Source organism: Chiroxiphia lanceolata, chromosome 2, assembly GCF_009829145.1.
Source record: "Chiroxiphia lanceolata isolate bChiLan1 chromosome 2, bChiLan1.pri, whole genome shotgun sequence".
Taxonomy (NCBI): domain Eukaryota; kingdom Metazoa; phylum Chordata; class Aves; order Passeriformes; family Pipridae; genus Chiroxiphia; species Chiroxiphia lanceolata.
The window spans coordinates 37175474-37247562 of record NC_045638.1 but is presented as its reverse complement, the minus strand read 5'-3'; the positions used below and the strand labels follow the sequence as shown (position 1 = coordinate 37247562).

The window sequence follows — 72089 nt, the reverse complement described above, 5'->3', positions numbered from 1 at the left end:
TCATCTGCTGACTAGTGTCCTGGCTATTTTATTTTTTTAAAAACCCTTTTTAAAACCACGGTTCTTAGATAACAGTTTCCCTAATACCACAACCAAGACATGGCAACACTGAGGTTGCAAATTCTATGCAAGTAATACGATAACTGAGGAATCAAACGCTAATTCTGATGCCTTTCTTTGTTACCAGCTCCATTTGTTACCCCCAAGAAATCATTTTATTCTGCAGTCCCTCAGTTTCCTCCTTTTTAATATGACAATTATCTTTTTCAATAAGAAGCCTGGACAGTTGATCCAGTAAAGACAAACAGTATTTGACTAGTATTATCGCAACAGGCCACCAGGTACCCAAGAAATCTGACTATTCTATGCTAAGAGTGGCCCTGGATTGCATCAGGACTAAGATAAACCAGGACTTAGTCTGACTGGTTTTTCTCATGGTCGAGCCCAAATCTACTCCTATGTTCTTTTTCACAAGTATGCAATTTTAAGAAAACATATATATTTATATTCTTATCAAAGACAATGAATGCATTAATTCTAATGTCACAAAAATAATAGGGATAAATAATATCATTAAAATATATGTATAAGAAATATCAATTAGGTCCTGTAAAGTGAATTTAAAAAATCCTCTTTGTCTACCTCTTTTTACCTATTGTGGTAAAAACTATGACAATGGATCTCTAGAATAAAAATTAAAATACATGTCTACAACTCTAATAAGTTCTGACCTGCAGTGCAATTCTGTAGAACTTGATTACTTTTATCAGCAGCTTTGTTTCTCCTTCAAAGTAAAGTTATCAAAACACAGAGAGTTTGAAAGTTGTCAGGTCCTGACTATTGGCCTTGGTCCCTTAGCTTGGTAGTTAATTTACATACATTTTGGCAAAAGAAATCTGATGAGAAATTAAATAAATTATTACGCTCTCATAATATATAAATCAATTCCATTCTTTATTAGAAATCTTTTACAAAGAGTATTAGATAATTAAGTTGTTATATAGTAACTCATGCATATCAAATATCTCAGCCAAGAAGGTTAATTGAAGCTCCCTCTTCATCACTGTAAATGTCTTCAAACTGCTTTGACTGGGTCAAGTTGAAACAAAATAGGTAGACTTTAATAAATGCTCTGAACAAATTAGTGGCAGGAAAGAAAAAGAATATTCTGATTTTTTAAAGAATATTACACAATTAAATCTTTTTTTCCCATTGACTTGACTTCTAGTTTTAAATGGTACATCCTTATAAAAGTATAGAAAAAAAATCAATCTGTCTCAATAAGTACCATTCACCAAAATCTCCCACTAGACACTAAACACTGAACTTTATATATACACCATTTTTTACTTTGTCAGTAATTAAGATATATACAGTTTGATCAGTATTATTTGTTTGTGTTTGTTTCACCTTATTAGTGCAACATATTAACTAAACACATGCAGAAGTTGAGTACAATGTAAAAAATTAACTCAGTGGAGGCAGAACTTCGTGTTCCAAAAAGTTACAATCTCAGGTTTTCCTACAAATTACAAACTTTGAGTAACTTAAAAAAAGCTGTGGTGAGAGAAATTGAAGGAAAGACGAGTACCATTACCATTACTACACAGTAACAGTTCATAAGCATTGGCTTTTACAACATCCACTGGATATACACCATCCAATTTACTTGAGTTTCCTTTTTGCTGATATTGTGGTGGGCAGACAGACAGCAAGGAAGGACTTTACAGTATTGCCTTGGAGGAGGTGGAGTGGTGGTGCTGCTTTTTCAGTTTTAATTAAATTTGGATTATTCTTTTAGAATACACTAATTTAAAATATACATATTCTACAGAAAACACTCCCATTAACTTCAGGTTTTCTCTAATTGAGCTGCTTCATTTCACAGGTTCCCAGCCCTATTCCTAGAGAAACCACTCTTTATTCATTTTTGTATAATGGTGTAAAAGAATCCCTAACTAGTGAACCATGATACAGTCTTTCACTACAACCAGTTTGTGAGGAAGAAAGCTCTAAATAATTATCAAAGTATAATGAACATTGCTACTAAATACTAAATGCCTCGTTGGAAAATTTGAAAGGCATTAATTCAGACAACAGTTTCTCTTTATCTCCTGTATTTCCTGGTTCTAATTCCTCCTTTTTTATTTATTAGTAAAGCAATTTGCATGAAAGAAGCGTCTTTGTTTCTTCAATATTCATTTCCTTTTTCTCATTGAGGGTATAATTCTGCTTCATTGAAAACAATGGCAATTTTACTGGTTGTCTTCAAGGAAGGCAGTTCTGGTAGTGAGACATGCTGGCTGTCTTCAGGTCCTGTTGAAGTCAGCCACCAGGTAACAGCTTTCAGAATCCTTTCAGACAAGAATCCCTGAATTGCGACTTCCTTTGTGCAACTTTAATGATTTCCTACTGCAGAAATGCTGATTACTTCATCAGGGATTATGACTTTATGCAAAGAGTAAACAGCAAGAGTAGGTGGATCTCTAAGTCCACCCCTTCTGCAATCCTCTCTTTTCATGCAAATAGCTGTATTTATGCCGAATAGCAAAAGAAAGCAGAAAATGTGTGTCACAGAAAAGCAGGATACAGAGAAACAGTTCCCATGCACTACAGGTAGTTCAAAATTTTAACCAGCAGACAATATCTATCCACCATTAACTGCTACGAAATAGCTGGGAAAATACAAACTACCACATCTTCATGGTATCAAAATATCTTTTTATTAGAATATTAGGGTTGAAAAAATCATAATTGTCAATGAAAGTCTTCTGATACTATGTTACAACGTGTCTTGTACTAACACATTTCCGTCACCTCGTTAGGCTGCTTACATTTACGAAACAGTCATTTCCAAGAGGATTTTTTTTTCAAGTTTCTTTATGAAGATGTAATTTGTTCATCAATAGGGTTTCAAACTTTGTGCATGTGTGCACGTCTGTAAATTAATCCACCGGGGCCAGAAAACGGAATTTTGATTGGAAATTCCTGTCAAAGTCTGTCTGACTGATGGTTGTGCTTTTCATCAGTGTAATCTGTAATCCCCATTTCCATCAGTTAGATATAATTAATTCTCACACACACAGCATCCTCTTTTTCCTGGGCACATCCAGCAGAGAAAGATTTTTCACAAACCGTTTACATTCTGCTACACTTGATATATAGGCTGATGCTCGCAAATTATCCAGTCAGAATCTTCCTTAGAAACACCTGTATTTTGTAGTATAGCTCAGAATTTACTGCTTGTCAAGGGAGCATATGACCTACTATACTGTGTCAATCATGGCCTAAAACCTTTTACTTAGAGCCTTTGAGCTGTTTTTTCACACTGTTAGAGGAAGTCTGACATCTCATAAAATTTAGACATGAATTTTCACTGCGGAAGAAGTAGAGAAGAGACTGAAAATGCCACAAATTAAGCAAAAGATAATATACTGTGTGTCAGGTCCAGACATGAACGAAGGTATTTACAGAATGTGTTAGTGAAAGCAATGTGCTAGCAACAGATAAGAGTTACTTGTTCTTTATTCTTTGTAATGCGAGTATTCTCCCTGCTTTACCCTCCCTTAAACTTCAAATCTTATATCTGAAGTACATGTGTTATTAGATATATTATCTTTTAAAACAAAACTCTTTCTTTTCTAATTAACACTGAAAAACTACTAAAAACAGCTAGAAGAACACCAAATCAATGCTCCTAGACTGCCCATGAGTGCCATATCTGTATGAGACTGGTGGGTAACTAATTAAATTTTATTCAAAATGGTTAAGTCTGGGATATAAAATGGCCACAAAACTGTTGGGGCAAATCTTATTTTGTTATATGTCACAGTCTGTTCTGAACTGGAAGGGACCCACAAGGATCAGTGAGTCCCTCTACAGGGATCAAACCCACAAGCCTGACATTATTAGCATCATGTTCTAACCAACTGGGTTAATTTCAGCAAATTAGCTGAAATTACTATGCTACCTTTAAAAATGAGCAGCAGCTTGAAGTCCCTCAGTTATCTAATTTAAAAAAAAAAAAAACCAAAAAAAACCAAAAAAAACCAAAGAAACATAAAGAATCAAGATGAGTCTTTCTTAGGAAAAGTTTTGCATTATTTGAACACTGCAATTTCATCCTTCATCATGCTGTCCCCTTCCTACACTTCCTGAAAAAATATGCTGGACTTCACTCCCTGAAGCAGGATTGAATATTCAGTAAAGTGATGACCACATCTGCTGGCCTGCCAGAAAGATCCCACCAGAATTTTGGGAGTCTTAAAATTATGAAACAATGAGCAAAGCAGCTATAAAAAATGCACAGATGCTTACGTCAATTATTTTAGGTTTAAGTAATGTGATCTCTAAAGGAGGAGAGGAGAATATAGAGCAAGTAAACACATCTTGATGTCATTATTGCTCCTTCTCTTCCATGTGGTATTTTTTATTTGTGATACATATACTGCAATGTTGTAGCTTCAGGTTTTGGCATGTACACCTTCCAGGTGAATACTGGCCATGTGACAGAGGAGTTTTTCTCACATAACAAGATGTATTTCTGCAGTTCAGTCCTTGGCTCACTACAGATTGCATAATTAAAGATGAAACTACAGAAATGACATTACTGTGATTCATTTATTCAGTCAGGACATTTGTTACTGCTACATGGATGGATGAATGCAGACGGAAATAAAGCCACCTCCAGTCTGTCATAGATTTCAATACAAGTGAGTTCTGCAGAGATCTGTTTTAAAATATTAACAAGTGTATATAGCTTGAATTCCCTTAGTCAATAACATGAGAATCATCCCATTTATGTATTCAGCAACACAATAAAAATAAGAGGAAATTGTAAATGAAAAATTAGTACCTTCAAAATTTAATTATATATTTTATAAAAGCTATCTAAAATTCTGATTTAAAACAACAACAAACAAAAAAATAGAAAACCGATTTTAAATAATATCTATAATTAAAAACTGTGCTAAGTCTAACCTACTTTGCCAATATAGACTTGAACTTTTTTGTTTCCATGTTTTTCTCCTTCTCAACAGTGATGTCAAATTGTGTCCTAGACAGAGGAGAAGTATACAAAGAAATTAACAGAAAATAACTTCAAATCATTCCTCTTAACCATCGCACATTCTGATATAGATTGCTTTAGTCAATTTTCATGCATTAAAAAGTTAATTAATTATTTTATTGGAAAAAATAACATCTGTGCTTGTAGTCATTATGAGTTGACACAAAGAAAATAACCGAGAAGACACTGAGATATATTTAATATGTTGGATTGTAAGATTTTGTTTCCTGTGTGTCATATTCAGCTGGATTCATTAAACAGAAAAAGAATCTAGGGTGATGGAATAGATGTCATACATGAGCAGAATATTCCTTTGGAAATTCATCAAATACAGACATGCAATTAAGCAAGACATTGAATTTTAGGAAGGAAAAATTAAGGGTGGTCTGGTCACCAACCTGTGTACTCAAGATCCACTGAAAGCTTTTCTTTAGCTTTATGATCAGTATTATCTGCATCTTTCAGGACTAATACAACCGTGTCCTACGTAACTTATATTTTTCTTCGCATATGATAGTTTTGGCACTTCTCTTTTAAATTTCCAACCATGTAAGAATGGAAGAAGGCTCCATTTAAGAACCAGGTGGTCAAAGGATTAATTTCTTTTTTCTTTCTGTGGTAACAGGGAAGATCAAGTCTGCCCAGAAGGACAGAGGGAGAAAGCTAAAAGGGAAGAGAAGGATTTTATTTCAGAGAAAAGAGACTTAGCTTCTTTATGGATCTCAGACTTAATACTATAAGCAGGTCAGAGACAAGGTTCTCAAATATTCAAAACAAGGTATCTTTTGTAAAGTCCATACTTGGAAATATAACTCTGACAGAAAGTGAAAATTAGTGGGAGATATTGGTAGGAGCTAGGTACCAACAGAGACTTTGAAAGCTAAACCATCAGTTGCCAATTATTTATCTCATTCTCAGTGAAGGTCTAAATAGCACATAGTGTTTGACATGATCAGATTTATAGCAAAAGAAAACACATTTTTCTCCGAAAGTGTACGCTTTCTTAGCTCAGGCATTTTCAGCCAGAGAAGGACAATCACTTTAATTTTTCAGTTTCAGTTGTAATTCTTGGGTCTCCTTTTACTTACAATTGCAAGACCGCTCAGGTTCAAATACTGATTTGTTGCAATAAAGCTGTTTTGTTTTCATACTCAGTTTAGGCTTAATAACCATAAAAATCAACAGCTTCTACGTGAATAATCTAAATTTCACCTCCATCTGATTGTGAGCTCAGAAATATTAAATGCAGAAAATGTGGAAAGAGGACATATTTGTCCTCTAAATCAAAGATCTTAATATACTTCTATGATTCTCTGTTGCAAGAGTCAGAACTTGCCATTTTTTAGTAAATGAAGTTCAAATGTTATAACTAGGAACCACGTGACCCAAAAATGCTAATCTACTTTTTCTGAATTTTATGGACTTAATCCTTTGCTTCTATAGCTTCATATTTTGAAGAATTATTTTTTTTGCTCCAGTCTTCCTGATCTATAAACTTAGGAAAGTACATACACATAGAACATTTAATCTACACTAAGTTTCTGCTTTAGCTTACCTCCCTGTGATTTAGATGTCTTCCATGCAGTTTGATATTTTTTTCTTCTTCACTTCACTTCACTTCATTTCCTTAATTACTGAAAATGAAATCTTTATTAAAACAAAAAGAAATATTTTCACCATATCTTTTGCATATAGAATTACTGGTATTTCTGCAAGCTCTGAAAAAGCTATGGGTGACAACTGTGTTTTCCTTTCAACCTGTCATTTGCTTATGCAAACGCAAATCCTTTTTTTTATTATTATTTCAGGATTTACAATCCCTGTTTATTAAACAAGCAAAACCAGAACAACTAAAAACATATGTATTTCTCATGAATATTGAGTATCGTGGACAAATAACTATTCAAACAATTGCTCTTCCACAGCACCATAAAAGACAGGATTATGGGACAAAAAGCATTTTGTAGTCACTCATCAAAATTAAGCTTTCAGTGCTGTAATAACTTACAGAGAGATTAGTTTTGCTTTTACTAATAAGCAACAGTGGTTTTCAGCCATTTTTCTGTGTCTTCCTGTTTTCCAGTTACATTGTTTTGGATACTTGATAGACTGCATTTTATAATGCCAAGTGTATTAAGATTTGGATATTGGCTTTAAGAATTATATATACATTTTTAGAGCCACAGGAGCAAATCCCGTCAAATTTTCATCACTTAAATAGTTGTACAAACCTATGATGCAAAAACTTTATTCAAAGCTGAGGGAAGCAAAGCATAAATATTATATAACTTATATATATGTTATATATTCTTATATGCATATATATATTAAAACAGATATTGACTTTTTGAGACCAGTGAGAGGGGGGAAAAAATTGTTATCTTTACCAGGAAACTCTCTGAATTTGTAATGAAAGTCTATTGGTCTTGACAAGGGTAGAAAGCATTTTTTTCACGCTGACTTTAGCTTTAAAACCTTCAGCTCTTTGGAAACCCTCTGTGGTCATGAAGAGAGATGGGCATCCCTAGCAAGAGGTTCCCAGACTGAGGAGCTCATTTGTTCCCTCAAGAACTCACTCTCCATGGAAGGAGCATGAGAAGATTAGCCTCATAAGTCTAAACCAAGGGCTTAACAATACTTCTCCAGTATGTCATTCTGCCATCATAAAACATATGTACTCCAAGTAAAGCTCACAAGCACTGAATTCAAATAGCTCTAACATTTAAGCTTATCAAGATTTTGGGAATCACTTTTGAAAAGAGTGGTTCTTTTACTAAAAAAATTACATTTCAACTTCAATATTTCTCCCATTCTGAAAGTGTAATAAAGATACCCAAACTTATTACCATAACCAAAGTGTATTGCAGCAAAGATTTCAAGCAAAAATTACAGCTTAGTATGAGTTAAACCTGTGGTTCAAAGACTGTGAAAAATTCTTCAAGAGGTCTATCATATTTTTGATTGCAGTCTTTAATATTCCTTGACTGAAGGCATTTATTGCATAGGAAAAGCAAACAAGCAATGTTGCTATTGTTGCACACAAAAACACAGAGAAAATAAAAGAAATATCCTCTTTAGTTTTAAAGTAATTCCAAGGAATAAAAGTTTCCTCTCTAGGGGATGACCCATTTGTGCTCCACAGAATGTTGTGAAGTTACTATCTTTTCTGAAAAGAAATAGTGTTATTTGACATTATTCTCTGCATTACTCTCCGTGGCCACATTAATGATCTAGGACATGAAGTGAAAATGATGAAGTTTGTCATTGTGTCATTACTAACTATTCTTTTTTAATTTTTTCTATTTTCCTGGTTTTCTGAGGAAAAAAAGATCTTATTCATTGGAATGAGAACTACAGTGGCGCTACGTGGAAAATTTACTTGCCTGACTAAGCACTACAAAAACCTAAATCACAATTTCTACTTAGAGGGACTTGTAACTTAAAAGTATTCCCCTGAAGGGCCTACTTGGTTTTGGTTTTGTCTTACACAAAATATCAGCAGATGACACCATCCAGGTTTCCTTGGATTGGTGCTACAATACAGCAGCAACAAATATCTTCCACGTCTGTCTTCTCCTTCATGCACTTTATTATTTTGACTGCAGAAGAGTGATTGCAAATTCAAACATGTTTGCAGCAGCACAAACAGCAAGCTTCTCTGCTCATTTTTCTCTGGAAGCATTCTGATTCCCAATCACTGAAGAGTACTTCTCTGTTAGATATTGCTCTGTTAGGTATGAGGTATCACTACTAGAGATGAATTTTCCTGTACTGGTGTCTTCTTTAGTGGTGCAAGTCTCACATAGGGTTGGTTCAGAGAAGGAACATAGTATTTAAGAATCTGGATACTTTTTTGGCTAATAAACAGAGAACTATATTGATTTGGGGTCACATTTTGCTGGACCATCAGTTTGGACTAGATTTTTCTCTTCCATAAATAAACCTCAAAGCTAACATATATTTGTGAGTCTTAAAGAACTGTGAGGTGTAGAAAGAACAGTGTTTTGAGTGCAGAGGACAAGGTTTTAGTTTCAGGGGGGCTGCAGGGTTGGCTTCTGTGAGATGACACCAGGAACTACCTCTGTGTTAGATAAAGTCAGTTCCAGTTGGTTCCAAGACAGACCCACTACTGGCCAAAGTTCAGTCCACCAGTTATATAGTCTGGGAGAACAGCTTTAACAAGGATAAAAAAGGCTGTGCAGCAACTGTGAGAGAGAAGAGTGAGAAAACATGAAAGATACAACTATGAAAACACCAAGTTCAGTCATGAAAAGAGGGGGAATGGAGAAAGTGGCTTGGTGAGCACCTGACAGTAAGTCAGACTTAACCCACTGCAAACAAAATCCCTGATACTGAATTGTACATTGTAGAGCTCAATCTTCTCACACAGGAGGTAAGGACAGTGCCTCTTATGTTCCCATCATTCAGTCAGGCTGCTGACTGTAGGAGACGTGTCCAAGGCATGGGAGACGCGCCAGGGCTGAGAAGCCCAAAGGAGCATGCGTCTAAATAGATAACCCTATTGATTAGAAGGTCACATGATATCAGGGTATAAAGGGACGCGCCGAATTTGGAATAAAGCTCTTTGTCTCACCACCTCACAAGGAGCGTACATCATTCTTTACCATGTAAAGTACCCTCCACGCTACAGCTGACGACACCTAATAGCTTGAGATGGCTTTATAGCAAATAATATCCCACGTCCTGCATGGAAAACATCCAATCTCTTCTCTTACAAGATATTTCTAAATCCCAAGGTAAAGACACAGGAATTTTTCTCCGGTCATGCAGACAAAGGTTGTTATGCCAGGCCAACCCCAACCTGTTTGTACCAGCCTAGGCATCACACTACGGAAATGTAGAAAATCCTTGCTTCTGCACTTTAGAACTTCAATTATTCTCACAACACACATTTAAAAAAAATAAAACTAAATTTTCTTTACTTGAGTATTTTAGGAATCACTAACCAGTTACCTCCAAAAAAATTCTTTACTTAGGTATTACTTTTCTATTGATAAGAGATTCTACAAATGTTCGTTCTGCTCTCCATACTCTATGACTTCCATAGTTCTTTAGCATGTCTCATCCCTTTAAATATTTCTAGTAATAGTATTCCATATTTCATGGAAGACCAAACAGATTTACTGTTTTAAAAGATTGACATGTATATAATCTATCTCAGCTGTCCTTTTACACAAAAATCTCTGGAGCATGCATTTACAATACAGCTTCTCTTCCAGATTAGTATTCAAGTTGAAAATCATACATATGTGCCAAATAAATAAATAAATCTCTACAACTTTACTCTGTTATTTACCTGACAATTTTAGCAATTGTGTTCTGTTCACTCAGACAGAATTTCCATTAAAAAAACATGAAATCTTGTATTTCAGCAGACTAAGACCACAGCTTTTTTCTTCATTTGAGCATATTGACAAATAATTTTAGTGATAGCTCATTACGTGGAAAACTTTCCTTGTTCTTTCTTTTTGAAGTAGATTTTCTCAAGGAATTGTATTAAGCCTCCTATTACATACATCTATAGCCAGTTTGTTCTTTAATTTACTTTCCAACTATTTCAGAAATGATACCTTTAGTTCCTTATACCTTTTATTAGTATACCGATTTGATATCTATTAGATACTTCTGTACCTGAGCACTCTCAGATTGCTAGCAGTCAAATTGGGCACATCTCATCCTCCACAGTTCACTACTCCAAAGAAAGCTTTGCTTGCCATACCTCTATTTGAGAACAAGCATCTTTGAGAGCTTCCTCCTATAGTGAACTGGCTCTAATCTTTTCTGCGTTAACTTCATTAGGTATATTTTTTCTACTAAATAGATTTTAAAATTTTTATTTCTCTAGTCTTAGCCTATGCTCTGAATATTTGCAAAGTAATTCATTCTTTCTTATCGTTCTTTGAACTGTTTCCCCACAGTGTAAAATACTATCAGACTTAACAACTGTTGTGTCATCAAACTTTCTTTCAACAGATTTTGGTGACGCGTCTCGGGAGCAAAGCATAAACAAATAGTTTGAAAAATAACATCTCTTTAAGCAAGGGTTGAATAGGCAAAGATGTAAACTTAGTTTTCCTGAAGATACATGCCAAAGCTCTCCTATCAATCAAACTTAGTGGAAGACTTTAAATTAAATGCCTTTTGAAGTATTTTCCCATTACAGGTAGTGGAAAATATTCCCTTACAATACAGTTATTTAGTTCTTTGGGGTCCTTGCATATGCAAATATTATACATTACACTGACTAGCAAGTGTGCATACTTGCTCTTATCTTTCTTGAACCTTACAATCTACTTTCCTTAACCTCTGCCTTCAGGTAGATGGAGTGGTTTTTGGTATGACTCATGGACAAGTTGGGCCTTTTTATCTGTGTTCTGTAGTTTATTGAAAATATCCCTACCCTTACTAAATAATTTCAGTTCTTCTTCATGTTTTCTCTTGAAAATTTGACACCATTTTTTAAGCTATCATACACTTCTGAACCAACATGCTATTTTTTAATCATACTCTTTCAGACTGTTTATTTCCCAGACTGCTATTTGCTCATAGAGTTAATCCACATACCAAGTCCATTTAGCTCACAACAAAATCCTGGGGTTTACCAAGTACCTTCTTCTGCCTTACAGTTAAAGACTTCACACTTAAGAAAAGTGGGGCTTTTATCACTTAAATTTTGTTTAAAATACCCATACTTTTTCGGGGAATTAGAAGCCAGCTTTCTGTCTCAGATGACACAAGAGTTCCTCAGCCAAAAGTACATGTACTTGTGGACTCTTTCTGATGCACTTATAGTTTGTAGGTAGAAAATTAATGACTGTCACCCTTCTCTAGCTGTGCCCCAGAGATTCTTTCAGCTTCTTAGATTATGAATGTATTTAAATTTATTCCAATTTGTAGTATGCAGTGGTAGCCTCTGTACATCACCAAATTCTAATGGCTCATCATATGTCCCAATGCTCATCCCCTCGTTTCTTAGAACTTATTCTAAGGACTGTATTGGTCTTGTACTGTTTCTTAAATACTTAATTATGCTGATAAATTGAACATAAAATTGGTACAATATTCTATTTTGTCCGTGGTTTGGATTTTAGAAACTGAGGACTTTTTCAGCAGATTCTAAAAATGACTGACAGAACCCAGCTTGCTTTTTCTGCTGTCACTGTGAAAGTTATCCAATTATCCATATAAAATATTCCTCTGATACTCCAACAAAAATACAGTACTCATCAGTCCTTATGATACATGATAAAATTAATAAAATTTTCATTACAGAATCTTTGAATGAGTACGGCACAGTTTCTTATTGTGCTAGGGAAATCCACAGCTCAATTCCATGCATAGGATAACTCTTTTCACATACCATATATAAAACAACCTCTATATATCTCTTACATTGTCTTCATTTTCTATTTTAATTCTAAATTTAAGTAATCAATACTGAGGCCAAACTTTTGATCTTGAATTGTTGTAACTCTCTCTTGTTTAAACACAACATTAAGCTAAGAAGAATTTTACAAATAGCAGAATCACAGAATGGATAAGGCTGAAAGGAAATTATCAAAATCATGTAGTCCAACCCTCCTGCTCAAACAAGGTACCCTAGAGCAGTTTGCTCAGGGCCGTGTCCACACAGGTTTGCAGTATCTCCAGGAATGGAGACTCTGCAACGTCTCTGGAAAACCTTTACCCATATTCAGCCAACCTCATAGTAAAAAAAGTCTTTCTCTATGGTCAAGAATATTTTCGTGTGCTTCAATGTTGTACCCCCTTGTCCTGTACCTGGGCCCTACTAGAAAGAGTCTGGCTCAGTCTTCTTTATCCCCTCCATCAGGTATTTGTATAAACTGATGAGATTCCTCTGAACCTTTTCTTCTCCAGGCTTAACACTTCCAGCCTTCCTTCATAGAAGAGATCACTGAATCACAGACTCGGAGAATGTTTGGGGATGGAAGGGACATCTGGAAATTATCTAGGCCAACTCCCCTGCTAAAGCAGGGTTCATCTAGAGCAGGTTGCACAGGATCATGCCCTGATAGGTTTTGAGTATCTGCAGAGTAGGACACTCCACAAGCTCCCAGTGCTGTTTCAGTGCTCTTGCGCCTCACAGTGTATTTTTCACAGTAGAGTGTTTCAGTTTGTGCCCATTGCCTCTTGTGCTGTCACTGAGCACCACTGGAAAGAGTCTGGCCCTATCCTCTCGACACCCTTGCATCAGATACTTATATACATTGATGAGATCCTCTCTCAGTTGTCTCTTCTTGAGCCTAAATAGGTCCACCTCTCTCAGCCTGTCCTAGTAAGAGAGATGTTCTTGTCTCCTGATCATCTTCATAGCCCTTTGCTGGACCATCTCCAGAGTTTCCTTGTCTCTCTTGTACTGGGAAGCCCAGAACTGGACACGGCACTGCAGTTGAGGCCTCAGCACCATTGAGTAGAGGGAAAGCATCACCTCCCTCAACCTCCTGGCAATAGTCTGGCTAGTGCAGCTCAGAACACCATTGGCCCTCTCTGCTGCAAGGGCATGTTGCTGCCTCATACTCAGCTTGTTGTCCACCAAGATCTCCAGGTTCTTCTCCACAGAACTTCTTTCCAGACAGCGGCTTCCCATACTGGTACGTGCTGTTGGTTATGTCTTCCCAAAGGAAGGACTCTTCTTTTCCCACGGTTTGACTCCATGAGGTTCCTTTGACTCAATTGTCCAGGCTGTACAGGCCTCTCTGAAAGGTATAACAACACCCTGACGTATCATCCACCTCTCCCAGTTTTGGATCAACTGCAAGCACAAGGAAAGAATTAATCTAACTAAAAAAGACCAACAAGGAGTTGTTGGGACCAACAGGAGTTTGAGAAAATGAACACAAAGCACTTCAACAATAAGACAAGGGAGACCCTCCCTTGAATTATGATAGCAGTCTGCCAGAGGGTGGAGCAGTGTGTTATATACCTCTTGCTGCCTTAACCTTGTCCAGGCAAGTGAAAAGGTTGCTCTGGAATAAAACAACCCTCCTCATAAAGCCTCATTATTCCAGCATTCTCAGCCTAGCCTCACCACATTCTTACTTCATTTGGAAACATAAGGATGTCATTGTTCTCTCACAAATGTACTCAAAGTCCTCTGTAAGTCTATTTCTTTCTGTGACACTTTACTCAGCTACTTTCATTAAAGATCACTTTAACCATCCTTCAAAAAAAAAAAAATCACAGAATTCTACATCATTCTCTGTTGATTTTCATCCTGTTGAGCATGCTTTCTGTCAAAATCTTTGTCAAAAACGAAAACTGAAACATCTTCCTGCCAGGTGGAACAGCATGTGTGCATCATTATAGGTTAATGATTTTTTTATAGCTAGCTGAGCAACAGGTCAGTTGTTGATAGATTCTGTTTCGCTCATCGACAGAGGATAATCTGACACACAGATAAGAGATGAGGGTAGCATGTGCACGTGTGCGTGCTTTGTTTCCCAGTTTATCTGATTCTAAAATGTCTGCAGTAGTATTGTCTATATTTAGAGCTTTTCTGTTTCCTCCTTTGTTTTTTTGTCACAGGATGTTTTACCTTAAGGATAACTACACAGTAAGCATTCCCAAAGCCTTAGGACCAGCAACATAGATGCTCAGTATCTTCTTATAATTCTCAAGGGCAACAAAAAGAATACCAGTAAAAGCTGAGAGGCACTACAGGAACTTGTGGGATTGGACATTTCTGTGAAAGAAACATTCTTCTAGTAAGTAGCTTTAGCAGAGAAAGTTCTTTCACATGTGTGCAGCCAGGCAGCAGAAATATAACGAGTGCTGAGGGTCTGGCTGACTTTGTAGCCTATGCAGAGAATAATTTCTCTAATTTTTTTTTCGGTGGCATCTGTCACATGTTGAAACAAACTCTCTGCTAAGGAAACATAGCAATATTACGCTGATAGGACTGGACAGTTTCCTTAAAGAAGGAATTTGACCTACTATGTTTTGTAACATTGCCTTTAGGCTGACATTTTCAGTCACTGTTACAGGATTTGAATGCTAGGCCTCCTTGTGTCTCCAAAGCTCACAGGACAGCTTTGAAAAAAAATCTCACTTTAAATGTCAGAAAAGTTAAATTTCCTCATATTTTAAAATGTGATTTCCCATAGTAATACATTGCATCTTTATATAGTTTTTGAAAACAAAATGATTGAAGAATAATAATCACCAGTGGGATCCAAAATAACATGCTACATAATAATTGCATTTTATAGTTGTAGTTTTATAATCCTATCACTATCAAAAGCTTTTTTTACAGAGTTTGGATACCAACCATTTGTTTGTGTATCTTACCTATCACACTCTTTCCTCAATTAAGAGTGAGAAGTAATTTACATTGTTGACAGAACCTCCAAAAACCCCCTTTCCTTTTGTAGGAAATACAGTTCCTTCAACAAGTATGCTAAAATCAGTAATATCTGATTCCTCAGGGCTTGAGGGAGGGACAGATTTCAAAACAACTATTTTATTGGTTTTAGTTGTCTTTTAGAAGGACCATCTCAGTCTCTTAAATTGTCCAATACCAAGAAGAGCTTTCTGAGTAATACTACTCTTGTCTATGCTGGCAAGAATGCCTCATCAAATACTACATTATTTTAATCACAGAATCTTTACCATGTGTCTTAAAATCACATGTTAAAGCCTACCAGAAGCACAGGCAGTAGATGACAACCAAGCCTGTAGAAAGAACTAAATTCAGACTTACACAACATGCAAATTCCATTTAAGCTGCAGGACAGTATAAAATTAAGGTATGGGTGAATGGGATTACTCTACACACTGCTCTGTTCAATTCAGTTTCTCTTTCTTCTGTATTTCTGGAAAACATTGTACCACAACATTTTTTCTTCCCAGATTTATTAGGAGGTAAAAAACCTCTTGAATATTTTAATCACAATTAGGCTCACCAAGTCACTGATATTTTCTTCTAGCAACACTAGCCTCCTTCCATCAACACTTCCTACTAAATTTTACCTAAGACACTTCCTTAAACCACTCATCTTCCTCCCACAGAATACTGAGGCCTGCTTCTTGTTTTGTCTTTTCCTCATAAGTCATGAGAGCTCTCAACATTCCCTGTAAGCAGCTGCGATACCTTCTGGCCACAAAAGTTAGCATTTTAGTAACAGTGTAGAAATGGTATCTTAGCGAGTTGTCACACCATCTTTATTGCCTTCATCTGCTAAAAGTAAAGTAAGGGGTTTTGAAACCTGTCCTCTGGAACAGAACATGTAGATTCATTCCTGCTTCATCACAGTGGCTGTTAAAGGCTGTCAGGCAATTTGCAGTGATTAATTGAGAAATGATCATAGACTCAGAACACTGGGGTTAAAGAATTTAAAGATGACATGTGCAAGTATAGATAAGCAATTATGCCCACAAATGTGGTGTTTAATATGAAAGGCACACATGGGAGCTTCTAATGCATGCAGTTACAAGACTAAGAAGGGGCTGCCTGCTCTTACCTGCCCATTTTCAGTGTCATTCAGTCACAGGCTTTCTGCTGTTGGATTACAAGTCTGTTTCTTCCTTCCACAGAAACAAACTTGACCCATTTGTATTCTTTATTTCAGATTGCTTTTCCCTGGTAATTTATTCCATATGTTTATTGCTAAGTACGTGAAGCACAGAAGTCCGTATTGTGATCCCCTCTACAGAGCATGTAACTCCAGTAAGTACTGAAAATAGTGAATTACATAACTGAATTCCCCTGTGAAAAACTAGCATGCCAAGATGATGCATGCTAGACAACGCAGTTAACCCCTCCAAAGTGGTACAGTAAGTAAGGGTTTCAAATAAAGTGTGTCATTTTCTTTTCCCTTTAGGATAAGAAAAGGCTATTTTTCAGATCTCACAGACTCTTCTTAATAACTATAATAAAAAGCATCCAATATGCTAGAGTTCAAATGTATTATGTATAGATGTTTTTATAGCTGGATTTGATTGCCTGTTTATGCTTCTCTGCATTCAAAGTTCAGCTACTCTGTTTCACTTTGAGTGCTTCCTACAGGGAAGGACATTACTAACGGGAGTAGCCATAATCTTCACAGACAGTGCTAACGTCTGCTTTAGGGGAGAGCAGAGTTCCTCAGACATCCTGTCAGCACAACTCGTTTCACCCTCCCACTCCCCTTTTTTTCCATTGTGTGTTACTGGATGTATTTAATCCCCTTTTTCCTCTAATAATGTCTTTCAACCCATAACTAATCATAAGGGCTTTGCAAAGTACAATTTATTTATGCCAAATATAAGGGAATTGGAAACAAAACCAGTTGTGAAAAAAAAAGGCATGCTAGACATGTAAGCTAAAATTATAGATGATATTTTAACTGAAAGACTTTTATATGACTTGAGCAAAAGCATTTAAAGGAAAGAGCAGAGAAAAAGAAAAGAGAGAATAAGGTCTGGAGAGTGTTGTCATGAAAACCTGAAGACAAAGGGGAGGAAGTAAAGAAGCTGACAACTGATAAGGAAACAGAAAGAAGACAATGTCCACTAAAAAGAAGGTGAACAAAGGGAAAAGCAAAGGAAAGAAACTAATGTAAATTAGAGGGGAAAAAAAAAACAAACAAGCAAACAAAACAAAAAAAAAATGTGTAAAAGTATGGAAAAAAAGGGGTAAATTGCATTACTGTCCTAATGGTAATTTATTTCATACCCATAGGTTCTATAGGACGGTTTTAGGGGCAGTGATTTGCTACTCTCACTCCAGCCAGAAGGAGAGTGGGTGTTGCACAGGCAGTCACACTGCATGTCCCACTCACATACAGGGGCCTGGGGGGCAAGGAGCCACCAGTCCTCCCCATCGCTCTGTGTGCTCCTATCACAAGTAAGCTGACGGATATGGATATTCAGTGCTGATGTGAGGGCCCTTGAAGAGAGCCATCACCATGGCTTTTCTGTAGAAATCACCACCCAGCAGAGGGTTTCAGTGTATCTCTCATCTGCTCTGGCCTGTCTACTCACTGTAAACCAAGGAGAGTAATGTGACCCTTCTGGCAATTTATCCCTGGGGAAAGGCCAGAGCCATGTAGCACTTATGTATTAGTTTAGGATATAGAGGGTCTATAGGTCTACTGCTGACCCCCATAAGTTTAGATTAATTTAATTCATACCAAATATATAAGCATATCTTTAATCTCACTTAATTCTGCAGTGGGGAGAGTGAATCCAAAGTTCAGACCCTGTGGATCAGCGAGCAGATGGACTTACTTATTCTACTGTGGCAGTCATTCTAAATATCTGTATTTTCTGAGGTTTCTTATTTCACTAACATATTCAGATTTTATTTGGAAGCAATTGGAAGAGTGCTTCCCTATTAGAAAATCTCATTTTCTTCTCCATAGATGGAAGTAGTTGCTTTCTTAGTAGGACAATAAAAACTCAATTTTTGCTTTAACACCATAAGCAGTCTATATAAATTTTAGGGGGTTTGCCACTCTACCAGTGAAGCTAAAATATCTTGCAGAAGGAAAGTGAAAACTTACTAGACTATTCATTTTCCTTCCAGAGCAAAAGCTGGTTCATTCTGCATTTTAAACATTTTAACAATGCATACAACATCTTCACTACATACTCTGATAATGCTGAAGTTCTATCAATAATATACCAGGGAAGTCACCTTTACTTTTGTGTAAACACTAACAAAAACTAAATGAACAAACAAACAAAATTTCTTTATAATTTTTATTCTGAAAATGTTCTAAAAGACCAGTTCCCACCAAAGTAAATCACCATTTGTGCACGTTTTTGTAATTTTGCAAGCCTGGGCTTCCTTAGATGGTGATTTTGACAATATGCAAGGAGGGAGCATTCTCATGCTAATTGACAAACCTAAGCCATTCACAAAAAGAAAGCTCCCTGAATAGTGTAAAAGTTGAGTTGCTAGTGGATTGAAGCAGAGGAGGGACAAAAGCTGGTTTAAAACTAGTTTTGCTATTCCAAGGTTTTAAGCGACTTTGCCTTGATTTTACCTTCCTTTTAAGTAAAAATATTTATTTTAGACTACAAGATCCTAAACGTCAGACTATGCAAGAAGGCATCTTGTGGTAACCATGATTATCAAGTATAAATATTTGCAGAAATAATAATGCAAATATTTGCATGTCATGGGACAGCATGAAACCAACTTCCATTGTGTAGGGGTCTCATTTAATATGATAGCTGGTTTTTAAGTGCATTTGCGAATCGTGTTTTGCCGTCATGGAAAAGAAGACATTTTTGTATCAACAGGACTAGAAATAGTCATAATGTCTTATAACAGTAAATCAGAAATCTGCAAAAAAGGTTTTGAGATACAAATTTGGTTTATAAGAATCCACCACCACATGCTATTCATTATCTTTTTTTTTTAATCAGGAGTAGATTACAGAAGTTCCAACATATGAGTGAAAGATAAAATGTATTTATCTTGATACAGCGGAGGAAAAATATTCATTTTTTTGATTAATAAAATGATAATGCTACCAAGAAAGATGTAGAAAAGCTATGGGAAGACAGGACAAAATAGATAAAGGTTCATCCTCACAGCAATTCCCTCCACACATTAGTCCAACAAAAGACCTCCGCATCATCTTCCCACCTAAGCTCTAATAGTTATTTGTGCTTAAATGCTATGTTACCCCTCTGTACATGGTAAATTTCAAACCTTGGTACTTATTGGGGAAATAAGAGATTCCTGATACAGGGTGAGATCAACTCTATATTCATGATGCATGAAAAAATTCCAAAAGACTTGAATAAGCCTGGGATCAGGTCTATATTAAGGAACTCAGCATCATCAGGCACCAGTCTTACTCACTGACTTTCACTGCAATCACTCATGATTCATGGAGTAATTTTTGAAGTGCAAATAACTGGTATTAAAAATAAGACAAAATATTGTATTGTATTGTAGAACTTCCTCCTTACCTTCTCCCACACAGAATAATTGAATCACTGAGTCTGGAGACCTCCAAGATTGAGTCCCACACCACACCATATCAACTAAACCATAGCACTAAGTGGCCCGTCTGGTTGGTTTTTGAACACTTCCACAGATGGTGACTCCATCCCTTCCCTGGGCAGCCTGCTCCAACATTTAACAACCCTTTCAGTGAAGAAATTCTTCCTGAAGTCCAACCTGAACCTCCCCTGGTGCAACCTGAGGTCATTTCTTCTTGTCCTGTCACTAGTTGCCTGGGAGAAGAGGCCGACCCCACCTCGCCACAACCTTCTTTCAGGGAGTTGTAGAGAATTATAAGGTCTCCCCTGAGCATCCTTTTCTCCAGGTTAAACAACTCCAGCTCTCTCAGCCATTCTGTTATATTCTTTATGTGAAATAAGTGTAATTGCTCATTTGCAACAGTCACTGGTACAGTCAGTGGCCTCAGGTTCAGTGACAGTGACTTCACGATCAAGTCACCAAATTATATCATGGGCCCAACACTCTTCCCATTGAAATGAGTGAAAAGACTATATCTTACATCAATGAAAGCAGGTGCTCAACCTGTTTCTTTCACAAAGGAAATAGCTTTAAAAATAATAGAAACACATGTACATTACCTTTTAAAGCACAGTTTAAGGGTACATTGTGTACAATTTTTGAAGTTGGAAAGGTGATGAAGTGACAATAGCAGCTGCTATAGAGATGGCACATCTGATTCCTGATATAACTGATTCTCAGACAAAGACAGACACTTCAGGAAAAGAATAAAATAATACGGAGGCTAAAAGAGATGGTACCTATCTATCATGCACAACAGAGAGTGCGTACATACACAGAAAAATCCAGCTCACCCACTACTTCAATACTGCTCCTGAAGTTTATAGCATTAATCATGTAAAGAAGAGAGCAGTTTCATACATAATTTCAGGCATAAAAGCTTATAACTGATTTGACATTTATCCTTGGCAGGGAGGATGAGGGAAGAAGGGATATCTCTTCAGGTCAAGGCTTTAATTCCTGAAGAGAAACACCATGGAATCCACCAAGAACTTAATTTATTTGGGCCTAACTATCACTGGAGTTGCTGTTCCCATAATCACTAACAGTGGAAAACCCTGAATTCAATAAACTTCATGTTCCTCTGCAGTACTCTTCAATCAATTTACAGCCAAAGTCAAAAAGATTCAAGACCACAACAGGTGCCAAGAATGTAAAGAGCACTCTACCAGATCCTGCTCCAAAATCTTTGGATTCAATGTATTGTAAAGTAATGATAATTGTTGAACCTATGTTATTAAACTTTAATATTAAGCACCTCTCAAACACTTGAACACAGAACTACAGGATGCATTCACTCCTTGCCCTGAGAAGAAAATGACTCAAGACTGGAATAGCGCTTGTCTAGTATGTATGTTGGAGTATTTTATATATGAAAGAGTTGAGCTCGTTGTTTTTGTGTGAAGCAGATCTAAGTCTACATAGACATCACAATGCAGTTTGTTTTCTGCATCAACATAGAGAAATTCTGTGTAACTATTTTATGGGGAAGTTATTAAGAAAGGAATTTTTTTTTTTAAGAGAAGATTTATAATCTGTTTGAACATTTAGTGCGTTGCTCAGAGAATATTGTTTGTATGTATATATAAATATACATAGATAGATGTATAGATCAGGTTGAAAAAATGCATAAATGAGAAACCTCTAAGTGAAATATCTAGCCCACAGTTTCTCAGACTGCAGCATACACGAATTTTGGGTAAACAGTTATATGCCTTCTCCTGCTCCTATACATAGCTGAGAGGGACTGCTGCTGTTGTTACCACTTCTATACCATGAAGTCTGTAGACTTCTGACCCAAATTATGCACCATATTTCGTTTAGGTCAGCCCAGATATTTTCCTTAACCAGTCAGGTGTTTGTAGCATCCCCATGTTTATACCAGCCCGAACATGTTCAGTAGACTTTAAAAAAAAAAAACAACAAATAAGCAAATGAAAACTTGGAGGGGTTTTGCATAGTTCTTTGGGGAGTGAAGGTGAAATCTTGGCTGTGTTCTGCCAACAACAAAACTCACAGAAGTGTTAATGATGCCAGAACACAACCATATAAGGAGTATTCCTATTGGTACAAAGAGAGGTAGTGTTCAAAGGAAAACCTGAGTAGCTGAGTGCCAAAATAAGACTTAGAAGTTACTTTAAAGATAATTTTGCTCACAGGTTTAAACCCCCAGTACAGTCAAGTGAAGAAAAGAACAAATAGACTTCAAGAAAGAACAAATAGGCTATCCACGGACAAAATTAACCAAGGTCTGTGACATTTTATTCTAGATGAGAGCTAAAACTTACTCTGCACTTTCTATTAGTCACCTCTGCCTCTTTAAGCTTACAGAAAAAGAAAACCAGACAGCACACACTGGTAAGACAAAAATTGATTTACTGTTATAAACAAAACTTGCTGCCAGTATAGTTTTCCCATTGAAGATTCTCTTTTTCTCACCAATTTTGGCAATGTTAAGTAAATATTCAACATCAATATCTAGGTAGGCAACCACTGTTTCTTTTCTAAGCACCATGAAAGAAGAGAATACCACAATTTTAGCACCGAAACCCAGAGCTCTGTCACTGGAGAAGAGACCTGAAAGTTGATAGAAAGCTGGAACCAGCACAGTAAGCCAGTCATGGAGAATCTCTGCGTAGTCAGTCACACACTATTTCTGCCCAAGAGTCCAAATCCAGCAGGAAGAATGCCAGCTCCAGCCCCAGAGCTCTTTGGGATCCATATTTTTAATGCAAGTCCTGATATATTACCTGGTTTCTACCTGAGTTTCTTACATAACTACATGGCTCTGAGATGAAAACTGGCTCCTACCTTTCTGCTTTAAAAAAACAGCAGATGAAAGTAGAATACAGTTGAATACATAAATACACCCAGAGTGCATTTTCAGGATCCTTTCTATGGCATTCTTTCCTGCAAAATGAGCGTTCTTTTGAAGAAGCGCTGAACTAGCAAAAAAATAGTAGCTGCAGGCTTGAAAGCTACAAGGCCAACAGCAGCACAACCACCCAACCAGGTAAACAGTTTTCCCACAACAAGAGTATGATATAGATTTGATGGGAAGGGGTAAATGCATGAGTAGGAATAAAAAGTTTCTTGGCTAATATGGCTCTCTTCAATTAAGAAAATGTGTATTTGATTGTTCAACGGGAGAAGCTTCATGAGACATTTTTTTCTCAAAAACACCAATTACAGTTTTTGCTGTTCTAATTTTTATGATTTAGTAGAAACTGTCAAACTGCTCAGCAAGACACAAAACCCAGATGGAACATACCCTTTGCCCTAAAAACCTTGAAATCTAAAAGAAACAAGCAATTCTGTTCAGACTCATGATGTACTAGATCCCCACCAAAAGGCATTAAGGTCAAACATTACAGTTCCTTGTTTGTTTTTAGAACAGCATTTAGTGGATTGGTTAACACTGTAAAGCAGTTACTCTATCACTTATGTGATTTGTACTTCATATACACAGTATACAATGAAGGTATAAAACACATCAGACAGAAACATGTAGTTAGCAACAAAATCCCTCATTCATTTTAACAGTATGACCACAGTAAGGTTTCATTTCCCAGCTTCCAGCCTTTACGTCTATACTGTTTTTAAGTTATGTTTTACAAATACAGAAACACAAACACTACTAAAATAAAATTGTAATAAATGTACACAAAAAGAATAATTTTCCAGTTATTGGGATTTTCTTTTCCTCTAATCTTTCCCCTCACAGACTATTTTTGAAATTAATTGGGTTTGGGGGTTTTTTAGATTATTTTAGCCCAAAATAAATATCTTCATATTTTTTAATAATTTCTGCATATATTTCACAGTAAGTCCTGAAAATATGTCATTTTAATAGACACACTGAACATCTAACTACCAGCAGAAATCAAACCTGTGCAATCCATAAACACACAATTTCAGTTAATGCAAACATAGCAAAAACTATGGGCTAAGTATGTGTAACTTAGCCCATATCATGTAAGCTCAAGGACGCTAAACTCGCTTACATGATAAGGCAAGCTTGACGTTTCCTTTGATCCATAAGAGATGAGTTGTAAAAGGCACTTCTGTTCACTTCTGTTCCCTTGCTCAGGAATGAAGAATTCTTTTGCTGCATTATGCATAACATCATTACTAACAAGGTACAAGTCAAGAGCAAGTGGTTCAGATATCCTACCAGCATACTAAAATAGCAGTAGGACTATAAAATTATTTAGGTACTATATTACACAGCTTTTCTTTAAATACCACTTATGCCATCACATTTGCCAGGAATCTTTCTTTTTAAGTGTTCTAAATGTAAAGTTTCTGCTATCTATTCCCTGGAGGCAACTTCAACTAGAATAGGCAGGTTGGTAGAGCAGATGACTATCTGTTCCTTACAAACTATGTCTGATATACTGTGTAGTGATAAAAAGCTCCTTATCAGTTTGGATTCCAACCTAAAGGCAACTGCAGTCCAGATCTTACAGTGAAAGATAATGTGATGTAATTAAAGCTCACGACCTGCAGATACAGCATGCCAAACATCACTTGCTTTAGTCAGGACTGGAAATTTTGGCTGTAAATTTACTGTGAAGATTTTTCTAATCTATAAGAAGAAGAAATAGTCTTTAGGCCTTTCTCTTTCCCTTTAACATTCAGACACTCTCTCTCTCTCCCTCCTCTTTTCTCAGATACACTAGCGAGACACATTTAAAACACTTCATGTACACAGTCTATATATAACAGTTGTGTTTTTTGCATCCACTTGCAAACTTTCCCAAATTTATTCTAGGCACTCTAAGAATGACAGTTCAAACATTCAGTAGAGATTTACTCAATTTTAGCAATAAAATTTTAAATCCAATTTCCACTTAGCATGCCAAAGCCTCACACAATTTTTATGTGCAATTGAACTGGATGAACTGGTAAATTAAACTGTGATTGGGGATGTTCTCAAACAGAGAGACGCAGTTGCCTCTGAGTGTATGTGAGGTAGCATTATAGTTCAGATCAGGATGCACTACTGAAGCAAATCTCCCAGTAGTTCTCACTTCCTGCACTTTGGTTCACATCATGTTTGGAATGTGCAAAATGAATTCCTTTCAGATAAAAATAAACCTGGAGGAGCAGTCTCAGAGGGCATCTAATGCACTTTGACTGCTAATGGACATTCTGTCTGCGGGAGCAGGCTAGAGCTAGGAAACAGTAAAACTCTCTGAAATACAAAGACTTTGAATGTCAGTGTGGATGTGATCCTCAACACCAGATGTTTTCTGCCATGGATCTGTTCTTATTGGGCCTTTTTCCTAATCTAGGCAATCCCTAAATTGTCAAACTATTTCCTGGCACACTTGTGGCACACATGCCATCAGCACTCTTACAAAAAAATCCCAAACCAGCTTGGGAGTATAAATATTCCCAGGATCATTTCCAACAGGCACTTTTTCACACAGCCATCTAGTTACAGAGAATGATGGAATTTATTAGCAGGAACATGTTTTGTTTTCTGGTCCAGCAGCAGAGCCTGGGAACATTTTCAGGCACTTCTATTAGTTGGTATAGTGGTCTCCCACCTACAATGATTGTCACACATGCAGAGACCAAAGAATGGACACTTTTCTCTCCACCTTCTTTCTCAGATCTTCCAGGCAAGGGTGAGGATGGCTGCTGCAATAAAGACAAAAAGGAGCCATGATTATAGCACCTCATGTCATAATCAGCTATTTTTTCTGTGTTTCTAGTATTCTATCTCGAATTCACACCGTCTGACAACCTTAGAACTGTTAGTCGCTCTATTAGCTTCTGTGACAGAGGTCACAGTCCATCCAAATATTTTGACTTGACCAAATAGAATGTGATACAGAATCACAGAATGAAAAATGCAACCAAATTGCCATATTCAAGAGCTCAGGGATTTTTAAATGGGACTTGACATTACCTGTGCCCTCAGAGTCCTGTATGGACTCAACATCCAGCCCATGCATCAGAAACAGCACTGAGTTTTCAGTACACAGTTTTGCAAGAATAGCAAACATCTACTCAGGTTCAATGATCCTTCCATTGCAGTCAGAAGCTTCCTATTTGCATAGGACTTCTTTGAAAGGTCTGAGCTACATGTCTGTTAACACCCAGTGAAAACCTCTCCAGCTGGTAAAACTCACCTATACCCATACTTTAAACTATCTCCACACTGTCAAGGTTTGCCCTCATTATGCCTCTCTTAGTGCCATCATGTGCCACATCCAACCCACAGTCCTTTACAGTGCCCTATTTAGCACTTCCTCAGCCTTCAGCCCAAAAGTGGAAAGCCTGCCCCATCTCAGCCTCACCACACACCCCTGCATCTCCCACAACAGTCTGGTGCCACCCACCCTGCTGTCACTGCAGTAGTGTGCTCTCCATGCCTTTGGGCTAAGTATCTCAGACATGGTGCCTTTGAGGTGACACTGCAGACCTCCTTGTTTTAACAGACATTTGAGATGGACAGAAAGAAGAATGGTGTAGAGAGCTGGGGCATATCCTGCTATTTATTTTTGTAGCTTTAAATAACTAACAGAGTTCTTAAATCATGGGGTAAGACTTGATATGCTTTTTGAATCACATAAATAAATTTTGTCAGCCTGATTTAGGGGGACACACTTAGGGGGACACTCCCACGCCTGAGGGACTTGGGAGCACACATCCCACTGACTTAATTAACAAAGTACATTAAGAAAATACTGAAGGTGTTTCCAAATATTTAAACCCAGGTTGAAACATAGCTGGTTTTCATTCCATTATACACCTGACATTTGTTCATGCTGTGAAAGATAATGTCATCATTTAACTATCTGCTAGCTGTTTTTATAACTCTCTTAATAAATTATCTAGCCCCATCTCTTTCCTTTATCTGTACTACCAGTTATCAAGAATAGATTGTAATAGGGTCAGCTTATTTTTGGTATAAAGTACTTGATTTAATAGTAGTAGTTATTTAATAATTAGTAATTATTTTCTCTATGTCCTGGCTGCTTCTTATCTTTACATTTTGATGCTGCTACAGGGAAGAGAAGCATCATATTTAGACTGTGGGAACCTTTATATTTATACAGTCAGAAGAATCTGGCCCCTAAGCAGACCTTTTTTATTCAGCCCCTAACTGTTCATGAAGGAATTAATTAAATTTCAAAAGAGAATAGGAAAACAAACTGGTTTCTTTAGAGAAGTAAACAATACAATTACAAGAACTCTATTTCAAGCTAGACGTAAAAAGCAATCACCTAGAATAATAAAAATCATAGTCCAGATGACAGGAAACAATAGACTCCATATTGTGTATATATTCACTTCTATGAATATAGAAGCCTTCTATAGACTGACCAGAGTACATGACATGAAGCTGGAATTTAGTCTGAAAGTTGTCACACCTGACTTCAAAGTTATTACTATCTGTGTAATCTACTTAAGTAGTGCAACAGAATTATGCAAAGCTATGTAACAGACTAAGCAAAGGAGAATAGTGAGACCAGCTCTCATGTTACTTATACACTTAGGTAGAAACACAGGTCCCCCTGGGATCTGCATATTATCATGGGACACCGCCAGATTCCTCCAGAGAGCAATTCAGAGCAGAAGCCAATAAAACCAAACTATGTCAAGCTACAAAAACAGGGAGCATTTCTCACTTTCCAGGAGGCCCAGATACATTTGTCTCGGGAAGGGGGGGCGGGGGGGAGAAGAGGAGGGAGCATGGGGGCCAGGAATGGGGGAAAGGAAAGAGGGATGCTGTTCTCCCTCCCCTTCCTGTGCAGCAGAACCCAAGGTGCTTTGTGCTGGCCTCTGGTGAAGGCTCAACCTTCCTGCTGGCTCTGTAGGAGAGAGAACTCGCAGAGCCCCTGCTTCAGCTTTCATAGAAGACACACAGGTTTATGTGAGGGGTTCAAAGCCAGCAAAACCAGCACAGTGCAGCATCTCTCAGAGCATCTGTGTGGCCATATAGACCCTCTACCTGCCTCCTCATACCCTAGCCAGGCCCAAAGCAGGCATGGAGTTACACCAAGAGAAGAGACGAACTGTCAAGTGATGCCACTTGGTCCAGGCCTGCTGCACAGTACGGTTACACACCTGTGCTTTGTTTGCTGTTGTAGCCAAGCTTAGCAGGACATAGGAATATCCTAGACGTATTGTTTCTGTTTTCTGGATCCAAGGATGTACTGTGTCCTGAGTTTTCCTACAGAACTCTGCCATGGGAAATGAGGAAGAAACTTTATCTTACTACGTGACGTAGAGCATATACAGCTATTTTGCATCTCATCTTAAAAAACTGTGTTTGTTTGCTTCTTCTGCCCTTCTCTTCCCAAGGTTCAATCATTCCACTCTGTCAAAACTCCCCTAAGTACAGCTCAGTTATATTCTCATTGTAGACTGCAGGATTGCAAAGAGGCTGAAAAGGAGGCTTTGCTGCATCCAGACCTGCCTGAAACTCAGCAATTTCCATCCTCAGATTTTTATCAGTGTCCTTGGATTTAGTTTCTAGGGGGTTGTCTCTCATGAAACTCAGTTTGAACTCCAGGCTTAAATAAACCAAAATAACTCCAAGTGTAACACAGTAAGAAAAAAAGCTGAACCTCAGCATATTAGATACATGTAACTATAAATCAGTCAATATTCACTCAAAATTAACCATAAGTTTACCTGAAAGGTTCACAACTTTAGCTAACCTTTTGATAAATTTGGCTGAGCTTTCAGAATGTGTGGGTGCAAGTTTTAGAATACAAGCTTTCAGAGCTCAAGTCATCACCTGCACTCTGCACTCTGTACATGCATTACAAAGCAAGCCCTGGTTCTGGTCTCTTCTATAATGAGATAAGTCAGATACCCCAGCCACTTGGACTTGAATTACATCTCTGGAAAAACATCCTGTTCAGAGTATTTATATGCTCTTCTTAAAAGAATGACTTGAATTTACAGAGAAATTCAAGCTTACTAGGTAGATCATAATTCTCAGAAATTCAAGCTTACTTGGTAGATCATAATTCTCAGAAGCAGAGTGAAAATTGACTGGCTTTTTTTGTATAAATATGCCAACTCCAGGAAAAGGAAATAGAAAGTTTTAAAACTAAAACCTTCATCACAGATTTAATTTGATAGCAAATACTGTTAGATACAAAGTACACTCTCTAAAAGCATGACGATTTCAGTTAAGTCCTTACTTTAACTTTCATGTTCATTTTTCTAGAGAAAATTGTTTCATTTTTAGAGTGAACTTTCTTTTGTAGCTGCTTTTATGCCTGCAGCTTTGTGTAATCTGGAGTTCCACTTATTGAAGGCGGATGTTCTCTCAAGATTGGTCTCTCTCAGTTCCACACAACACCCACTTGACATTTGCTGAGGACAAGAAATAAGGCAAAGGATAAAATACGGTTAAAAGTCAAAAGCTATAAATACTTTCAGCCTTTGAAATATTCAGCATCTTAATATGGTTACATACAAAGTTCAAGCAAAAACCACTCAAGGCTCATTTTTTTATGTTGCGCCTAGTTTGTGCTTTGAACTAATATAACATTCAGCATTTGATTTGCTGATCGCTTGATGTATTTATGAATAGAGTTCAACACTGAAAAGTGAAATCAGATTAATGCCTGTGCACTAATATTAGGATTCTCACATCACTCGTAGCAGTTTATCACATTGCTTAAAAAAACACTGTTATAAATCTTTTATTTTTCTCACAAACTGAGATGGCTGTTAACCATTTGTCAACGCTCAGATCTACAAATATAGTCAAATATCCTTTTCTTAATTAGTTTTCTAATTCCTGCTAAAATCAAAGGCACTTAGACAACTTTAATTTTTAGGTACCTTGATGTCTTTCTGAGTGCAAATTCTCAGCTACTGCATAAAGATAAGAAGAAAAATAGTGAGGTTGCCAGAGTCAACCATGGAGGGCGAACCAAGGCTAAATGCAAGAAAGTCATGGAGCACTGACGCATTGGATTACATTATAACTGTTTGCATAACACTAACGTTCCCCTTGCACATACACACACGATATACAAAAAGCATGTGAAAGGTGGCCAACAGTACCTATTTAACCCAGGTTCCAATTTGATATCAATTTACCCTGCACCCACAGCGAAAGTGTCTTATAGAAAGAGGCTAGACCACAGATGTTTGAAGGTGGAGCTCCTACACAGGGCAAATAACCAGGGAAATTCTCTTGGGCCCTAAGGGGAGAAAAGAATAGTGCTCATTTAAATTAGGTAGAGGTGTAAGTCATTCAGCAGGTGGGTGTGAAGAGGGAGTGGCTCATGCCTAGATCTTTGCCTAAGAACCCAGCTGTCTATTGACAGCACACTGCAAAGGTATTTAGGTGCCTACCACTCCTTTCAAGAAATTCAGCTTAGAGTCTATACTGTATCTTAGGTACCTACCTGAACTTTTGGAGTCATGGTTGGCTTTCAAAATATAGTTTCTATTCTCTTTATTCTGCTGGGAAAAAGAAATACCTTTTGTCCCTATATGTTGTCGGAATTCATTCATGAATTTTGGTACAATGCTGTGAAAAATGGTGGGCATTATTTGGGGGGTAAATAGAGGCATTATATTCTTTGTGGTGTTAAGTAAGTTGTGTAACTTTGCTGGACCTGTGCCAGAGCTGAGCTCCAGTAGTTTATGAAGGAGCTCTGTTAGTTCTTGTAATGATAAATCAGGCTAAATGAAGGAAACATTCCTGTTTCTGGCATGTAAGTTCCAACACCGGCTGCAATAAAATGAAATCAACTCCCTCTGTGCAGATTCACCTTTGATGGTATCCAAAAAAATACTTTTTGTCAGCTACTGTACATGTCTTTTCACTGGCTAAAGGTCTCTCAAAGATTCCTGGAATGTCTGGTCATGAAGTGACAGACCAAAGCTACTTGATCCCTCCATTTTCCTGTTTAGGATTGTACATGCCATTTTTAATACCAGTAGTGATAAAATCTTACTTTCAGTTAAGCTGTGGTCATTGTACTCAAGAGTTAAGCATTTAACCACACAGTTTGTCTGGAGTGTTTGACAGCAACATTGTTCTCGGGAAGATTTTTGACAGCGATATTTTAGCCATCATGTTTATAATGAAATCAGGCAAGTGTCTCCCACTGAAAGCTGTGCTAGGGAAAAAAGCACAAATTAGGATGGAGAAGGTGAAAGGAAATACTCATCCAGTGGATGGTTGAGCAGCATAGACCCAGAAGGCTGAATCCCTAAGCAGCTGTTTTAGGAAGCAGAAAATTCCTGGGTTTACTAATAGTGACTCAGTTCTAGTTCCTGTAAGTATGGAGAGCCCTCCTTCAATTAGTCTGTCAGAGCTGTAAATTCAATAGCATGCTCACAGCAGGTCAAATTGACATAATGTTAAAGCACAGGTTGCTCTACTGTGCTAAGACTCCCAGTGCTACTGACACTTGCTGAGACGACTTGGTGCTTGCATACCAGCTAGTGACACATTTTTAGAATAAGTCTCCAATATAAAGGGCTTTTATAAGGGAGGGGGAAAAAGCTAATTAGTTACCTCAGCAGAGCAGTAGGAGGAATAGAATTCACTGTTTCTGCGAGACCACAAAAGTGCCTGAAAGGCTTTTTTTTGTTTGTTTGTTTTTAATATATCTATATTGAAGCAATTTTTTCTCAGTCTGGGTATGTGCAGTCTAAACCATTTTCTCCATGTAATAATTTTGCTTCGCTGAGAGGCAGGATCACCTGGGGAGGGGTAAAGGACTGCAGAAAAGCTAAGTTATTTTCTATGTCCAGTTTTTTCACTTAAAAGCTTGACAGTACCTCTTTTCATCAAACTTTGTTTATTTATTTGCTTTTGATTTTAAAGGCTTTCTAACAAATTTGGACAGAAAAGCGAAAACAGCAAGGGTTTGATAATTGCAATCTTTTGCAATCAAATTTATGACATTTTATAAATATAGATGCATGGATTAAAATTCCTAGACAATGGAATATTTTTATTGGCCAACATCCTAGGCTGCATACCTGGTATGCTGAGGTATAATCAAGCATTGGGTAGGGTTTTATGTGTGAAAGCAATGCTTGACTGGATTTAAATGGTTTTGACTGGAGTCGATATGATGCATAGTTGGACATAATGTTCATAATTGCCTATTTTTCTTGGCAAACAACAAGGTGCTTGATGACTGCTTTCTGAAATGTTCACATCTATTTCTTTGTGAAGTGTACCACAATTTAACAGCAATTCTAAACAAGCTTGTGTTGTAGTCCTCTGAGAGAATGCATTCCTTATTGGCTTAATTTCCTCATTAGAGCAGAACTGCATATCTCCTATATCAATGTGGAATCTGGTTTGAATGACAATTCCCGCAAACACCTTTGCTCTTTCTGTTGTACTCTTCTTTTTCCTACACACATCCCAATAACCATCAGCAAAATTCAGCCAAATCTGTGAGCAGTCTCACATGTGTTCCTCAGACAGACTATTTTATCTTTTTTCATTAGTGTTTGACACAATCCAGAAGAGGTGTTTAGAGATAGGCATCACAGAGCTATAATGACTCCAGCCAACTTGACATAAACGTGCACATACACACATTTTTACTCCTCAAGACATAGCTCTGCCTCAGAAAGGCATATGTTCACTACCTTACTTGCAAAATGTCTTCCTGGGTTTAATGCATGAAAATTTTCCAGACAGGAATTAACAGGAGAACAGCCCTAGTCCTCTTCAAGCAAGACTCCTAGCATTGCCATAACCCTAAAAAAGCACTTAGAGGCCCTTTACAAATGTTGAGGCATTCAGGAAGTCTTGCCTGTTCTATTTTATTTTGGGTTTCCTTCAGAATGATCTGAGGTCTTTATTGTGTTTATCCACATTTGTTTCCTGGGATATATCTCACAATGCTCTGATGATTCCTCAGTCATGTAAATCTGCCACCTGTAAGACTGTACAGTGACTGCAATCAGGATACATGCTCAGTTTTTTTTCCCAATCCTCTCTGATAGCAACTGACAGCAATATTTGCTCAATCTCTCTTTTAAATGCACTCTATTTAACTTACATGGATGTGCTGTAGGATGTTACTCCATGCCAGCCTATTTTCTTGATACCTTGCTCCAACTTCTTCTCCCAGGACTGAAAAAACAGCTTAGCAATTGCCCCACCCAAATCAGTACAATTCACACATTTTCCCGTGAGTTTGGACAAACCACAGGTTTTTCCAGAAGAGACAGAACATTGAGTTGGCTTGTGCACACAGTTGTCTCAGTCGATCTTTGGTGTAAATACAAGAGCCCTAATTGACACAGATGGCAGAAAGGCTTCAACACCGGAAGAAATTGCTCATGTGCAAAGTCACTTGAAGAGGTGGAAAAGTTCCATACAAGATTTGGTGGGATCTTGGTACTGAATAATCAGATGTTACACATCTATTATGCTTCTCATAATACGTGGGCAGAAACTCAACACCTCTCCCCACCTTCATAACTTAAAAGTTGCCACTTCCAGGGCAGTGTGGCAGAGGGATTTGATAATTCTCTCATGTTTTATACGAGAGAGGTTATTTGGACAGCTGACATGTAAGACTGCCCCTTGAGCAGCAATAAAGAACATACCCATCTAGAAAACCAAATCTCTTGTCTTATGATAGAGCATGAGCAGTCACACAGTCTCTCCCTTAGAGAGCCAATCAGAGGAAGAAAACAGTTCCTCAAAAACAAAGAAGTCATTAAAGTCCTAGTGCTCTAATGTGAAAACCTCCTGAAGACTCTGCCTTAATGCAGAGGAACAAAGTAGGCTGTGAATTTACATCATAAAAAGCCTCAGTCTAAAATGTTGGAGGAGACACCATTAGGCTCCTGAAAAGATGGCAGTCAAAAGCAAAGAGTTTTTCCTGGACCATCAACTGCCTGTGAAGAGTCAGGAGGCATGGCTGGCTGGGGAGGGTGAGCCATAGATTGAGTGTCCTTCTGTGTTTCCCAACAAACTTACTTCCACACAGCCAAAAATAATGAGCTAGCAGATGGAAATGTTTTTTTTCATCTCCACAGTATTCCTCTTTTTAGGCCAACCGTAGAGCAAGAGGAAAGTCCCTGTTGTGGGGGAGGAACTGTTTCTTCACCTAGCTGTGTGCTGGTGCCCCAGATATCATCCAGAATATTTAGAGCGTGTGTTTTGCTTTGATAGAGTTACTGCATTTGTGATACATTCTCCAATAGAGCTGGAGATAAGGAAAGAGTTCCTAAAACCACCTAGTAATGTAATTTCTAATCATATAGACAGAGAAACTTCATGAAACTTACTTATGGTAAAGTCGACATTCAGACTCTAATCTAATATTCAGCAAATTTACCTTTAAAAGACACAGACTTCACAGTCCACTGAGACCACTCCAGCAGACTCTACAAGCAATAACAGACATTCCCTCACTCATTTGGCAGATTTTTAGTGTGAGAGAAAAGAAGTTGGAGCATGTTGGTTCTCTTTGACTGTTGTAAGGCTCAGGATTTGCTGATGGTTTAAAACCTGCCTTCTTAAAAAGGACTAAGAGACTATGCAGATACACTTGTTGCAGTCTGGTAAAGACAGTAGCAAATCACATGGTTCTAAGCTAAATAAGAGTGTTTGCATGAGTTTAGCATTGATTCAAGTGAATTAGTTTACTGAAAAGGTAAAGATTTGCATAAAGATGGGGTTTCACCTTTCCTGCTCCCAAACAGCTGCGCTTAGTTCTGCTTTATGTGAAAAGGGCAAAGAAGGAGAAGGGGAGAAATATCTTTGAGATAATCTCACTGGAAAGAGAGAAAACTAATGCATGCTCTTCCTATTTCAGCTGCTCTCCACCCCAGGAGTAATAGTTTGAAGTGAGCTTTTATATAAACAATAAACAAGTTATTCCTGGAGAATTTCCTTTGAGCTAGGACTGTGTGTAAGGGATTGGCTTTGTAAGTGCTGTCAAAGTATCTACCTTTTAAAATTAGACTTTGTATCTCAGGTTCATTAAGACAGCCTTGAGCAAGAGTCTTTTATTCAACCTTTCTTTAAAAGTATGAAGTGTAAATTTGATGAGTAAAAATAACTTGAGTGAGGAATGTCTAAAAAAATGGAGGAATTAACCACAGTGATATTTATGCAGCCTAGGAATGGATTTCAATATGCTTCTTTAACGCCTTTCTTCCTGTTGAAATCTCTCCTTCCTGTTTGCATACTCTGTTCAAAAGATTAAAATTAATTCTTCAAAATGGGAAAAGGATAAAATGGAATCTCTAGTGCTGGTACACATCTCTTGTGGATCTTTTTGCAATTTGTTATGCCAATTTTTCTGCACAGAGAAGACAAACCTACCATTTGTACAGAGTTTGAGATAAGCATTTGGTAGGATTTTATTTTCTTCTCCATTCTTCAAGGTAGTTTGAAATCAATCACTTGGACAAGATGCAAATTATTAATCTTGGGTCAGGCTTGTCACAAATATTAACGTTGCAGCATATATGTGTGTGGTAATAGCAAATCACACTGTTCCTGAGAGCAATTAATAATGATATAAGCCAAGGTTTTCTGTGGATAGTTATGAGCAAGTATTATCTGTATACAATTCAACAGAAACCCCAGGGAAAAAAATATAAAGCGCATAAGCCTTAAAGCAGCAAAAGCAGAATAAATAACTCAGAGAATTTCTTGAAGCATTAGTAACTTGACAGCATCTACTCATTCACAACAAAGCCAGGGCAAGCTCAATGTTTTCTGCTGCTGCAGTAAATAAAAAGTGGATGCTCAATCTCAATTCTTAAGAACAAATGACAACCCTTTAGAAAGTGCTGTAGTTCTAAAATGTCCAAAAAAAAATGAAAGTGATTTTCAAATCACATTGCATAGTGTTCTCTTTTAAGGGAACATGATCTCTGGTGCCTTTAATAAAAGCTGTGTAACAATTCTTTAATTCCCTCTGATTTCACCCTGGAAATGACTGCTCTACTTCATTCATCTGCCATTACTTCTAACCACAAACATATTAAGTTATAAAAGGGGACAAATCAAGCTGACAAATCATTTTAAACATTTCTGGAAGGTGAAAAAAAATAAATGGAGGGGAAAATGTTCAGCTTTGAAGTATCTACCTCATTTTTTTTATATCTTAATTTTAAAGGCTATACAACAATACTACTTTTCACGAAATGACACTCACTTTTTGAGTGACCTTACAGTAAACAACCAAGCTATTACTATAAGAGCAATTGTTCAAAATGACAGAATCAGGCTCCAACACTTCTGCAACTGCCTTTAATTTCTCTTTCAGACAAACTAGTATTTCATATAACTAGCATTTTGATATTTGTCTTTTGTGTTGTTTACCTTCTTAATTAAAGAGTAGAATATATTGGCATTCTAGAGCCAAAGAAACACTTCTTAAATTAATCACCCTATTTAATAAAATGTCCCTTTGCAAACACTGTTTTTCTTGATAAGTGCATGCACAAATAAAAGAATGGAAAATAGTAATTGTTTCGTTGAGATGTAAGGGCACACAAAGTCGTTAGCACTAAATAACCTGGTCATCAGCCCAACTAATCTGCTGCGGTTTGTTTTCACAGCTTTGCTCTAAACATCAGTGCTGATGGTCTGACACTCCCTGCAGAGCCTGAAAGCGAATGGTAAGTCAAGATACCAGCCACACAATGCTTCACCTGCGATGCTAGAGATTTGGAGGAGGGAGAATAACAGTTTGTAAAAACACTCATGTCTAACTTCATTAGATCTTTTTCTTTTCTCTTTCTCTTTCTTTTCTTTTCTTTTCTTTTCTTTTCTTTTCTTTTCTTTTCTTTTCTTTTCTTTTCTTTTCTTTTCTTTTCTTTTCTTTTCTTTTTTCTTTTTTGTTTTTCTTTCTTTCTTTCTTTCTTCCTTCCTTCCCTCCTTCCTTCCTTTCTTTTTTCATTCTGTAAACTTCCTGTAAAAGCTGCCAAATATATTGCAAGGTCATTTAATGAAGTGGAATGCTTTTTCTTTCTTTGTTTCTAATTTTAAATCAATCCTGATTTTTTTATTTATTATTATTTTAATTTCAAATCTGCAATGTTAATGTGACAGATGAAGAGAATCCAATTGCTCTCGAGGGGACCACACACCACAGAAGATTCCTAAAGGGCCTATGTTACCTATTCCAAAACCTGCTCATGCAACACTTCCACTCCAGGACAATCGCATGATCTCAAATCAGTCTCGACTCCAGTGAGACCAAGTTCATTTTCTGAGCCACATGATGCAAGAATGAACTCTGCAGAACTCTACCGCAGAGCTGATCCTGCCTTTGTCCTTGTTTTGCTGCTTGGTGAGATAAAAGCAGCCAAATTGCCTGAGTTAGATTTTTCAATCTGTTCAAAGCAAAAGATTACCTGATAAGAGCTTCCTACATAATTATGCTTTGAGACCTGATCTGTCTGATTCTGAGTGTTTCCCGCTAAGGTCCATCATCTTCCCAGTCAAAGCACCACTGCATACTCAAACACTGTGCTACTACTGAGGTCAAATGGGGCTTTTACCACTGTATGGCTGGTTTAGATGGTCTCTTACTCAACATGTGACCTGTTATGAGTTATAATGGCAGACCTAATTGTGCCTATTCTTTGCCTATAATATCCTAAAAACAGCTGTAAAGGGGCAGGGAAAAAAAACATCCACCTTTTGTGGTATCATATTCAACTGGCCAACAGCAGGTGCCTAGAGAACAGGACTAGAATATAGTTACAGTTCCCTTATTGACTTTCTCCCCCTCCATAAACTTGCAAAAGACAGCCTTTCTGAGACAATTCACAACTTCATGTGGAATACTATGGGTAATTTTCTCCACATGCTTAATCACTTTTCTGAACCCAGATAATCTTTCAATATCCACAATAACTTCAGGTGCAGAGTTCCACAGCTTGTCTACCATGGAGGAAATCTCTCTTTTTGTTCATTTTCAGCATAACCCCTGCCAGGTTCATTTGTTTCCTCCTAGTTCTTGTATTAGTATAAACAGAAAATAATTGTTTTCCAAGACAAGTTTTCTGTGCAAACGATTTTTTCCAGAAATCATTCATATTCCACTAAAACAATTTCTTTCTCAAACTGAACAGTCCTAGTCTATTGAGTTACCTGTTGTTTTGAGGTCATTCTACACCTTTAATCATTGCTGTCATCCTTCCCTATACCATTTTCAGCTTTATTATATTGGTTTTAACTTGCTACTCAATTGTCCATTCAGTCAGTTCAGTGAGATACTTCTAACAGAGAGGAATTTTTTTTTCTTGTTGTGTTTAATAATTTATGACTCTTAGCAAGCTCCATTTTTCTGTTAGTTGCTCTCTGCCCAGATAATTATGGCTATGTTGAAAGATCCATGATCTAGGAGAGACCCCTAAGGGTTTTCACTTGATACATCTTCCCAAGGAGAAAACCTACATTAATTCTCTACTCTTTACTCTTAATTTTTTTAAGTGGTTTCAAATGACACCTGATGTTCTTTCAGATGCCAAAAAGGTGTCCACTACAATGCTCATCTGTGCTGTATCTAACACCAGTTTTAGATCTAACCCAAATTACAACTGTAGATTCTAGGAGACACATGACCATCCAAGTAATAGGTATTGTAATAGTTGCTTTTGTGCTTTTGTTGCCATAACTTTGTATCTCTAACACAAAGAGTAAAAAAATTAATTATATTATTAAATTCAAGTCAACATGCTGTAACAGTGGTCTATTCATGACTCTGCCACAGATTTGTGATGTGTACCATCACAAAGCTCTCTTGGCTTCAGGTCCCAGTTGTCTGCTCAGTGTTTGACATCCTTTTTAAATGTAAGGTACTTAGGGTATGAGCTGTGTTTTCTTATGACTGTCTCTGACAACCCATACAGTGATTTTTGAGCTGTTGGTAATTCTTAGATGGAGCTCCGAGGTACTACTGCACTAACAAACATAAATAATAATGTGTATCAGAAATGTAGGACTGTGAATGACTTAGCACTGTTCACTGTTCTCCTTCATGATGCTTTCTATCACCAGGATGGAGGTTGATTTCTCTCACAAATGCAGGCACAGCTAGAGACTGGATTAAATTTTTCTGCTGGTTCAGTTAGAAAGGAGTCCTATCATAGCAGTCAGGAAAGCCTATAGATCTAAGTATTCACTTCACTGAGAAATTCACTTCACTGAGAAATGAGAATGGGACATTCAGGTTTCCTGCTTGTTTCCCTTGGAGTGTTATTTAACTCTGGAGGGAAGCCAGAATGATTAGTCAGGAGAATACAGATGCTGCTGCAGTTACTTAACTGTTTACACCTGAAAAGGAGGTGTACCTCCTTCTGTAGCTGCCTCCTTGTGCCAGCCTCATCCCACCAGGACTCTTAGTTCACAGATCTGTATGTAAAGTGCAGAAGACTTCAATTTATTTAGGTATTTATGTCATCAACAACATCTGTATTAACTTATTTATTTAATGGCAGTAGAGTAAGTCCTTAATCAAAGTAAGCATCTAACTATTTGAGATCCAAGCCTGATATCACCAACTAGACTTTACAAAAGACTCACCCAATGTGTCTGGTAAGTGTTGCCTGACTCCCGAAATGAGATGCCTGTTCACTCCACAGAAATGAGATTCTGCTTCACTATCTGAGACTCGGTGGTTGCGTTTTGTAAAGCTATGGATGGAAAAGGAAAGTAAAAGCAAACTAGAGATGTTCAAAGTTACATCTTCAAAGGTACCACTTTGTGTTAAAAAAGATAGGAGGGTTTTTGACAATATGATCACATTTCATTACATCAGATACAGAATTATATTTTTACAGTAAATGTATTAATTTTTAATACTCATGGTTTTTAATTAATGAAAAGGTTTTACTTCTACAAAGCTGAAAAAGTAATGCTTACGAGGAACTGTAATTTTTAAGTTGGTAGAAGATGAACATTTGAACTTTTTTATTGTGAGAATTTCTATATGATCTCCTAAATTTCCTAATACACTGCAGTGAAATATCTGGTTCTCAGATATGTTTTTTGACAGTTTAATAAGAGAGAAGAAGAGATTTCTTGCTACAGTATTTCAGGAATAAGTTCACTCATGCAATGCCTAGAGCAGGGGCAAAAAAAAAAAAAAGGATAATCTGTGTAAAAGAAGATCAGACACCCAGTGCTCATCCTACAACTATTCCCTTTGTGCTGAAGGTATGTAAGTGCTGCTTTAATGAGCTATGGGTAGAGGTGTTAGTTTGAACGAAGTGTTACCACACAGAGGCTGCAAATAATGTGCCATTAGCTGCACTTCCATGAGAGAAGCTGTTTGAAAAATAAATTATAAAAATTATTCCACTGTGAGAGATTCAGCATATGTGATCAAGAGCTGCAAGTTTGACACTACATGCTGAAAGTGAGACTTCAGTAGTAAGAATATTCAATACTTAAGGAATTCTAATGGGTTCTATCTCCCTATTCTATGGAAACAATTATAAATTCGAATATTTATAAATGACACCAAACTGCAGTCTTCAGTGTAATTTTTAGAAAAAATGAAATATCTTAATACTAGAAGTGCTCCTACCCTGCTGTTCAGAGAAAATGGGATAAGAAGTTCCTACAGCGTCAGCTGATTCCTGCTTTGTTGAACAATATTGAAATCAGCTTGATTTTCCATTGATGTTTTGTTTTCCTAATTCCCCCTAAAAGAGTAAGTGCTGACAATGCAAGTGCTGAGCTTATGGATAGAAGGCCTGAATTTATTGAATTGCAAAAAAACTTGGCTTCATACAGAGAATGGTTTGTTTGGGTTTCCTGTATTTTTAGGGTGGGTTTTTTTCTGAATTTTGACTGGAAAATGAGATTATGGATTGAAGATGCTGGGGTCCCTTGAGTGTAATTCTGGCAGCCAGTAACTGAACTTAAATAACCAGGCATGCAGCCTATACAGCCATGATATGTGTCACTATTCAAACAATTTAGATGCTGTTTGGATCTACTTTGCTGTTTCCATAATATTTTATTGAAGAAATTAAGGAACACAGAGCCCATCCATTTCAAACTCTTCTGGTTTAACATAGCTTTTCAGTAAAAATAAGCTTCTCTATTCAAAGAAGTTATGGTGACCAAGGAGGAAAGATAAAATTGGATCTTAGTTGTGTTTTGTTTCCCTGAGAAAGGAAGGGTGGCAGTGATGAAAGACTTGGAGCTGATCTAGGATTTCTCAACAGAATATTTATTTGCCATTATATACTATCATTTCTGAAATCAAAAATAAAAATTCTCAGCACACAAGCAAAACATTTCAATATTAAGGAAATTTAATATATCATTTGACTTAAGGAAATATACACAGACATAGACCATTTCTGAGATTCAGCCTTTTAATCTCAAGCATAAGTAACAAATCTTGTTAGCTATCTGAATCTTTAAGAGGGATGGGTAAAGGCAGAAGTTCCCTTTCCAGCCCTAAAAGTTAATGTGGTGTAAGAACAATTTCCCTCTGCCAAAGGAAAAATCATTGGTTTCATATGTGAAAGTTACAACATTAAATTACACTCACTGAGTACAGTTGTCTAAGATCAGTCCCTAAGTGTCAACCATTATGTAGTCTGTCGCTGAAAAGTAATTTTTCAATCTTTCAATTAAGTGCACTGTATAATTTTATGGCTTCAGTCTGCATGCACTGTTCATGCACAACTGTGTTAAACAATGACAGGAGCAGCCTGGAATGAGAAAGAGACTACAGGGAGGATCCAGTCTGACAATGAAACTGACACAGCAAAGGTAAAAGAGGCTTAACGTCTGACAGACAGCCATGATTTTTAATTATCCATTCTCACTGCTGATTGTTGCAACTCATCTCGCCCCCACACTTCTCCCTTTCTCTACCCTCATCTTCATCGCATGCCTGCTCCCTCCTCTCTTCTTCACATCCTGAAATGCCCTTGGCTCCCTTTCCCTGCCTTTTCTTTGTCCCGTTTAACTGATCTCCACCTACCCAAAACCCTTATCAAACAAAATAAAAATGTTTGGAACTCGCAGGGTGTTTCCTGACAGGCTGTTGCTCATTCCTCCCCTATGACTCAACCTCTCTCATCCCCACTCTCCTCCTGTGTGGTGAGCCCTTCATTTCTGGTATACACCCTCACCTTACATATCTTTTGTATTTTCAGGTGGCAAGCACCTTTAAGGAAAAGACAATCTGCTCCTTCACTGTGCAATCAGACTTTTCCATGCATTAGAGTGTATTCAATACCAATATAAATTACATACATTTTCAAAATTAATGAGAATAGTTAGCCATAGTTAATGGCTAACTATTGAACATAATGAACTTTATGGTATTTTTAACAAATCATTTTAAATGAAGGTACGTACCTATAATGAATGGCAGCGGATCTCAATGTTCTCACATCACACATGTTCAGTAATAACTCTGGAAAATGAACATATCAAATTTTAGCAGATACTCCCTGCCTTTACTCACTAATGGGAATTCTGGTATTCCAGACAGTCATAACTTTGGAAATATGTCAGAAGACAGAAATAAGAATAAATAAATTAAAAAAAAATAATAATAAAAAACCACACCCAAAAAAACCCTGTTCTGTGGGTGGCCACACGCAAAATTTACAAAAATAAAGGGCTCTTAGATGTCTATCTCAGATTTTATCTCAGATTTTTTCTTCAGTTCAACCTGTTTCTGATGTATTCAGCATGTCAAGAAATGAAAAAGAAGAAAAAAGAAGAAAAAAGAAGAGTGAGATAACAAACTCTATAAAATATCTTAAGGACAACCACAGTGATGTTGCAGGAAGGTACTGTGGAAGTATTGCCATACAGGGTCAGATACAGCTAATTGAGTCAGGCACAATGAATACACCATCAAGTATAATGACATCTTCCTCCTAAATGACACAGAAAAGCAGACTCTTTCAGAACACATTATTACACTTTAAAGTAGTCTCCTTTATGATAGTCATTACCAAAATATTTCACACAAGAGATTTATCCTATTAAGAGCCTTTGAAACTAATATAAAATTAATTATATTTTACCTAAGGTTTTTGTATTAGTTCTAATTAATTAAAATATTCTTGGATTGCAATAACTTTGTGCTGTTTAGTTATTCAAACATTTCATTTCTGTTCCATATAGGTAGCTTTCCCTTTATTACATGTACAGGTTGTAAAGTACCAGCTGTGGCCCATCTAACTAATAGTTGTTCATCATATAATGTAATCTTGTATGGAAATATTTCAGATGCTGCATACAATATTTAAAGATCCTCCTGGGTGATAGACACTACCTTACATAATATTCTAATCTTACGGGTGCTTCTCTCCTTCTTCCAGGCTCTGCAAACTTTCTGACATAAAAGCAGGCTTTCAGCATCAAATACTAAGATTTGATTGTTCAAAGAAATGCATTTGAGTTACGCATCTTTGGTCTATTCAAGGCACCTAACTTCACAGACATGTACACTGTGGCATTTTAGTTCATGAGCATGATTCAGTCTCCACTCCCCCCACCCTGCCTCCCTAAGATATCACTGAAAAAAAAGTAGTCACAGGATTTAATCTAAATATTGTGTAATTGGGAACCATATCCAAAGGAGAATATAACAAATGAACTTGATTCTCCTCTGATGTGTTTTTTAGAAGGTGTAGTATGTTCTGTAATTAACAACAAACAGTAGTTATTAAAATCCACATGTTGAGGGGGAAAAGAATCCCAAATATCTTCCATTGTTTTAACCAAAACATTTTCACCTTCATTTTTTATATCAGTCTCTTTTGCATCTCCGAAATTTTTGACAGTTCCATCCTTGAAACATTTAGCTAGAAAAGAAGTGCTTCCTGGTAACATTGTACAAAGTCCTGACATAATTTTAAAAAAAAAATCTGACCTTGTGTGGTGCACTGCACACAAGTATTGTAAACTACCACATAATTAAAAAACAAGGTTTTTTACCTTGTTGCTTTAAAGGAAACAATCAACAGAAGTCTTTAAGTTTACTGGGTCAAAGAGACCAGATTCCTTGCTGGTGTGCAGACTGGCTGTTTTAAGGAGGCTGAATGAATTGGTAATTTCAGTGAAAATAATTTCTAGTGAAGGGGTTTTCTCATTTGGATTTTCTCACCAGAGGACGGAACTATAAATTTTCAAGCAAAGATAAAAACCACTAAGGAAAAGAAGCAGAAGCCTCACAGAGAAAACCAAAACACAGCAAAAGCTTTGAAAAAATCCAACCCAGAAACAAACTCAGATCGCTTTAGGGATATGTAGTTAACACTGAAAAGCACTGTATTTTTTTCTACAGATACTTGTTTAGGGAAATAGCAGTAAGCCACTGTGTTTTTAGGGGAGAACAAACAGCCGCAACTAATGGTTCCCATGGAAGACTCCTGTAGAATGTAAAAGTCTGTGGATAGCTGAGCTCTGGTCCATATGTACAATTTTGTTCAATTAAAATTTGTAACTACGAGAAGAGATGATCCCGTAGGAATACTTATATGTAAGTGGTAAAGACAGAAGAGACTAAAAGGCTACTTGCACAAGGCAGTCATTTAAGACTTCAGAACAGCTTTTTATGAGAGGAACCTCACAAGAAAAAGCCACATTAGAAGCCATGTTCCTGACACTGGTGAGCTAAGATACTGGGACTTAGCAGTAAAATACTTGTTGTTCAGCAGTGACTGGATAAGCTGAATATCTGTTTTAAATGAGATATAGATCTTATCAGTCAACGGTGTTGCTACTGCTGCTGAATTTGGGAAAATTTTTTGGTATGAGTTAAAAGAATTGTGTTTCAAGGAACGGTGACAAAGAAATCAATTAAGCTTGGCATAACTTTTATTATAATTGATGCAGAGCTAAATAAAAAATGCAGCCTCTCACACAGAAAGTCTTTAGCTACGAAGCACTGGAAACTAAGGTGCTACATAAAGTATCACTCCATGAACAGTAGGTAAGATAAGTCTCTGGTTTGATCTAGCACCATTTTTCTTATGAAGCACATCTTTTAACAATGATAAGAGGGAAGTAGCACTAGTCAGTGAAGCCTTGTATCCAGTAAAACTGATTTTTTACTTACCACATCCAACTGTGCATGTCAGACTCTAAATGTATTTCATTTGGCAAAGCACTGAAGCTGTTATACTCTCTCTGAGCCAAATTCTGCCCTTCACTTCAGGCACACAGCTCCGATTGACTTCAATGGAAGTTGTACAGAAGGAGATAGATTGTGTAAATTAGGTATGCCCTTGAGATAGTGAAGGAAGATTCACCGCTGAACCCTGGAGTGGGAGTTCACCAGGTGCCAGTAAAGTCAATCTCAGCAGTCAGTCCTTCCCAACTCATCAGAGCAGTGGTTTGAAAGATCACACACTGCTTGAGAAACAAAAGGACTTTCACAGCTTTGAGGCAGGCTTTCCCTTCAATCATTATCTCAGAAGTCCATCCTCAAAGACTTTTGTTTCTGTACTGTTATCGGTGAAAGGTACTGCTATTTCCTCAAAATTGTTTTACCCAGATCTGTTCAAGGCCCTTTCTTACCTATACTGCCACCAGCTACATATCTAGTTTTCTCCTTGTCCTAGCATCGATTATTCACTTTGAATTTGGATTTCTTTCCCTCCTAGAATCAATTTTTAGTTTTCTCACAGGTTTTTTGTGTCATGCAAAGTTTAACAGACAGGTGCTCTAACTTGGACCTCTCATTTTAACCTCAGTGACAGCAAAGACCTCGAAGCATAGTGGAAATAACAACAGCTCACTGCAGTTCTCCCACACTCACCTCTTTAAGTAAAAAACATGCATCTGTTCTGAAAATCCCAAAAGTCATGGATACCATAGTAGGTGTGCAAAGAAACAAATACCAGAACCAAATCAATAGCACCAATTCCAGTTTACATTTTTATATGCTTTTAGTGCAGAGATAAAAAATTCTCCTCTAGGTCATACTCACAAAAAAATGAAGGTCAAATTCTGCTTTGCTATTCACATCCCAGGTTCTGCTCATCTTGTAGATTAAATACATATGTTCAGCAAGTAGATGAGAAGGCTTCAGCTTAAATTTTATGGATCTATTTAGCATGGCCTTCTAAGGAAAAAAAAAATTTTTTTTGTAAGTATTGTCACATAGAAGGACAAGATGCCCTATGCAGGTATTTGCAGAAAAAGAATTATCTTGTTAAACCAAGGGAAATATGTTGCAGACTTAGACACAGAATGGTTTGTGAAAAAGATAAAGCATAATAAAACAGAGATAAGAGTGTGATGGAAGAAGTAAGTGACTAAATGACTGAAGTATGTTAGGTTTGTAAGTTACCAGACAAAATTGTATCTGTTCTGGTTATTTGTATCAGGTAACAGCAGTTTGTTTGGGGGTTTCTGCCTCCAACCGTCAGACCCTCTGCCGTTGTCTAGGAGGGAAAGGGAGTGAGAGAGGGAAAGGTCAGTTTTCAATTACTGATTTGGTCTCCAAAAAAACTTTAGTCCACCTCTTGCTGTTGTCTGGAAGCACTATACATGTACACTTGGTGACTTCATAATGTTAGTGCCTGGCCTGTTGTATAAAGTGTTCTAAATATATAATCCTAGAAAATATAAAACTTTCTGTAAGCAAAGAGAGAGGTCAGCCTTCTCTTGTTTCTTCTCTGTTTGACAAAAGCAGCCTTGGTGAAGTATTCCAGGATTCAGTCATTTTCTTCATCCAAGAAAAAACTTAGAACTTGAAGCATCTTAATGCTCTGTAAAGTCACAATCTGCCTTGCTGGTGAAATACGGACACATCATCTTTTTCTCCATTTCTACTTGGATTGCTACTAACAAGATCTTTCAAAATATTTGATCATTAATTACAAAGTTCCAGTGAATAGTCTGCTGGTTTCACACATACACATGCAATCTACTACTGACAGTTTTCTAAGTGACTACAGAGATTATTTTTTTCCATTGGATTTGTGAACAAAATTGCTGAGAGGCAGATCTTAATGAATTTGATGTTAGTCCTTTGTTCAAATAAAGACAGAGTCATTTACTATTATATACCCCATACTGCAAATCCCCTACTTATAAATTAGATACATGAAAATCAAATTTTCCTACAAATAACAACTTTTAAAACCTCCTTATCAACACTGAAGGTTCAAAGGAGTGAAGAGATGCCTGCCAGCCCTGTTTGATGAAGCATTTTCTTGAACTATCAGCTATCAAGGATCTCCTCAGTACTCCAAACCCTTCTGACTGCCTTTCAAAATCTTTCAATCCATCTCTCAAAAAAATAAACAAACAAAATCCTTCCTTGATCCTTGCAAATAAGCAAGATGGTTTGGTGGAAGGTTTTTACAGTTTTTTTTAACTCATTTAACAACTTCTAGACACCACAAAAAGCCAGCAAGTCCCTTAAACACACAGGGCTCAGCAAAAAGAGGGAGAGACTCCTGGAATTCAAGCCATTATAAGCCCCTGCATTTCTCAATTTACATTTTATATATACAACAAAAATCTGACCTAAGAAATCACTTTGTCTTCCAATTACCTTTCCAGTTCTCTTTCCCTTTCTACTCTTCTTTGAGTATGTTGTTTATAAGTTAAACAAAAAAAATAAAAGTATGCTCAATGGTAAATATTTTCATTTCACTTGTTTGATCCATTTCTACATAATTTATAGAATAAATGATAGAATAACAAGTTCCTTACCTGTTTTATTTATTTCTACTTAGTATTATAAATGAATACAAACTCTGTACTAAGTAAATATAAATGAATTTTATATAAAATAAGAGGGCAGAATTAGTATTTTATAAATGTCATGGGTAAGAAACTACTCTCCTTTATCTGACAACTGTTAACAAAAATGCAAGAGGTATTTTACATCAGGAAACTTAACAGATAAAAATATTTTCTTTGCAGATTAGGTTATACCAAACCTTAAATATCTGATTAATTAAATGTAACAATTAATCCCAACATCTGCTTTTCACAAATAAATCTTCTTTTATCAATTTTAAAAGCAAGGAAAAAAAACTCCAAGTCTTGCTAAGACTAATTCAGATGAATAACAGAATCAAATACAGACTACATTTAGTAAAAAAGGACATTTTCTATCAAAGATTTTCAGCCACAGAATTATATAATGAGTTAACAGATATTTTCCCTTTATGAATATTACTATTCTTGTCAGGGTTTTTTTGAATACTTTAGTACTTTCCTTCAAAACATTTTTCTTTCCTTACTGATGTGGCTAGATTAAGCATTAGCAAATTTGGTGACCTTTTACATTCAGAAATGCTAGAACACTGTTGAAGCTCACCTGATTCATTGAGGCTTAATTCCTCACTGCCGATGATTACAGTGGGAACCATTCTCTGGTGGGTTAGAGCCAAAGAGACCCAGGGAGGAAATGTTAGTGACAGCCAGGTTAATAAAGGGAGTTTATACTGACATTTTTCTGGGAATGCTAGTTTTTGTTGATTTGGGTTTTTTACTTTATTTTTTTTCATAGCTGGAAAGGGCAGCACTCAGAAAGTAAATTTGGATAGCAGTATTAGCAGCAACTTGTTCATAGAAATTTACTTCTCTAAGGTTTTTTCCATCTCACTGTTACTGATTTTTTTTTTGCTTGCATTGTGCGTACCATATGATTTGTAACATGCAATCACAGTTGAAGTCAAACCCTGAGAGCTGCAATTCAGTTGAAATAACTGGATTCTGTAGTCACTCAGCAATAGTCTTAGAGTCTTCTGTGACTTAGAGAAACTTGATTTCCCTAAAAGAGAGAGACTTCCTAGAGCTCCACTTACAGTAGAAGCATTTGAATATTTAATATTTATTGCAGATCTTAACAGAAATTATACAAAGTTCTTTCCTTTAAATATGAAAGAAACATAAAGGCTGAGTTTGATTTTCCTTTATCAGTTTATTCAATTTGCAAAAAAGATAGACTCAATTAATTTTGCAGTAAAGTAAGAATAACATTGTGATGGAAATGCATTAATCTATTTAATGAAGAATTGTAAAGTCGGCATCACTAGAGAAACAAGAATCATTGATACTTTTAAGTAATATTTGAAGGATTGTATGCTTTGGCTTAGAATTAAAGTGTGTCCTATACAAAAGAGGGACCTACCAGAAGAGTTTGAAACAAAGTTGAATACCTAGAGACAGGCATCTGTACATAGATAAATGCCTGTGTAATGCAGTCCAGCATAAGTTATATCTTGTCCTAATGAAGAAAATAGAACACTTGCATAAAAATTGCCAATAGCTGCACATTCACTGTGCAGGTATGTTCTTCCATGATTCACAGGGGAAATAAGCACATGTGCCTACCATATTTACAGCATATAGTCATAATCAGCCAAACACATGATAAAGATGGAAACAACCTTGTAACAAGCCAGCTTCCTCCTTCTAGTAGTAGGAAGCCTCTGCAAGGCCCAGACAATTAATAGGTCCTGTTCATTTATGACCAGTTAACAGTTAATAGACATCACGTGGCTTCTGTTATAAAATGCAAGGTAAGACCAAAGACAGTGCTCTTGGAAAACTGTGGAAAACAGGAAAAAAAAAGGGAAAACAAACAAACAACAAACAAAAACCCCCACCCTAACACCAATAAAATGTGTTATGGTCTTAAGGGATTAAACCTAGAAGACAGTGTTCCTGTGAAAGAACTGCAGCAATAGAGAAGTTTGTGTTTAAGTAGAAGATGTTTATTGTAGGACACACGTTCTGAATACTTCCCCACACAGTTGTATTAGCTATAGTAGCCTCCTCAGGAGTCTCATTCCCTAAGCATAGCACTCTTGGAATTGTCCCCAGATTGTTATGTGTCAGAAATATTTTCATAAAACAGAATCTTTTATCCACTTTTAGGGCAAGTGCTGCTATTTGCAGGAAAAAAAGATCCCAGTGATTTTGGAGATGCAGCATACACCGTGTTACAGCACCTCCATCAAATTTTAAAAGGCCAAGTATCTGCAGCAGCTGGGGTGCAATGTCAACAAATTCCTTCACCAGCTGATGTGCCCAACATGCTGCCTAAGCATTGGTACCTTCCTCTCTTGTGTGACCTGTTCCAGGTCACAACCAGCTCCATGGTTTTTAGGATTTTAGAGTTGCTTTTGTTTTTTGCTAGAGCAGCAGGACCTAGACTTGCTCCATGGAGTCCCCTGACAGGAAAAACTCAGACCTGAATATCAGCTGCTCACCACAGATGTGGCAAAGTAACCTAGACTATTTGAGGAAACACTATCCATTCACAAGACTCATTGCCCCTTTTACTTGCTCCTCTCTTCCCTCTGCTATTTTTAGCATCCTCCTCTTTATTCTGAATTCTCAGCAGAAGACAGGTACTTTACCTGTGCAAGGTACTTTACCTGTGCAAGCTGAAGTGCAAGGTACAGGTTCACTGGGGATGCTGATCATGTAGTCCTCATTGGCCTAGGGCCATCAACAACAATCAACACCTTTCTAATCTGTCATCCTAGAAGATTCATAACACCATTACCAAAGGGCTCCTTAGCATGTATCAACATGTACACTGCCCTTAGGAAATATCACACTAACTTTTCCTTATATTCCAGGGAAAATTAGGCCCCTGTGGCCTTGGGGCTCCGTATAGCTGAAATTTTGGCAACTTTGACTCTTCTGTCTGTCTCCTGTGCTCATTAAAGGTACTTGAGAATATTATCTGATTATATTAATTTCTGTAATATTAAAGATAAAGGAAAAATCTAGAGAGAGAATGTCTGATACGGTTTATGATATGTGTACGTTATATACGTACATTTTACTTTACAATCTAAGTTCTTTTCCAATTTTCTCTTCCTAAAACTTCAGTTGTGTGGCAAGAGATAAGGCATTTCCACCACTTACATTTTGTGACAAATTTTAAGTTCAGATGTAGTTTCAGAGGAGACAGATGGAAAAATAAAAGTGAGAAAACATTTTTTTTAAATATTTCTGGGGGGAACAATTAATCATCTTTTACAGGTGCTCAAAGAACAGAAGCAGCCTCACAGATCATCATCCTTTATTAAATTTCTGCAGTGAACTCAGCTGCAATCTCTACAAGGAAAACTGACATTGCTTTTACCTACAGGCAAAGCTGCTGTGAGATTTCACACAGGAACTTGTGTGATATGATATATAGAAACCCAAGCAGATAAAGCAGTAGAGAGGTGTGTGATGCCAACTCATGGAAAAGGGGGCTAGCTTTTCACGGTGTACTTCCAGAGGCTCTGGGTGAGACCATAGAATGGATTCTTCCTTGGGTTCTTCCAACAGTGCTTAATTACTTCTGAAGCTGACCAGTCAGACTGAAATCAGATAGTCAGATCTAATCTGGCATCAAATCACACCTGTCTAGTGCTTCCAAGGAAGGAGACTACATGGATATAAGACAACTGTTTACCAGAATTACCAGTTATAAGCGGTTCCTGGAAAAATTACTTTAGTAGAACATGACAACAATGACTGAAATGATTAAGCCATTTCATATTCTGTACTCCAGGCCAAGTCTTTACTTTGTTGTTGTTTGCTCTTTTTATGAAAACCAACCTTTTCAACTGAGCGATGTGTAAATCTATTTCTCTTGTAAATATTTGGTCCCTAACACACTTTAGTCCTGGAAAAAAACCTCTGAACACTTTTGAATGAATCCATAGAAGGGTAAACCCTCCAATTCAACAGCATACAGCCAACAAATATGGAGCATCATGTTTTGTTACAGTAGTCCCAGACCCACCAATATAACACATAAATATTTTCATATTGTTTCCAAATAAATCTCTCATATCCCATATTCCATAAATTGTTCCCTCAAGAGGTATAACTACTGAATATTAGTCACCTATTCCAACTCTCATGGGAGCAGCAGACCTGATTTTCCACAGTGTGCTCAGGCAACTTCACTGAAGTTAGCATGTTCCAGAAAATAACAGTCATGGAGTTGGTGTGAGCTACCATGTTTCATCCCCAGACCGAAGTTGTATCCACATTTTTCTCCCTCTGGCTTGGTAAAATTACAGGGATCGGGTGAGCATGCTCTGGCATTTGCCAGCCAGCTTATAGGTGTTGACTCATGCACCCTGACATGGGCTTCCAGGGCTGCAGCTCCAACAAGATCCCTCTTGCAGACTGTATCTGCACTGGGCTAGTGGGATGCAAAACCCTACTTCTGGCTGTAGTTTCAGTCTTACCTTATATATTCTGTGGGACTATTTGTAATGTTTATCTATAAATGATGAATATTTCACCTCAGTTTGTTAATGCGTTAGCACAGAAGTAATGCATGTGAAAAAAATTCTTATTAGCTTTTGGCTTGTGCCACATAAAACATGGTCTCATACCCAGTCTCCCACTAGACATCAATTTCTGCTTTAAATAGTCTAACTACAACTTCCTGAGTATAATATAAAAGGCACAACCCTTAAAAATGCAGTCATCCCACAGGATGACTGGACCAGATGAGTAAAGTGGCAGTTCTTTACAGTCACACTCTATGTTATAAAAATCATTATAGTACTGAGTTCCTCTAAATATATTCCTACAATTCAGGGAAAGGTTTTCCAGTAGAACTAAAATTCCCTTTGTGAATCTAATGTATATGAGACAGGGTTCAGAAACTTTGCAGTCTCATTATTTTTCTCAACAAAACATGAGCATCCGTATAGGTCTGCATGTAGATTAATGTTTCCCTGACTTTCAGCATTTTCTTTTTCTGGAAACACAAGAAATACTTCAGGAAGGGGAAACTAATTTGGCTTCATTTCAAACTGGAAGGGCTTTTTCCTCTCAGAAGAACAAGATTTAAAATAAGTGCTGGGGAAATGGTTCTTTGCAAACCTGAGCATGAATACGAACTGCGGCTTTGTATTTCCTGATCAGGATGGAAACAGAAACACGGGCTGTTTAGACCTAAACCCTAAAATTAACTCAGAGAGCACCATTCAAAAACACTTCCTTAAGTCAGCAGGGGAGGAGGGCAATGAAAGGCTTGATGAGAGTTTGTTGAATAAAGAGGAAATAAGGGAGGGATGAGGGAAATGACAGTGGACGCTCAACCTCTTACAAACTGTTTTTAATCTCCTCCATGTGCATACATTCTAGTTATTAGCATGACCAATTTGCAAAGAAGTATTTACTTACCCCAAACGTGGGCATACCTTTTGCACAACACTTTAGACCCCCTAGGCTCATGCACTGGAGAAAGAATCATAACCATGCTAAGGTTTTTAGGTGAAATTTATTTGGAAAGGCAGCAGTGATAACAATATTACCTTAGTCAGGTCTGTGCAAGACACCTATCTCCACAGGACTCTATTTGTGACATTATTACATTTACTTTAACACAGGAGAGAAAATGTCTATAATTGCAAATTATTTATTAATATTTTTATTACTTAAGCTGTCTTGTACTAGGCCTGCTGTGAATAAATTATAAGGTCAAAGGGTAAGTTGTTTATATCAGTGACTAGACCAGATTATTACACTGAGAAATGGTTAGCACATCCTGTTATTGCTACTACCAGAAAAAACATTACATGAAAAGAACTAGACAGACCAGTTGCTTGAGTTCTCAAAAGATTTTATTTTTAGCCTAATGACAGAAATGTCTGTGTTTGCACAGGAAACAAGCATGATTGATACAAGAGAGTGGAAATAAAATGCTTCATCCAATTTTCAGTGTTACATTAAAGACTACTCCTGTAGTGTCAGAGAAACATTCAGTGACCCTTAGGGCGACGACTTTTCCATCAGTCCCCTACAACCCCCCACTTCTCTAGTCTTGAAAGCTCCTACACACAAATCAATTCCTTGTGCAAGTTAGAGCATTTTCAGAAGTACTCTTGGCTGTGCCAGTGAATAATGATGCTACGGAGAACAGCTGGCATAGCCAGAATAGCTTGTCCTTCCCCCAAGGCATTTCAAGTTGGCCCTGTGGGAATGGTGGCAGAAAGTGGATAGACGTCATGCTGTTCCCCAGTGGAGTCTTTTGCTGTTGCTGTAAATTGCTTTAAGCTCTTTTTGTTACAGTTGTTCAAAAAGTACTTATTTGGGGTTAGGGACATGGATCAAAATGTAATCACCCTCGACTAAGTCATCAATACCCACTTTCCGAGGACCTCAGTAAGGCTTCCACACATATTAGGGTCATCTTCCAGGTGCTAACGACAACTCTAACTTCTAGAGTATTTTTGCCCAAGCTAAACTAACGTTGGAAAACTTGCTGTATTAGAAAAATGGGTAAAGTCCTGCCCACACTGGCATCACCAGTAGTTTTGCTATTAACATAGTGCCAGCAAACCTAGTATTTCACTGAGTGCAGTATTTAATTTCTTTTGTTGAAATTAGCATTATGCTTCAGTTCTGAATGTTCAGAGAATGTTCATTGTTGTTAATTAAGTTACTTATTAGTGTTTCAGAAATGCCTTAAGGTTTCAGTCAGGAGCAGTGCCCAGTTATGCTGTAAGTGAACTGAAATTAAGTGAAAAGGGCTGTTTCAAAAGAAATACTAGGACTTGCTCTTATATCTCTGTTGTGGTTTAACCCATCAGGCAACTAAACAACACAAAGCTGTTTGCTCACAAGCCACAATGGGATGGGGAAGAGAATCAGAAGAAAGGGAAAACTTGTAGGTCAAGATTAAGATAATTTAATGCGACAGAAAAGGAAGGGAAATAATAATAATAATAAAAGAAGCAAGTGATGTACAATGCAATTGCTCTGATCCAATGCCCAGGCCAACCAAGCAGTGGGCCATCACCTCCCAGGCAGTCCCCTCTAGTTTTATTGTTCCTCATGATGCCATATGGTATGGGATATCCCTGTGGTTAGTTGAGGTCAGCTATCTCCGCTGTGTCCCCTTCCAATTGCTTGTACATCCCCAGTTATTTGCTGGTGATGGCTAGAGAGGCAGAGAAGGCCTTGACTCTGTGCAAGTGCTGCTCAGCAGCAGCTAAAACATCCCTGTGTTATCAACACTATTCTCATCCTAAATACAAGACACAGCACTGCACCAGTTATTAAGAAGAAAATTATCTCTGTCCCAGCTGAAACCAGGACAACTCTCTATCTCCATATGATCATAAATCAAAGAGGAGGGAGTTGGTCATTTTGGGTGTCTTTCCAGCAAAGGAAATTAAACACCCAGGTTTGTATAAACAGAACTAAATATTGGGGATTTCTGAACTCCTGTAGCAATGTCCTCCATAACTTGATGGTTGCCTGATTTAAAGCTGACATAGAGATTTCAATTAAGCGAATACTTGGGGAATTTCTGTTGTTGCTATTTTGACGATTTTTTAAGACCAAAATAATACAACTTGCGGAATTTCTGTTGTTGCTATTTTGACGATTTTTTAAGACCAAAATAATACAACTTGCTAATTCATTTCAGCTATGATTCTGTTTCTTGTATGTCTTCATTCTCTTTAGAAGGGGAACGCAATTCTCCCTCACCCAAAAACCTCCATTTGGTTTACAAGAGCCACTTTATTGTGGAAGCGCTGATGCTGAGGGAAGAAATATTTCTCTCAGCCTGAAATCCTTGAACTTTGGGTATGCAAAAGGGACAGGTACAGATCCATGCTGTAGCTGGGAGAAGTACAGAAAAGATACAAAAAGACTGGAAGCTGCAGAAAGGCATCTCAGAATCCTTCTCCTTTGCTGGTAAAGGAGTTTTACAGCGACTACACACAGCCTTGTCCATTCAATAGCTGAAATAGCTTACACAGGAATTTACATAAACATTTACAGAGAAGAGTGGAACAATCTTCAGCAAGGCAATCCCATCCTGCTGTTTTACTCTGCAGTTCTGGCGGTTCACAGGAGGAAGGTATAAGTGACATATACAAGTGTCTTCCAATATGCTGGGACAGACTTTCATAAGTCATGTTAACTTTTCCAAAACTTCCAGAAGACCTAGAAGGGGAAGGAGAAAAAAGTATAAACAATTTGCTCTCAAATGTCATGTTTGGGCTGGCTGAAGTCCTCAAGCAACCTCATTCTAACCAAAGATGAGGAAGGGGAGATTTTAAGCCTTTTTTCAAAGCTCAATAAGTGATGGAAAACAAGCTTTTCCTTCTTGTCTGGACACTTTGAGGGCTGGAGAGAAATTGGCCAATGCTCCCATCTTGATCCCACTTTGACTCAGAGGGATGGGATCATGAAACATGTGTGTTTTTGAGAAAGTAAGTTGAACAAATGAAGCTAGAAGAGCACAGCAGCTCAGTGCACTATTTTAACAACTGAATGACTGTGGTTAGCTTATAAATCTTAAACTCCTCACTTCATTTAAAAGATTGAAAGGCAGAGGGACCCTATGAAAAGCTGGATATATAAGTACTTCATACACTATATTATTTATCACTAAAGTTTATTAAGTAAAGCCACTTGAAAGGCATTTTTTGGAGCTAAAGACAAGACTGACCTGAAAATTATGCAGGTACATTACTTCAGCAGAGAACCTAAAACTAGTCAGACAAAGAAGGAATTGTGGAATACATGCAAACAGTATAAGTCATTTAAAGCAAATATACTGTGCTTATGAGCTCTGACTATTTTAAACAAGAATGAAAAGAGAAGATAAGAGAACACAAGGAAGAGGAAAGATCAGATTATTTGCTTCCTAATAGCCATCCTTTTCTGTTTGTCCTAAGAAGGGTATTCAACCTTAATTCCAAGTTATATCATTTAACTGCAAGCAATCAGGGATGCTTCAGGACAACTAAGTGATCATATCATGGGCTGTGGAAGAAAGCAAGCCAGGAGGGACTTCTGGGGACAACATCACAGAACCCAGCAACACAATGATATGTGGAACCTCTATTATTTTTTTTCTCCTCTATTAAACAAACTTAGAGATACTTTTTTTTTCTGTTTCTCTGAGCTATGTGGTGTCTGTCTTGCAGCTAGTTCTCAGATTTTGGTAGGTAGCTTCTAAAACCAGGAAGATTTTCTACCAGTCATTGAATTTTTCACCATGTTAAGACAGGTCATTTTGTCATCAAAATAAAATAAGATACATGAAGTTTCTCTGATTTAAACCCAAGGCAAATACTGGTCAAAGATAGATGTCAAAGCCAAAAAATCAAAAGTTTGAATTCTAGAGACAGGGTATAATCCTATCTTAAATGAGGCCTATGTGTTGAATTTCTATAGCTAGCACAGAGGTCTTGTTTTACCAATGCTTTTATACATTCTCATGCCAACATCATCTCCTGGAATTCAACTGTTTTATATTTGCTTTTCTCCTAGGCCCAGGGAACAGTGTGGAAATGTCATAGTTTCAGCTGCAGCAACAAGGTATGAAGAGGAGGCACTATAAAGAGGAACAAAGAGGTGGGGTGATGAAAGATGAGGTGCTGGGGCAGAGCTGTAAAAAGCCCTGAAAACGCATCTGCAGAGTAGATGTAAGAAGCCACATGATAAGATAAAGTGAATAGTGTGTGGTAAAGAAGCAACAGTTATTAAAGAACCTGAGATAAAAAGAGGATAATTTAGAAAATTAATTAAATATCCTAGGGGTTAGGAGGAGCAGGGAAAAATAAATCCCTAGAGTAAAAAAAAAAAAAAAGAAAAAAAGAAAGGAAAAAAAGAGGAGGTGGAGGTAAATAGCATCTGTGGAAAGGGCTGGGAGTACTGATGATTATTAGGAAGCTTTTTCATTTTCTGCCAGAGTCTGTAAATCTTACCTTTTACCCTGAACCCAGAGGTGTGGAAACTTGAGTATAAATTCAGAAGTTTTGATACTTTTCCAGATCTTACCTAAATCACATAAACCTCCTTATATGTAATATAACAGAGCCAGAAATAACTTAGGAACTCCTTTTTTTTCTGATGCTACTTAGCACAGATGGATGGATTATTCACCCTCAGTAATATTCATGGCAAATACCTTTTTTCTGTGTGAGAATCATTTGCGAATAGCCTTGATTCCTCTTGGGGTTTTTTGTTTGTCTGTTTGTTTTTTGTTTTGTTTTCTTTTTTTTTTTTTTAACGTACCTACTCTCTGAAATTAACATTTGCACAAGTTAGGTGAGTAGACTAATTTTTGTCAGCATCAGAAAAGGTGGACTTCATTTGACTATAATCAGAACATGAGGAAATATGCAGAGGTACACTCTCAGTCCTTCAGCTTTTCTTTCATAGACTATGCCGTAAATGTTGCTTGAATCTGCAGAAAGCTTGAAGCAGTGCCGTAGAGGTGTGATGCTGCTCTTTGCTTCAAGAACAGTTAGCGAAGTTGTTTTTAAGTATCAACATTAAGTTACTTTCTACACTGTTCAAAGCATGTTTTGGAAGGAGGAGAAGCATCTGAAACGCACAGATCCACACAGACTTCTCTGAGGGCTGTTCTCTTTGGTGTGCTTTTAATAACACATGGGAGGGGTGAAGAGTGCAATTGTTCTTATTTTCTTAAAGAGAAGGTTCAACTTTCAAAGGTTTTGGAAATACCAACATGGAGATTCAGATACTGCACAGTTTAAGTATTCACTGCCTCCTACTTGGAGCATTTTATTGGTTAGCTAAATCACGGGATATTCTTCCAGCTCACTAATTGGGTTAGTGTATCCTTTTAAACAGAGGAATAATGAACGCTCTTGTTTGTAAAGCAATAGCCTCGTTCGCATGCAAATACGAGTATTCACACAAATCAGCCATTCCTCAAACCTCCTCAGGAACAAAAAACGTTCTGTCTGAAACCGCAGGAGCAGCAGATAACAAGAGGCCTTGATATGGAGAGATCAAACAGTCATTTTAAATCCCTGTGAATGTTCATGAATACTGTTGTTCAATATTCATTCAGTTCTGTTTTTTTTCTGCATTACGGAAAAGAAAACAAAATGTTAAAATACCATGTAAAACACCTAAGAATATGAAATGGTACTGCTTTCAAAACCAGTTCGTGTATTCATGTACTGCAATTCGGTGTAGTAGTATTGCCTTGTTTTTTAAAGACAAATTATTGTAAAAAAAATGTAAAAACACTTTTTGGGATTCATCGTTTGTTCAAATTGGACATAGCTCAAGCCCAAACAGTAGGTCCAATAAGTATGAGGTAATTCATAATTTCAGATGCCTGAAAATTCAAGATACACAGTATCTAAGCAGATGAGAAATAAGACTTGCCATCTGAAGTTTTACCAGAAATTCTTCGCCAATTCTCCAAGACTTCTCAAAGGATGAGTTATGTCCTCATCTGGCTATAAAAATAGCTGTTTAGCCATAAAGTATTATACAAAAGTAAGTGAAAAGAAAAGAGCCTTGCAAAGAGTGACAGCTCCAAGGGTAACTTGGCACCCTTTCCTCACTCTGTTTTTATAGCTGTAGGAATTCTTTATTACTTTTTCTCAAGCTGTCATCAGAGCAACAGAAACCGCTGTTATTTGGGTTTCTATTCTCTTCAGATGGAAAGAAAGGATGTAATAAAGGCAGGTCATGAGCAATAGGTTGTAATCTATCCACAAAATGACCCCACCTTGCTATTTGTTCCCTTGTATTGTGTTCGAACAGACTCCCAGTAAATATGTCTGCTTCACATTGATCATCACTGATAGCAGCATCCCCTAATAGTGACTCCATCTTGACAGAAAAATGGTAAGTATCATTGTGCTCCAATGTTTTTGTCTCTTTCTACAGCCACTGCAAAACAAAGCTGTTAATTTATCTGACGAAAGACATGATGGTGAATGTTATGTAAAACCCAGATGTTTCCCCACTGATTTCTTAAATAGGAGCACATAATTGTGATGATTGGAAGGCCATTAAACCAAACTACTTGTAAGCAGAAGAGAAAGAAGACCTCAGCTTACACTTTCACTGTGACAAGCTTCTATGCATAAGGTGTCTGTCGTTCTGCTCACTGTTTTATAAACCTAAATAATTCCCCCAGTTCTTCTCCATCTGTTTTCTCACGACAGTGTTAACGTTCACTTAAATAAGCATAGCAACATTAACCTCTTGAACTCTTTGTCTCTCAACTCTGCTCAGATCAGTCAGATCTGTGGTCTAGAAAGTTGACTCTTCTCTCAATTTTGACAGATTTTCTTATTATCCCCTGCTGACCTGTAGAGAATTGCACTGGCTCAATTCCTGAGGCACCTACAAGTTTCAGATGGACTCAGCCTCTCTGTCGATTGCCTGTCATGAGAAGCCTCAGCAGTATGCTTTTTTTTCAGTTTATTCCTTTCCTCTCAACAAATATAATTAATTCTTTTGCATTCCTTTTAGCAGGCCTTGTGTATCACATTTTCATCCTCAATGCAAAGACTGCTTCAGAAAGACTGTCTTCAAGAAAAAATTTTGACAGAACACATAACAGCAAGTGCATTAATATGTTTTATGCAGATCTGATTTTACTGATACTGTCTACAGTAAATTGTATAGACGTCACAGAAGCCATTACCTCTTTGATTCAGTCTTCCTGTTTGCATAAGTACTATTAGTACTGGTAACTAAGGCTGATAGGTTAAGCTTAGACAGAGTAAAACGGAGAAGATGGCTACTCTTCATTCATGAAAAGGACGCATGTGGAAGAAATTATGTCTCTTACTGGAGTAAAGCTAAAGCTTTGAATAGTGCCATTCCACACAGAGGCTGATAAGTAGCTAAAAACATAAGTGCATTAAAAAACTAATTTGGATTTAAAAAATTACATGCTTTGATGAATCTCCAGTAACAGTCCAGGTATGTATTTTTAACCCTTAATGCAAATATGACTTAGGTCAACCACTTTTTACTGCTATATGTTGATTTCTCCTCTTTCACTGGCAGCTGTGCTAATATGAATTACATCACAATAGCCATGGGAATTACCACAAGTCAGCTGGCCTGTAGCAAATTGGGGTAAACTTTAGACCAAGAAAGGGTTTTTTAGACAGGATTGGTGGTGCTGTTTGAGTTATACTCAAACAGAGACAGAAGTATAAGCACTCAGAAAGCTAAGGGCAAAAAGTGTAGGTATGATCCTGGGAAAGTCTTCAGAGAGGGAATATAATTGGAAAGAATGCTTAGAATATGGAGCAAGGAAGCTGCTACCTGCTCATTTTAACCCTGTTTGGAAAATAAGCATTCAATACACTTTTACAAATGAACAGAAACAAGGATTTGTCTTTGTCATCTGAGGACAACCGTCAAAATAAAGGCTAGCGCTTAAAAGAGAAATCCCAAGAGTGTAGCAGCAGGCATAAACAGTGTAGAAGAAGGTAAAAATATTAGAAATTCCACTCTTTTAGTGCAATTATTCCATTGTAGCAGTTTCTGTTTTCTGTGCAGTAGTGTTTACACTCTGGTCTGTGTGTAGCTCCTACAGAAAGCTTTCCCCTGATTCCTGGCTTGTTCTGCAGAGAAAAAGCTGTGAGAATGACTGTAGAGAGATAAGACCAAAATTACAGAAAAGGTTGAACTTACTTAGGTGTGATCATCTATAACTCAAGGATTCAGAAGGGAGAACACAAGTATAAACAGGAATAGCATTAATGTGGTGAGGTACCAGACAGGAGTCCCAGGCTGAGTGTATCATGACTGCCATTGATGGAGAGAGTGGCACTTCTCTGGTGCTGTGAGGCTTCTAGGAGAGCTGTGAGGGCCTTCCTGGCAAACAGTGGTCCAGGCAGCAGCAACCGTTTGGTTGACTCAGTCATCAGGGTGATGAGCACAGAAATGCTTAGCTTGAAACTTAGTGATTCCTAGCTATCTTTTGTTCATGCTAGTCTGTGAACAACTACTTTATATATTTCATTAGATATGTTGTTCTAGCAGAATATCTTTGCATTTCTCTGAAGATACCTAAACAAGCCAAGAAAAGAGGGACTGTAAGTAAGACAAGGCACAGAGACAGAGCAGTGTCATAACTTCATTGTTAACCCAGAGTTCACAGTGTTTCATGCAACAGTGCGACAGGGTTGACACACTTCAGAAGCATCTGCTCCAACATCAGTACTTACAGACACCTGGTAGCTCATGTGGGCCAAGAGGACCTGTTGTAGACCATACTGATTTGGTACTACTTGCAGAGACTAGCAGCAAAATACCACAGTTTAGTCCCTCGAGTGCACAGCACAATCCTCCATTATGCATAGCTGCTAAGATGTGAGTCAGAAAGTGATTCCTCAAGGAACAGCAAGACAGCTTGCAGGCTGCCACAGGACTCTGTTGGAGGAACTGACAGGGAAAATCAGACACCAGTTAACTGAGGCACTGATCCAAAGCCCCTTTAAACACCTCGGTGACTCTCCTGAAAATAAGATGTAGGAGCTTTTCAAAAGATTACCCTTAATCTGTCACAGCGTGCAAAACAACTTAATATTTTTATCTTTTTTTTTCAGCTAGTGAATTCAAATCCCTCTGCAACAATTCAACTAGCAAGTCAAACTTCTCCTACATAGCAAATGTCTGTCCTAAATTTGCAAAAAGGTGGGTCCTTTTGTTACTGACTTGTCCTGCACTTGTCAGTCCTTCTATCAATGAGAGCTGTGCTACTGAATCCAACAGCAGTAGCTCTGAGGCACCGCTGGTCTTCGTGTCTCTTTGAAATCTTGGTTTATACTATCGCGTTTGATCTAGTCACCCTCAAAGCAACAGTTCAGGTCAACAGACACAAACTTACTTGTCAACCTGGACCCAATGCATCATGGATTTCTTTTAACCATTTAGCAAATTTTCTTCTCATGTTATGTTGAATGCTCATGTTCTCAGCAAAGTAAATGAGCTTTTTGTGATGATTTTCAGCTTGTGCCTTAAACAGCAAATCAGCCCTCTGTCAGGCTTGTAAAAATACTTGAGACAGAGTGCAATAGAATCTATTTTGTCTTTCATTTCATATCCTGCTTTCCAGAAAGTATCAATGTTTGCTTTTCAGCCATACTGTTTGGGTATTAAGGTATTTTCTTCACCATCCTCAAAAGCTGATTATTCTAATGCAGCTCAGGAAAAGTTTAGTATTTGACTTCTTTCAAGTCAGAAATACATAGTTTTATTTTAAAAAATTCTTTTAGATCATTCGGCATTAGATATATTCAAACCAAAGTCACCTTAATACTAAAAATCAAATTGTCAGTTATTAAATGTTCTGGCTAGTGATTATTAAAGAGCAGTGGTTGCTGTGGAGTAAGTGCACATTTCTCAGTGGCCAGATGTAATTTTGAAGTGCGTATTATCCATCTGAGCATGGAATTTTTAAATACCATGTTCTATTATATCCCTCCTATTGCATCCATTCTTACACCAATTTCCTTGTAAAATTAGATTTGTGCTAAGTTTCTCTCCCTTAAAGCAGTGAACCAGAGAACTGCAGTAATGTTTATTGCCTCTTACGCCATATTTAACCTTATACATGTATTAGGTATAGATTAACATCTATTCTGGGAGAAGCTTATGTTTTGTAGAATATGGCAGTTTCATTTTAAAAAAACAAATCAACATACCCTTCATGCTTTTGGAAAAAGAGGAGAATGTTTTCAGTGTTCTCCCCCACAGGCACCATTCTCCAGCTTTTCCAGTGTGACTGGGCTAATGGTACCACCATGATCAGTGTTTTTACAGTGTAATGAAACCTTGTTGAACAAAATGGCATTTTTCAGTCACATAAATCATTATTTGCAACATGCTAAAATGTGACAGTATGAAACTTTTTCCAGTCTAAGAGACCTCTGCGGATTAAAAAATTTAATTTCAAGTTCAAGAACACAATCTCTAGGAGAGAGGGGATTCCACTCTGGAAAATTTGTATAAGCCAAGAGACACACCATTTAGTCCCCTACCAAAAAGAGAAAGTGGGGAGGGTACAGAAGGGTGATGGGATTTCTCCAGGCGGTTCACTGGGTTCCCTGCAGCTCCCACAAAGTGGTGCTGGCTGAACTTGAGCAAATGTGCTGCACTTCCACACAGATGGACACAACAACCTGCCATCACTGCAATTAGACCAAGTCCTTATTTTCAGGCCCACTGCAAGTGCAGTGAAAATATAAGACAAACTGTGAAAATACCAATGAAGATATGTGGACATCAGCTAGAGAACACATTTCTGTGTAAGGCCAGTTGAGGCAAGGCATGATGGGGCTAAATGGCACATGAGGAGGGGGGCAGCTGCCCTTGGGAGCTGCCCAAGCTCCCCCTTGGGTCCAGGGGGAACACAATTGCTTTTCTGGCTGCAGCCCTCTCCTCTGCTTGGCTCAGTCTCTCTCACTTCTTGGCAGCCACTGCTACTCCATATTTAGGTTTTCTGAGCAACAGCGAAAGTAGGAAGGGAGGAGGGCACTGGGGAGAGAGGAGTTTCATGGCAGGACCACCCAGGTGCTTTACCAGGTGAGGAATGAGGGGGAGAAGAATTTATTTGCCCCAGGACCCAAAACAGCTCTTGGTGTGGGTTCTAATAAGTACTGCTGGAACAACCAAGCCTGCAAAACATTCAAGTGTTTATTTACCTTTTTCTTTTTTTCTCCTTTTTTTATTTATCTTCTCTATCCTTCTTCATTTTTCCTTCTTCCTTTCTTTCCTTCCTTTTTTCTTTTATTCTTCCTTCCTCTCCTTTATCTCTTTATTTTCCCCTTCTTTCTCTTTCTTTTTCTTTTCCTTTTTCTTTCTCCATGTCTTAATCTCTCTTTTTTACTCTTTCTCTGTTTTTCTATGTTTCTCTGTCTCTTACGCACACACAAACACACGCACAAACACAGGCCACTTCTCCGGAGAGCACTACTCTATACTTTGACAGCAAAAAGCACCAAGGGCTCTCAACAGCATCAAAAACAGTGCTATTGCTCCACCAGTTTAATTCAGAGATGGTCCCTATAGATAAACTCCTATTTTTAAATCATGGTTACATAAAGGGTACATTGCAAAACAAGCCAGAGTGTGCACCTATAATATCAGTTTTGGGGCAGGAATTGTCTTGAAACAGCTCCTCTAAACATTCACAGGCCATGATAATTATAAGAAAAGTTGCTTATGATGATGATTGCAATAAACCACCTTTCCTTCCTTTCGCTCAGGGGAAGCATACACAAAAAGACAGTTTCTTCAGAGTAATCTGATGTAAATTCAAATCCTTACTTATCTCGCAGAAATCCTCATAAAATCAAATCCTTTAACATAGTATTCAACTACCAGCAGATGCTGGAGGCATCTTTACCTTTGTTTTCTGATAAGTTTAAAGGATTTTATTTCCATGATCTTCAGTGGTACAATCTAGACAAAATAAAGTGGTAAAAAAAAAAAAAAAAAACTTCTCTGATTTTACTGTCTCATTGAAATTCCTCATTTCAATTTTTTTCTACTAACAAAATATCTGACAAAAATATTTTATAAAGTTGAAAAAAATCATTTAAACAATTGGCCTTTTATTGGCAGGGAAGTGATAAAAAATCATGTCAAAATTAAATATTTGAAATATTTTTAATGAAGTTATGAAAGCATCAGAAATGCAGGACCAAGGTTAATTTTTACTATAATAAAGTAGCTTTCCTGGAAATGTGACTTGCTCTCAAAGCTAAATAAAGATTTACTTTGTTTTTGATTGAAGAACAAAAATGAATTTACAGTAAAGTCCAAATTGTAAGAATGAATCAATCTAGAATTGCAAATAAGACATTGCATCAATTTTGAAGAAGCAGAGATATTTGAACCTTCTCCAATGTAAAGGGTTGGAGCAAAAGGTACTTTGAGGTCCTTTCCATCACTACTTTTCTGTTATGCAGTGATCAGAAATATCCATAAAACCACTGCTCCATGTGACACTGTATTGTCTTCTTGCCTGGAAGACAAATAATGCAATCTTAGTGCCAGGTAATACAATATCTTCGTACTGTATGACACTGTCATTTTTTTCATTTATTGAGCTGAAGAGACTTTGTTAGTAGAGCAGCAAGACCTACACCGTGGCATGTGTTGTCCTAAACCCTATACACTAGAGTCCACAGTCTCTCTAGGAAGTCCATTCCATTCTCTTTTGGTTCTTAGAGTAATTGTTTTCCCTCAGAAATTGTGAAGTAAGATGTTTCACATCTTTCTATCAGTGAGTGATTTAGATCAGTTAATCACCACCATCTTCATAGCGTCTTTTGTGCATTAGAAGATAATGTAATTATGTCCCTCTTTACTTTTTCCTGTTTTAGACTAAGCAAACCCCATCCCCATCATCACAGGACAGCTATCTAACCTCTTTTGCATCTTGATACTGTTTTATGGACTCTTGCCAGTTTTTCTTGAAGTGTGATAGCTGCATCTGAAGATGAAGTTTGGGCTGATAAAACTTAAATACTAACAGGAAATAAATAATTAACTGCCCTTTCATGGGTACAATACTCCAGTTAGTATATTCCTGAACAGGATTTTCTTTCTTCTTTGGCAGTAGTTGGACAATGGATGTTAGAAGATTTTGTATTTGATGAGTGCTTGCTGTAGGATTCAACAGGGTCTCGACATCACCATTCCTCAAAGAGTAGTGTGGCACAGACACACTGCCTACGTATGGAGCCAGGACTCTTGGGATGTAGATGCTTGTGTGCATGTGGGTCCCATCCTAATGTGGGTTTGCAGGTGGCAGGTATATATACCAGAATCCACAGAATTTCTCCTAACTACATAGTATAGACATAAATGTTATCGTCTTATTAAGGTACAATAGATATGAGACAAAGTCACCTCCTGCCTTCTTTTTTTGTATATTTATCACCAGTTATTTAATCCCTTTTTCGTATTTGTTCTTTTTTATTTCATTCTTCCCTCTCCCTAGACATAGCACTTTATGTTTATCTGTATTGGCTTTACTTTGCAAATTTCTTTTCACAGTTTATCATGACCATCTTGAATGCTACTACTGTCGCCCAAAGAGTTTGCGCATTTGTCAGCTTTTGACAGTATCAAATTTCCTCTTAAATGCAAGTTCTTAATTAAACCATGAAGCTGAGCCAAGTCCAGGAGAGACAAGTCACTATTGTTTACTTGGGTAAAAAGTATTATTTGCAGATATCAAAGCAGAAAAAAAACATTTTATATGACACTTTGGTGCATTGAAGAAGAGGCAGTGGTTATTGACCGTAGATGTTTGGAAGAATTATGTTTATGCCAATTAAAGAGTCAACCACCACTAAGTAAGAAAAAGCATGAGGAAAGATGAAAGCAGCTACAAGAAAGAGAACTTCAAATCCTGGTAAGATGCTAGAACACCTGAACAAGAGGAAAATCTAGTGAAATAAATAATAGCAGAAATAATAGCAAGAAAGCAGCCAAGGGAATTAGAGAAAGACATCCTTAACTGCTGTGCCTCACATGTTTCAAGTTGTTTCTATGGTCACAGAATAAGAAGGTCAAATCAGATCAAATAAAGCAGGGCAGAAATGAACAGCACAATTAGGCCATAGTCAAAAAGTAATTACTTTTCCATCAAGTAGATTGCATGTTATTTCTTGGACCTTTATATTATTTTCTAAATAATAGCTACTAGCCAGTAAAGCAACTGGGAATGAATTGGGGAAAACCAGCTAAAAGGCCAGTCGGCTAAATGTTATAACACTATAATTTATATTAAAGTGTAGGTAAAATTGAAACTTGGACACTGGTGAGTCTTACTATATTTATGCTAAATTACCAAGAAACTATAGAAACAAAGAATGCAAGAGAGCACTAAAACAGAGTAGTACTGGAAAAAAAAAATTAATCTACCAAGACAGGTAAATTAGCCTTCCTTTTGCTCTATGCCCTTATAATTTTAATCTTTTGATATAATAATTATGATTCTCATATATATCCTATATCATTGATGGTGTTGGTACATTATATAAAACTAACTCTCTATGGAGTCTTATTTTTACTCCACCACCATTTTTTTTTCCAGTCATACATTTTTCCACAGTTTCTTCACAGGACATGAGATGCACGCAAATAACTTGTGCATTCAAAATGCACGCAATAAATTTGTCACTCACATATCTCTCTAGAGAAGTTCTTTAAATAAGTCAACTATTTTGCAGAGCTGAAACAAATCCTTGGTGAACTAAATGATACAGCACTATGGAAGCTTATGGAGTTTCCTAATCTATCCTGTATGAAGATATAACTCTGGGTTTGAAAAGGTGTGCTGGTTTTGGCTGAGGTAGAATTAATATTCTTAAAATTAACTGGTAGGGTCTGTGTTTTAGAGTTGTACTGAAACCAGCGTTGATTATATGTAGATGCTTTTTGCTATTGCTGGATAGCACTTGCACAGTGTCAAGGGGTTTTCTGCTTCTCACCCCACCCCACCCCACTAACAAGCAGGCTGGCGCAAGGAACTGAGAGGGGACACAGCTGGGACAGCCCACCCCAACTGATCAAAGTGGTATCCCATACCATGGTGTCATGCTCAGGATACAAACCTAGGGGAAAAAAGAAGAAAGGGGAGACATTCAGAATGATGATGCTTGTGAAGTCACTGCTACACATGATGGAGATGGTTGAACACTTGCCTGCCCATGGGAAGCAGTGAATTAACTCCTTGTTTCGCTTTGCATGCATTCATAGCTTTTGTTTTACCTATTAAACTGTATCTCAATCCATGAGTTTTCTCACTTTTTCAATTCAAACCCCGTCCCAGTGAAGGCAATGAGTGAGCATCTGAGTGGGGCTGAGATGTCGGCTGGGGTTAAACCACAACTAAAAGTATACCTGTCATTATGGATTCTTATGGATATGTAACCCTTCGTAACATATCTTCATTCAGCATGGCAAGAATCAGCACACAGCACCTGAAAATCAGTAGGACCACTCCACCACTGATGGAAATAAAGTCCCAAGTAGTGTAAGTCAACCTCCCCAATCAACAACTGTCTTTCCTCGGAAGCCCAAATTACTCTGTGTTATTACAGCACACCAGTGACTACCAAATTCAAAGAAAGTTTAACAAATCATTCCCACATCAGAGAGAAACCATGCTGTTATCATACTACCTGAGTTACTGTCACCCCAAAGCAGCCACATTTCTGCTCTGCACTATCACTTAAAAGAGCCACTCCTAAACAAAAGTAATTCCTTCTGCTCCATCTGCCAGCCCTGGAATCAAGAGGGTTAAAGAAGCTATAATTTATTTCTACCAAGTGAATAGAAAATTAGGATCTTTCACTCTCTTTCTTCCTCATGCATCCCTAAGAAAAAAATTATTTCACTGGAAATTATGATTTCATCAGCTGAACTGAAAATCAAGAGCTAGACCACTTTAAATATTCACACCACCTTGATTAAAGCAGGTGTCTCCAAGCCCTATTATTGCAAAGTGATTGTCAGAATTTCCATTGTAAATCTCTTCTCTCCTTTTCACTGGTTTTATACTTGTGCCTTGGCTAGAAGAGCACATTCCAGGCTGGAATTTAGTCTGGCTGATTATTAAAAAAAAGAGAATTTTCCTTTACAAATTATATTAAAAGAATTTTAGGATTAATAAAATGTTGATTTTTTAGTATGGGGGAAAGGCAGGGTATTGTTTTTCTATATTGGACATATTGAACCAAAACAGTAACCACAATCTGGTAGAGAAAGCAGAGCTGAAAAATTGTCACATTTCCCCAGATGGCAAAGGAATTCTCCGAGCTGGCAGCCTATTATCCTATTTTACTCTGTTTCATTCCTTTCATCTTCTGGAATGGAACAAACAGCATGGGACAGGAAGGGATGTAGTTATTCTAATTACAGAAATCAGAGGCCTCACTATCATATCATGCCTAGTCTTTACTATGTTTACTCTCCTGCTAGCCTGTGAAGTACAGAAGGGCTTTTGTTCATTTCACAGATAAGAAACAAATAAAAGAGATTTTCACCTAATAAACTCAAAGTTCAAAATTAAGACAGCACCCAATTCTTGTGTTCACTGTTTAGGCTATGTTCCCACTAATAAAATCAATTGTCCCAAAAGACATACATAGAGACATATCTAGGCACTGATAATCATCAATGAATTCTGTTAAGTGCTGGCATCACAGCAGCCTGTGACACGTTTTTAGCCTGTCCCAATTAGTACCCTCCCAAGCAACTCTTGGGCATGGCTCAGGAGTTAGTATTGGCCAGAGACAATTCCTAGCAAGAGAGAAAGAAGAGTTTAATAGCATTGGCATTAGCTGTTCCCTGTCAGCTGGCCAGAGAACAGTCCCAGACACATTTAATTTACTCCAGCAGAAGAAGCCAAAATTTTCAACACCAGCTAGTACAGTGCATGGATGTCACCGCTTTGTACTGAATTATGCCTATACTAGCAGCAACCTTTCTCAGATTCGTGTGTAAGAACCCCCTCTCTAGCCATCACATCCTTCACTATTTCACCATGGCTGGGAGTGTGGTCTTCACTCGCCTTTCCATCTATGTTAAGGCTCTATACTGATCATCAGTGTAGCAGCAATTTTTAATGCAACTATGATGTGTGAAAATTCATGTGTATTGATATATGGGAGGAGGAATGTAACTGCTCAAACAAATTGGCAATAAGACTCAATCTGCTTTTTCTGTGCACTCTCTGTAACAACCTTTCACAAGTATTTTATTCTCTTTTAGTAAAGATTTAGTGTTACAGGTCCGTAAAATGAAAACATGTGTTCTCTTTAATATGCATTCAGAGTGAAAATTGCTTCACTCACATAAAACCTAATAATTGGACGTTATGTAGGGAAAATCTGAAAAAAGAAATGAAGTCTCCTGTGAAGTGGCACTAAAGATGTTTCACAATCCTGACGCAAGCCACAAAAATGTCTAAGCCATCATCTCCCACTGGCTTGAGTGAGCATTACGTTTTTCTTACATTCACATGCAAAAATTTTTAGGACACAAACATATATCTCATTGAAATAAGAAAAAAGACAGCAAGAATCTATTATTAATAAAATCCACCGTTCTTTTTTTATTTGAAAATTATTTTCAAATATTACTTTTAATTATTGAGCCTATATGTGATTAAATGGCATTGGTGACATCAATTTAAATATGGCTAGTTGTTAAGCCCTTTTTAAAGTTCTGCATTCACAGAGGAAGGAGATGAACTTCTGTTTCCTAAAATACAAGATGCACACTGAAGACTTCCCTTCATCCCACAAATTAAAGGAACCAAGAGTTGGATTACTTAATACTGGGCACAATTGCATGCATCAAAAAGAGATTTTTTCGGTTTTAATCTGGATTCTGTATACGTCTTGGTTATATACCCTTCATTTATGCTTTAGCATCCCAACCTACAGACGCACTAATACTGATGGGAGGCTTTTATCGTTCTAAAGAGGTTGAGCCTAACACTGGCTCAAAGACAGCTTTCAAAGAAAACAATGAAAGTGATGTCAAATTCAAGCTCACAGTCGGCTCCAGAAGACTGGTTTTTTTTTTCTTCTGCCCTTTAAGGTGTATAACAAGTAGTATTAAAGTGTCTTAATGTTTAAAACACGAATTTGTTTCAAACTACAGCTTTGAAAATGTGGTTCTGGAGATTCTATAATGTCGCTGAATTCTTTTTACGATACCACTGTGGAAATATTGAGGAAGCAATAACTCTCAGTTGGATTTCATTCTGTCAAGAAGGAAAGCAAAATGCCTAAAGTGATCCCACTGTGTGTTAATCACCTGGTTAATTTGTTAAATTTGCATTTCATTTCTTTCTGTAGCTTGGCAGACATTTTATTGATAAGAGATTTTTTTATTGTTTTGGTTTGGATTTATGGGTTTTTTTCCAAGAGATTCTGCATTGATCAATCTGTTTTCTGTCCATGACTTTGTCATAATTACTAACTGAGTACATAGCTGAGTAAGAAGAGTTATTGATAGGGTATAGTCTTATGTGCAGTCTCCTGTTGTGTAATTGTTGCTTTTCTGGGTTCGTAGGTTGTGTGCAATTTGCTTTGGTTTTGATCTTATTTTCTTGTAAATTGCTTTAAGATAAGCCTCGCAGTGATTTTTTTTTTTAAGTCCTTCTTCTTTGTTTGACTAATTTTTATCCTCTCGATTTCCTTATTTTCCTTTATAGCAAATGACTGGGGTGAGGAATTACAGTATGGGGCCAGGTGAAGAATCCAGCTCTCTTGCTCCCCCCAGCT

General features: G+C 37.3%; 1 long non-coding RNA gene across 1 annotated transcript; it reads right to left on the bottom strand.

Annotated features, from left to right (window-relative positions):
• Positions 1–23843: 23843 nt before the first annotated feature.
• Positions 23844–48861, bottom strand: LOC116783371. Its single transcript, XR_004355655.1, has 5 exons — positions 46373–48861; positions 46010–46144; positions 42418–42475; positions 29261–29435; positions 23844–25736 (listed from the first exon to the last, which is right to left on the bottom strand). It is a non-coding gene; the product is annotated as an uncharacterized LOC116783371 (long non-coding RNA).
• Positions 48862–72089: the final 23228 nt, after the last annotated feature.